Below are 70,440 nucleotides of genomic sequence, written 5' to 3' on the forward strand. Positions count from 1 at the left end.
TTTTATGACGCGCTGATAAAATTTCACTAGCTCTTGTCTCATTGGATAACTTCAGGAAAGATTGAAGCATGTTATTGCTTTATTTTCATTCATTTCACTTTGAGACATCCATCCCCCTTTTTTGTTGTTTTTAAATCGATCCTGCATTAATAGGTTGAGTATTCCAGCTGTGCATTAATTCAGTATTACTCCAACTATACTACTTTTCTCTTTGTGTGGCACTTCAGACCGATGTGTGGTCATTTTGTCTGTGAAGGAAAATAGTAGTTGTAACATTTCCATTTTGAGCAAAATGACATTATTTTAAATTGTCTGTGATAAAAAGCTGTAATTGCTTGCTGTTGCAGTACCTTAGTAGGAATTCAATAGTGTCAATAAAGTGCCATTCTGTCATTTACTGCTAGTCCGCTGAACATGTTCCTTTTGATTGTCGTCCACAGTGAAACACTAACTGGGCTGCAGGGTATTCGTCTGCGTTGTGTTTTCAGATGCTGCTGTCCCTTCAATATAATGAATTTCTGTGTTGCCCCATCTTTGTGTGCAAGAACAAGAAAACAGGGACAGTAACACATTGATCCTAAGGTTAGAGGGACATGGGCTATAACACACAATGAATGGTATAACTACACTTTTTTGTGAATGCATGGACATAGTTAGGATCATGTGTTTTCATATATGGGAGCATATTGTCACAAACACTTCTTGGCCCTAATCATAGGACATCTAGTGTAGATCGAGGCCTGGCACACCCAAGACACACACAGGACATAGTGCTGTCTCTGCAGGCCGCTCCATAAGTCCAGCTCAGCACCTTTGGACCTTGGTAAAACGACCATTGATTTGATCTCCTCACTTATTCCTCCATTGACATAGATACACTGTGTCAGAGCTCCTTGACAGAATAAATCTTAGTCAGTCTAAACAGGCTTATTGTCAGCAGACGGTCTGCTGGAAAGGTTTTTCCTTTGGTGTTTATGGAGATTTTCAGCTCCTAATTCAATAGCAGCACTGCTAAGCTTTAGAAGGCGATTGCATTTCTCTCCTATGATTTGCATACCAAGAGTGGGTTCCCACTGGAAAGATCAAGGCAATCTATGTGTGGCCAATGCTGGGCCGCTGCCAGAGAGACTCTGTCGATTCCATTAAAGGTGGGGCCAGATGTTTGTCATTACCTTTATTGATAACCACAGGGTCAATACTGCGATTTATTCTGCTGGGATAGGACTAAGCTTTAGTCACAAGTTTCACCAGGGCCTAATCAATAGTACACAATGGACAAATACAACATGACTGGATATGAACTGAGAGCATCAGCAAAGCTGTAAATCTATCACAAAGTTGTGTGGTCAGGTGTTCATACTCACTGCAGAGGAACTATAGAAAGCTGTTGGGTGTGTTTCATTTCTACTTCAAAGTCCACAGTCCTTGACTTGTAGCACAGTTTCATTTCATTGTGTAATATCTATGCACAGTTTGCTGGGAGGACCCTTTACATGTGTTCTCATTTGTTTTGACACATTTTACATCATTCCTGGATTCCTGGATTCAGTCTGCAGCTCTTTTAAAAAAAACAACAACAACCCTTTTAATTTAATTACATTCAGCATGCTCACTATGATGTCACTCTGTGTCACAAGACTGAACTGTTGCACAACATGTTACTGTCGATTGCAGAGAAGCTGCCTTTTTGAGGCTCATATGTCTGCTTCATTGAGATTTTACATATCAGAAATGTTGAATTTAAGTCTGGATGACAGATACCTCTTACAGCTTTTTAAATTTGTTTGTCCACAGCAGTCTGTCCAGAGCTGGACATTCCTCCGGTGGCTGTGGTCTATAAGAGGAGGGCACTGACAGCACCTCTGAATAGACGCTGAGTCGCCGGACTGGACCAAAATGTAATTACCTCTCCCTCACAATGTCACACTGCAGACCTGAGCCTGACAGCAGCTTCAAAATGGAACGTGCTGGGATTGAATTAACCTCCAGCTGGGACCGGTGTTGTTGTGTGTGTTGGTGTGCGAACCACACCCACGCCTTTTTCCGAGCCAGCAATTCACAGAATTTTCGTGAACCCAGACTGTCACATTATTATTCAGCACACAATCGGTTTCTGAAATTGCTTGGGCAAGCAACGTTGTTTTGTGGCATTTTGTGACTTTTGGCCCAACCAGCCAACCAAAGGAATGGGCTCAGACCACTGTGTAATACACTCTCACACTGACTTTCTTGGCTTTCTGGTTTTGCAATCTGGTAGCAGTGACGCACAAACATTCTCCCTCTCGGATCTTCATAGGCTCATTGCTATGATAAGTCAATAGCTTCAATAGCTCCACAGCTACTGGAGTCAGTCCATCCCTGTGAGTGGCAGTAATTTGCTGCTCAGAGTATAAACCTTTGTCATAGTCTTAAACATTCAACAGATTATGTGCAGTCACTTATTAAGATTGATTCATATTTTCATGATGTGATTTATTTGCTGAGGAGTGTACAGTGTGCGCTGGCTGAAAGGGCTAATGTAATGTAATGGGGACTTAAATGAACCATTAATCTGGCAGACCCAAGGGTAAAGGGACAGCACAACAGTGATCCTGCGAGCATGATGTAACCAAGATGTGGGGCGTTGCCAATGATCACTAATTATTTGTGATTTCATATTTAATAAAAAAAACAAAACTGGAATTGAACATATATTGAGAGTACTAAACTAAATATCTCCTGAATTACAGATATCAGGTTTATATCACTTACTAGACAGAGATTTGTTTCTCAAAATCTTCAATCAAAAGCAGTTTGTTCGTAACGCAAACGGGGGCTTTCAAAGGGGAAACCAGGTGCTCCAAGATCGGAAATTGAAAATAAAGATAACACTGTAGAGGTGGTGATACACAATTGTCTATGGTAGGCGTTAGGTATTATAAATGACCCTGTGAGACCAGAGAGGGAGGTGGGAGCCAGCGATCTGTCGGGGGCTTCCTGGCTGTGTAATTGAAAATCATTCAGACAGCTGTACAGTTTAACCTTGGAGGACTATGGTCTTAGTCACTAATTGATGGCTTGCCGTGCAAAGGAAAAGCAGGAAGTATGTTGCTGTATTCCAAGAAAGCTTTACAAAACAACAAAAGAGGCGCTTCATAAAAGTGCTTCTATATCTCTCTGATGTCCCTCAACATTGTCCTTGAATATTTTTTATAATCTAACAACACAACAACATTTTGCCTTTGGCACTGACTCATTGTATCGGGATGTTTGCAACATCGGTGCGTGGGCTGATTTCTGAGCATCTCTATGTTTTTCTGGAACAACAATTTTTTCAGCTGCGCAAACCCTCCACCAACACAAGTCTGTTGTAAACATTTAAATCAGTAGAGACTTACTTGAAAGAGATAATTAAAGAGTAATGACATTCATTTATTTACATGCACACTAAAAAAAGAAGAAAAATGTGTAGTCTTTGTCTATTAGATATTTTAAGGGGGAAGTGATGCCACGAGCTGTACAGGAATATCCCCCTACAGACTCTAGACACTGATGGTGATGAAGGGGTAAAGAGCAATTCCTGAAGATCTGGATTCATGTGATCTGGAGCAGGACTTTTATTAAGCTTGGAAGACTGGTTGTGATGAAGATGGTAGGTGAATTGGGTTGAAAAGGGTTTTATGAATATGACAATGAAATGATGGCTGACAGCATCGGCAGGCGAAAGAGTAAATAATAGAGTGAGCATAAAGAAGGTCAGTCTTCCTGATTGATCTTGTGCTAAATTTAATAATAATGCCATTTCTGAAGAAGCTTGTGTTAGTGACTGAAACACGCCTGCGAGTCAAGTGAGTGATCTCCAGCAAGTAATAGATCTCTCCGGTCGGTCAGAGCAGAATTCTGTCTCCTTCCTCCTTGCAGAGAGCCGAAGTAGTGTGGTTGTCTCTTCCCTCATGGATCCAGATGCATTATTAATGGATACCTGATTGGGAACTCAATTACACAGAGATTACTGGTCTGGCAGACACTGGGACACTGCTACACTGTCGGAACGATTGAATTAGAGCACAGGAGAGGAGGGAAAGTGTCCTTCAGAGACGTCCCTTCTCCCTCTGCCGACCTCCTGGGGATGCCAAATGGCCACAGCCTAGTTCATTCTGTGACAGATGACTTTCCCAACAACTGTATGTGTAGCCTGGCAGCCAGCTAGCTGGATGGGGCTGCACAGAGCAGCGGGGAGAAGCATATTACAGGCTAGCAACAGGAATTGTCTGGATGGTGTGGTAAAAATTGTACATTTCTCTGGTTTGTGGTGGATTTAGCGATTGTGCTTGTGCGTGCACATGTGCTTATTTGCGTATTCCTCAGTATAATTTGATGCATGAAATGACAGCTGCTCGTCTTTTTAATAAGGAAGAAGATGCAATGATGAGAAAGGCTGGCAATGCGAATGTATGTGCATAAATATTGGCATTTCACCAAATCTCATTCATATAACATGGCCCAGCTGAATGAGAATCGTGCCTTGCAGGGTCGTATGCTATTACAAGTTTAATGTGAAATCTGGATTGAAGAAGATGAGAGAAGGGGGCCTCGGCATCTGAAATGGAAGCATTCATCTTCTTTTTCTGTTGGTCAGCAAATGTGCTGAAAGTAAAAAGCAAGGCAAGAAAAGCTGATCTCAAAGAAGAGAAATAATTTCATACCAGACCATACAGTGAAGCCTCTTTCACTCTTTAGTCTGGTGCAACTGGCTATCATAGGCTTCTGTTTATTGCATTCATCAGTGAAGACACGGAAGACCAATCTGTGCCTATGGCTTCACATTTCCGCCTCACGGAGCTTTTTTTCTGAGAGGAAAACTATATTTTTTACAGTCATTTACAGATGCACCTTTCTTCCTCTTGCATTCGTATAAGAAGTCACATGTATGATCATGGACAAGGTTTTCCATTCCTTAAGTGTCTTTTTGTATTGTTGCTGTGTCAGTGTGTCAGTGAAGAGAACAAATCTTGAAAGAGACCATTGTTCTGGGTCGCGTTGTCAAGGGAGACAGGGCCATAGCTGGGATTAGGTGGACAACAGGCAGCTTTCACCAGGCTCCTGCTTTGTCCAGGTCTTCTCCAACAGACTGGACACTTTAGAAAAGACACCCTGGTGTGCTTTGCCCCGCTCTGTTGCACCCTTTCCCCTAAACACTGGGCACGAGTTAGACCTCGGAGAAAAGGTTTAGTAAGGACTGGAGAATAGCCATTAGCTCCCTACTAACCGCTGTGGATGGAGGAGAAAATAAAGGGACCAAAGGACCAACTGGAATCTGTGACAATCTCGTAAGGGGATGTTGAGCCTCACTGGTCCACAAATTATACTAAATTTAACCACTTGGACCTCTTTTATTACATGTGAGAAGCCAGAGTTTAAAGAAAATTGGAGTGGTTAAGCATTACCTGGTTTCTCCCATTGGATTCAGCAGGCAGTTCCTCGCCTATAGAGCTGCGAATATGTGTGTGTGAGCTTCTTGATATTGTGCATTTGTTCTTGTCTCTGCCAGGCTCTGTGTGGTCTGTTGGGTCCCTCTCTTTTGTACTGCTCTTTATTACACTCAAACATGCATGCATAAGCAGTACGTACATGTCCACACACTCTTATTTTGCATTCAGGAGGCAAACATTTATTTCCCTCATTGTTGCTCTGCATGAATTGTCTTTTCAAAATCAAATCAATTTGCAATACATTTTCTGGAAGTCTTTTCTGCCACAAACACATCTATCAATCGCAATTAAGCCATAGTGAGTGAGATACTATTCACACATACCTGTAGCGTTAACTGTGAGATGTTCATAATTATGAGAACTGACGTATTTGAATTTATCCATTTTGTTGCTCGGTGCTTGTCATTAAACACAGTCCATTCTGATTGTCAGTTGTCAGAACCAGTTTGCGTTTGTACTACTTGCTTCTGTGAATAAACTTGATAAAGTTTCTTTTCAACCAGCTGAGTAGGCTGAAAGTGTACAGTGTGAGAGTCATTGTCCAGTCTCTTGCCAGAAGAGGGAATCTGTTCGAAGATATTTGAAATAATGAATACATTCATGCAATTTGCAGCTGACCTATTCACAGTGAATAAATGCATGCCATTATTTAAAGAGATCATCTTCATTAAGTAAGCATTTTTGCAAATTAATGTCCGTGACTTGTAGCATCAAGCTACAACTTGCCTCAGTAAGCAAGGTTTTGTTTTGCATCAGTTATCATTTTTGATCAACCTGCCCTCGTTCGTAGGACATGAAGTAGAGTGTGCCTCGGGTATATCTCAGTCAATTTATCAATGTTTTTTTTATTTGATTAAAAGCATGCCTCTGTAGTCATCCATGGCAGTTATGCATGACACACGTGTATGCTCACACACGGTTCTGTAGCCGGAGCTGGATGGAGGGAAACACTGAGATTAAACCACGTGTGGTGTCTTATTGATAGTAACTAGTGTTAGGTCCAGCAACTTGTGCATTAGCTGACTGTATTTAAATACTTACATCTTACAATTGTCAGGCTGAAACGGTGGACACACTAATCACAGTCTAATAGATTGTTGAATCTACTGTTAACATTAAGGAATAATCTCATGAGCAGCAGTCACATCTAATTGCTTTTCTTTGCTCGTGATTTTAGCTGTTTTCATTGTAAGTCAACATGAGAGGCATTAAGAGCTGTAGTTCAAATGCCAGCAAACACTAGGAATGATCCGCAGAGCAGATGTGAAGATCTCCACATCTGGAGTTAATGTTTGACTGCATAAGGATTGAGTCTTGTCAGCACCTTCTCCCCTTTATCTCCCCTAGTTTGTCTGCCTTTTAGCCTACCTACTTCCTCGGCACAGAAAACAAACCTTTAACACTGAAACAACACAAAACACTGACACAAATAGTAATTTCAAACTGCTCGAAGCCTATTTATAATCTAAATTCAACTCCCAGACCTCCATATGTCCAAAGACCTGTTTCCATCCCCTTAGACTGCATACCTACATCACGCAGAAAGTTCAGGTTTCACAGCTCCTAGTGTCACATGTCCCTCTCCAGATTAGCAACATGCATGGACGTGACCAGGGTGCCTGTGTCACGACAGGCTCATGCCAACAGTGTATGTAACAGAGAGAGAGTCCATGTGTGCTGAGAGGTAGTGAGAGTTGGATTGATGTTTCTCAGCGTCTTTTAAAGAGTGTATTCGGCTGGCTTTCCTCTCTGGTCAGAGGTCATGATCAGCAGCATAAAGGCAAAGTGAAAAGAGTTTGTAAATGCTTCAATAGCATTTCAACACAAACCTCAAGCTCTTATCAGCCAACTAACAGACGTTTTTTTCACTCACCCACCTCTTACGTGTGAAGCTATCCATCGACATGTGAAGTCTGTGAGTGTCTTATCACTTCAGAGCGGTAAATCTGATGTGTCTGTTAAGTTTTGTGAATGACCTCTGTGGTGCGTGTATGTGCTGCGTCAGTATCTGTGAGTGCTGTCAGTGTGTGGAGCCATGCCACAGGGTTTAACCCCTCTGCATTGATCCCTAGGTTGCTCAGGGCCAAAGCCTAATTCCCCAATTTTCAGCTGTTAGAGATAGAATTGGAATAATAAACAGCTGAACCTCCCACTAATAATCCTGCTGACCCCCCCGTCCATCTCTTTCTTCCTTCTTAAACATACACACACACACACACACACACACACACACACACACACACACACACACACACACACACACACACACACACACACACACACACACACACTCATGCACACAGACGCACACACACTTTTTCCCTTCCTCCACTGCTTGGCCAACCCTCTTCAGGGCGACGAGGGCTGGAGTAGAGTTTCTCACTTCTTGCCCTAATCTCGGCCAAAGTCCCGGCTCTCACTCCTCTGCTCTAATGAAATGATATCAGCCAACCTTGGGAGCCTGGAAATGATTATCACAACCAACACACACACACGCTTGTGGATCGTTTATGGATACGTAAATGCTTGAGCTATCCTTACACACACTCCTCAGCATAGGTAGTGTGCACACCCAACGTAATATCCGTAGATTGCATTTTTTTTAAACATCGTATGGTTTCTCAAGCTTCATTGAGCTTTTACAAGCTGTCACAGGAGGCGGAATGCCGGAAATGACATGTAATGTGTGTTTTAAAAAACAAAAAGTACATTTGTTGTGTTTTTCTGCTCACAGGCCTACTTGTTGACAGTAGATGTTTCGTTTCCCTGAAGTAGATCTTTGGACTGGCCAGTCTACACAGTCCTGGGAACAATTATCTCCCGAGGTCAGACCTTAAGTCTCATACCTTAGACCTGGTCCACTCAGTTCATATAGCAGCTCACAGTCTCCAGATCCCCCGAGACTCCAACCTCAAAGGTTATCTACAATGTCAATTACGGTGTTTGTTGACTTTTAAATAACATAAGTGCATTGGTGTAAGTGCAAGTGTATGTTCACTTTTATTTTATATACATATATGTTTTTGTAAATATAGCCCCTTTCCCACTGAAGACTGGCTTTTATCTTCAGTGGGAAAGGCAACAATCAACATTAAATTCAGGAACAAATTACTCTTCAGTCATATTTCACAAGTATTTATTGGCTCCATCTCCGATCAGCAGTAATGGACACACGTCACGTCCCTTTTCCGGTACGATGCTATGTGACACGTGTTGAAGGGAGTATCTAACAAATAAAATTAAAAGGAATTTGGACAATTATTATACTTTACTAATTTACAAAACATACCATGAATATGCTCTTCTCAAAGCCACATGAGGAGAGCAGTCATTGTACCCCTCTGATTGTCATAAAATACACTTTACTCAAACTCAAAATACCAAAATACCTTTCTGAAAAAGAAGTAACCTTCATAATATTTTCAAAAAAACAGAAAGGCTACCCGCCTACTGCAGGTCTACTGGCAATAGGAAGGGAATCAAATGCCTATTTTTTGTGAGTTTTCCCAGATGTCAAAGCCTGCTTATTCACTTATTTTGGTATATATACTTATTTTGGTGGAAAAAAACGCATAAGTCACACTGCGTGCATATAACAGCTTAATAAATCATCCCTGTCGTTATACACAGCATATTTTGCTGTGTATAACGACATTGCCGTTCCAGTTTTCAGATGGTAGGTGTGAAGAAGTGCAGGAGGTTGATTCTACTATATTTTCAGAAGGAACTTCAACTCTCTCCCTCTCAGATGAAGAACTATGTCTACACAGCCGTTAGGCATAATATTTTGCTTAGCTAATCACCCAGTGGGCTGTGCTGCATACCGATTTTCATTTAACCTAATTAAGTATAAGCCTGATTCATCATTTTGCCTCGATTAAACCAGCTGACCTGCTAACATAGTTCATCGTTGGGCGAACAACCTGCTGAATGGAGGTGTTGAATTGACATGCCCCGGAGTATGAGGTCAAACACTAGCATGTTGACCTGTACCCTCTGTCGATTCAGGAGTCATTTTCAGCCTGCCATGGCTCTTTTGTCTCCCTTTCATATCTCTCCATTAACCTCTAACCAACAGGTACCTAAGCACCCTCTAAGCTCTGACATTAACACATGTCCACATTGTCTACTGGACTGAATGCCATCTAAACATTTGGGGAGCCCAAGCTGTTCCAAGCATGCAGAAATATCTCAATGCATGTCAGAGGAGGGGATGGACTCCTCGAGACTGACGCCTGCCAACAGAGTCCAAAATTAACACCTGCCAAGCAGGTGGGTTTCGGTTTGGCGATTAAATCTCGGCCGGCTATTCACGACACTGGCTGGTAAATCATTGTACGGAAATAGTTATGGAATAAAAACTATGCTGCAAGTCTCTACTGCTTTTGGTGTAATTTACGAGCGTGGTGCTTCTGTCCTCTGCTGTCTGTGTTGGACGCTACCAGATGAGTTTGTACACGCTGTGCCACAAAAGTGACCGACTTAGTTTCACTACACTCTCAACCGTACAATTAGCTACTCCACTAAACACATCACTATCCCATGCTGTCAGTCTACTGCTAGCTATTAGGCTAATTACCTATCATGTGGAGATATTTTCAAGGACCTACTGACTAAAACGAATCAGCAACTAGTCTGTGCAGTCGTACCTGCTCTGTGTCATTCAAACTTTCTTTCTGACTTATTTTTTCTCAGTTTTTGACTTGTTTCGTGTCCTGGGGCCCTGAAGTCTTTGTGCTTCAGTAGTGCTGGGCTCAGCAGGCTGCCTGTGTCCACACTCTGCTGCCTCAGCACTAATAAGGTAATAGAGCGATAGTGAGCGCACCAGAGTTGTCTGCTTTCAACATCCCGACTCAATCGTACCCTCAGCTAACCTCCCGCAGAGACACCATTAGCAAATCTGTTGAGGATCCCATATTAGGGAAACATTAAGGAGTCTAATTGTGGTTCTGAACTGTGGCTCACTGGGTGTGTTAAGTTGTGTAACCACTCTAATGAGTTGCAGTTTCCTCCAATGGGTTTATTGACCTACATTCCAGTTTGAGCCATGTCACTGACCACTGGGGTATCTACTGAAATAGATCAACCCACATGTCTTCGCATTTTCAGAGGCCATGTGTTTAAAAGATATGTATGGTTTATTCCAACTTCACTTTAATTTTTGTAGTTCAGGCAATCAAATGTATTAGTTATAAAACTGTACTCATTAAAGTACCCGAGAATACATTGATACAAGAGTCTGACAATGAAGAAAAACAAGTCATACGATCACATAGGTTGGAGACAGGCCAGCATTGCACAGGAAACTGAGCAGTACAATTGAGTGTTTGTGTACGTCAAGGTTGGCCAAAGTAGAACCAGAATGTCAGCGGGCCTTCAGGCTGCTCTACGAGCAGCACTTTTATAACACTGTCACATGATGAGGTACATGTGATGCTCTGGACAACCAACAGATGATCAAAATGTCCCTTGCTATTCTCAGCCGCGCTCTCACTTGTATAGGATTATTTGTGGTGGACTGTGTGTGTAAGTGTGGTGTCCTGTAGCTTTTGTGGCAGCACAACATGGAAGCTTGACTGACGTACCGGCTTCGTGTAACCGGAGGAGATAACTTGGCCATGTGGCCCTCAGTGTGGCGCTAAAAACAGCCTGACAGCTGTGCAAGAAGAGCGAGTAAATTAAACTGGGACAGCACCTGACCATGAGATAAATGGAGCTCGGAAACATTTCTGAGAGACATGGGTATTGGATCATAAATACATCAAATATATTTACCACTACATATTGTAGTTTATACTGGAGCTATTGCATTATAAAGTCAAACTACAAAGTGCTATCAGTAAGAGACATTGAAGTGCTACTAAAGTGCTATTACTGCGATACCTTCTTTATTCAAGGTGTAGTTGAAAAAGATGTGTTTATAATTTGCGACGGAAGAAGTAGACACTTTCTGCTGTCCTGATGTCAATGTGGAGCTTGTTCTACCATTGAGGAGCCAGGACAGCAAACAATCGTGACTTTGTTGAGTGTTTAGCTCGCAGTGACAAAGCTACAAGCCAATTGGCAGAAGCTGAGCGGAGTGAACAAGCTGGGGTGTACGGTGTTACCATGTCCGGGAGGTAGGACCCAATCTGTTCATAGCACGGTACGCCAGAAGGCGTATTCTCCTGAGGTTGTGCAGCATGTACCTACAGGAACGTGTTGTTGCGGTAATGTTGGCAGTCAGATAGAGTTGACTGTCACAATAATAATATTGCATTTTAGATTAAGGAATTTGTTTTCTTTGAAAGGTTTTACCGTGATATTTGTCATCGGCATCATCAGTTTGAGAGCAGGTAGTTATGAGCAAGTATAGTTATAACTTGAAATTAATTTAATAACGCCAAATAATCCCAGTTGTGTCCCATTACTGTCACTTTCTCTGGAGGTCGGTTGTTTGCTATCATGTCAGGTGAATGGACTTGGCTACCTTCCACCCAAAATGAAGAAGTCCAAAGTCATCCTATTTGCATGTTTTGTATTCTTAGTGATTTGCAAACCTCGGGTTTCAGCTTTCATTCAGGAATCACCAGGTTTTGTTCAGGATTGGGGATCTGTAAAGCCAGTAGCTTTACTGTGAGGACTAGCCTTGATGGATATGTTTTTTGGGAAACAGGTTTTTTTTTTTTTTTTTAATTCTTCTCATGGCAGGCAACCTTTTGGGGACTTTTAAGTAAGCAAAAACATTATCTCAACCAAGATACCTCTCTTCTATTTAAGCCAATGCTAACATTTAAACTGTTGAAAGAAAAAAAAGTTGAATTATGACCTTGCTAGCAGACCCGGGTGCTGCTCAGCAGCAGTGCTGCCTCAAGTGGCCGGACTCTATATTACAGTACTACTGAATAAAAGCTGTGTCATTCGACATAGATTTGCATGACACAATGTGAGTCCCTTTAAAATACATTAGAAAACACCCCAAAACAAAACAAAAAACCTTTTTTTTTCTTAAGTACATAGTATGAGTCTAGGAGTCTCACAGGATGAACTTAAATACCTTTACACATAAACATAGAAATGAAAGTTATAAACAAATTTAAATTTATCTAGTTTTATTTTTTTATTAATGATTATGTTAACAATAAAAAATTCCCTCTTTGACTGCCAAGACAGTTGCTCTTGACTAGTAAATAGCATATATTTACATCACAGACTACTGTTATATTGCTTATATTTGGCTCTTTGTTTTAATTTCTTTGTATATTACTATTTTCTTTGCAGTCACTGACAAAGAGTCAGTAGGATGACTTTGATAACTGCTCATAGTAGGCTTCAGTGGCGGGCCGTGGATTTTCTACCTGGTGAGTCTATCATGGTGTTGCGGAGCAATGGTTGGTGTTTTTCTAATACCTGCTTGCATATTCTGGGTAACATTGCCAAACCTTTTCACAGTGGAAGAGGCTTAGAAGGCTCTGACGGCCCGCAACTGGTATTCGCCCATGCCTACGGTTTTAGGATTAATTCATTTCTTCTTATTTTTGGGCCCAAACTATTTCAAACGTGAATAACACATAAGGTTTCTGAATAATACACTTTTGACTGGTTGAAGGGATGAAGGTAGAGGGATGAAGGGGTGTAGAGTAAGGGATGAAGGAAGGGATGTAGGGTTTAGGATAAAGGTATTTAGAGTAAGAAATAAAGGGATGTAGAGAAAGGAATGAAGGGATGTAGTGTATAGGGACGAAGAAGGTAAAGGGGTCGTAGAATGATGAGACACATTCATATGCAGAGCTGCATGCAAGGTACTATCGTAACATTCTCACACCGATGACACAGCCTTCGGGAGCAATTTAGGGGTTAAGTGTCTTGCCCAAGGACACACCGACATGGACTCGAGGAGCTGGGGATTGAACCGCCGATGCTCTGATTGAGGCCACAGTCGCCCCAGTAGAGAGTGGAGACTCTCGAGCGGGGGCTGTCTCTTCGGAAGATTTGATTATGCAGTGTCCCCTGTGGTTACTGTAATCAAGTGGAAGAGCGGGAGAAAGAAAATGTGGAGGAAACAAGATTAGGACGTCGTTCAAGTTTTGAAAGTAAATGTTTTGAAGAAAAGACGTAACCATGTAGCTTGAGTGAAGTAAATTATGTTGTTTTTTGTTACTATGCTCTCGTCTGAAAAATATTTTGTTCCCCAATTCAAAAGTTTGTATTTCAACATCCTTGTTTTGGATTTTATGAGTCGCTGATTGCGTTAAATGACTGGGTTCTGAGAGAATACCACCCTGGATCATGATACGTAGCACAATCGGTCCTGTATCAATGCTTTGTGAGGGCAGAACTTCTGGAGTGCTCGTCACTGAAGAGCTTTCACCATGGTCTCAGCGAGCTTTTAGTCACTAAATACCTCCAAACAATTCAATTCAGTTTATTTTGTATAGCCCAAAATCACAAATACAAGATTTGCCTCGGAGGGCATTACAATCTGTACACATGACATCCGTGTCCCAGGACCTCACATCGGATCAGGAAAAACTCCCCCAATAGTAGATGATAGTAAAAACCCTTTCACAGGGAAAAAGGGAAGAAACCTGGGGGAGAGCAACAGAGGAGGATCCCACTCCCCGGACGGACAGATGCAATAGATGTCATGTGACCAGAATAAGCAACGTAACAGAGTTACAGACAGCCACGGTCCATGGAAACCTGAGGCGAGGAAGCACAGAGGCTCCCGGAAAAGAGTAGAGTTAGTGATGTGCATTGAAAGACAACAATTTATCCAGACGGAGAGAAAAAAGAGGGGAAAGGAAAAGAGAGAAAGAAGAAGAGGAGAAGAGGCGCTCAGTGTATCCTAAGATGCCCCAATGATCCAACAATAGGGTAACTCCTTTCCAAACCACATTGTCTTGTTTTCTATTTCTAACCGTGTTACAGACATGGACATAGAAAGAGAACTAGATATATGGTCTGGGGCTTGGTTTCAGACAGAAGATGTGACGTGTGGGTGTGGCAGCTGTGGAATTGTTGAAAGGCATCTTTAAAAGAGCTGAAAAAAGTTATGTCACAATTTTTCAGCTGTGGAGTCATTAAATAAGATACTACAAGGAACTTGAATTTGTGACTTAACCATCTGTTTAGTCGGAGAAGAAATAAGCGATTGTTCCTTGTTATGTTTTCACCACAATCTGTTCCCTGTTCCCTCCACTCTTTCTTAATCCTCTTGGGGCTAACTAAACTTGCCCTGTTCATTTCCCTCCAACCAAAAACACTCTCGTTCCCCTCTCCTCTGTGTTCAGGCTTCAGCATGATCGCCCTCTCTCTCCTCCAGAGCAGGATTGGTCAGTCCCCCTCCCTCTCTGCTGCCTTCCCCTCATTCTCGCTCTCTTCCTACTTAAATGCTTTTAGCATAAAGAGAGGGAGGGATAGGGGGATGGGAGATCCATGGGGGAGGGGAGTACTCACTGTTGTCACTGGCTAGAGAGAGAGAGAGAGAGAGAGAGAGAGAGAGAGAGAGAGAGAGAGAGAGAGAGAGAGAGAGAGGGAGAGGGAGGGAGGAAGATAGAGTGGAGTTGTGTCCCATATGTGGAAAAAAAAGCATAGCAGTGTACACACGAGTCTGGTGTGCTCCAGGGATTATCGTAGCGCTTTCAGATCTGATAGAGGACATGCAGGCATGAATAGGTAAGGCTGCATGTCTTCTCTGCATCTCTGTGTTGATCTGCTGTCATAGCCTGCTGCTCTCCCTGCTGTTTGACTTGGCTCCGCTGGCTGACTGAAGTTGGAGGAGGACCGGTGCTGAGCGTCTTATCCTCTTTGGCCACTGATCATGAGACCTTTCTCTGAGCAAACCTCTGAAATCTACCTCTCTCTGAACTGTGCAAGGAAAGAGCTGTGTTTATTTGAAGTGGAAGTTGTGGTTTGCTGCAGTTAGTTATTCTGGGCTGAGTGTTAAAAGTTAACTGTTCAACAGAAGGGTTCGTGGTCGGAGGCAGTGTTGTACGTAAAGCCTGTTGGTGTCCAGGGACAGCCGTGTGGTCATTGCGTAATTTTTTCCTCCATGTGAAATGGTAGATGATTGAATATGAAGTGGTTACCAACTTTTTTAAAATTTTTTATGTATACTGAGAAATATATTATCTGTGACAATGTAATAATGTAAATATGAAAATGTGACAATACTTCTGTTAGATACTGTTAATATATTTCTGTTTGTATTATGCTTTGCTGCCAATTTTATTTTTTCAAGCTTCATGTTTCATTAAAGATGGACTATATTTCCAGAAACATGTACATTTGTATTTGTTGTTGAAAAAAATCAGAGATTTAAAAAACTGGAAGACTATTTCAGACATCTCTTTATTGATTTAAAATACACATTGGTTTTCCGAGAATTGAGGAAGAACTGAAATGGCTGTTGTGAAAAAAATACTTTTCCAGATTTGTTTTAATTTCCTGGGTTTGCTCAGGGAGGTGCCTCATATCAGAATAAAACGCAGGATTAAACTGTCTTTAATCGGTGCATAGTTCAAATATGACATTTACGACACAAACCAGAGTAGATCGACTCTATTTAATTTAAAAAATAGACAAACCTAGTTTTTAAACCGCTTTTTAAAACTTTGTTTGAAAACATTTTTTTCTTTGCATTTTGCTTATGCAGCTCCAAAAGTGTCTGGTCTCCTAAGAATGCAGTCTTTATTGCCCCAGTGCACAGAGCAATGGTATGCATGACTCTTTTTGTGAGGCAGATTTAGAAAGCCCTCTTTAGAGGCTGAACACAGCTTCACAATCAGCTTAATGCCTGCCTATAATGAATACCCTTCTGTGTGTCAATTTTGCAGACTGTGTGTGTGTGTGTCTGTGTGTGTGTGTGTGTGTAGGTGTGTGTGTGGATTCTGTTTGTGTTACACTGATAAGGTTCTAAGGTTGGTCAGTAATGCTATCATTCTCTGAGTGAATTCTGGACTGTGTGTTTGTGTGTGTTTAGGTTTGTGTTGCCGTGTGAGCTTGTGCGAAAGGGTTGGTTGACATGTGAGTGTTTGTCCAGACATTGTGCAGCAGCCTGTAACTGCCTCACCTCTCTCTCTCTCTTTCTCTCTCTTTTACTCTCCCTCTCTCTTAGGGCTGTTCTGTTGTCAGTGCAAGCTCATGCTAGTGATGGACTACAGCCGGACGGACGCTAACCTGAGCTGGCTTTCACAAAACTGCATTCCTCCTTACTGAGACCAGCTCCACAGAATGCTGAGTCCTATTGTCCCCTATAGTGAGTACACTACAACCTTCTTTTTCTCGACCGCACAGCATGTCATCGAAAAGCTTCACTTCCCTTAGTTGGTCTTTGCCTGAATCAATTAATCCCTACTACTAAAAATAAGTGTTCAGTATTTTGCAAACATAAGGAAAAAATGCACAAGTAACTGTGAAAATGTGCACGCCTCATTGCAGAAACCTGACTTTTTCTTTGACGTGCGCTGTGGAAATACTAAACCCTGGGCACCAACTCTCTTTGAATGTTTCATCACCAGGCGAAAGACACCAGTGGGGAAGGAAGAGGGACAGAGGGAGGTTTGAGGGCTGGCGGTTTAAGCAATAGAAACCCCTCGGTTCTGCTAGTGTCAGTTTACCAATACAGCTCAGGACTTAACACCACACATGCTGCCCAATGCTCTCCCCCCTTTTCCCCATTCTCTCTTTCCTCCCTTTAATGCTGACCTAATAACCGACGTGTCCAGTTTTGGCCTCCCCCTTTGCACTCGAGTCCAGGGCTCTCGCTCTCCAAAACAGCATTGTTTGCCGGTCAGCATGGGGCTGCCTCCATGGCCTCGGCCTCAAGAGCCCCTTTTTCCAGCTCTTTAACTTGCCTCAAAGGAGCATTATTGACATGACAGTTCAAAAACAATAAGAAAAAATCTAACAGATTGGTTAAATTATAAAAAATATTACTTTATGATTGAGGGTAAAAACTTTTGAGAATTTTTTTTTTTATCATCCCAAAAATGGATTGCAGTCTGTGTAAGGCAAGTGTGGGTTTGAGACAAAACAGCCTGATTAAAGCATCATGAGCGGATGTTTGACAGTAGCCATGACACTTTGTTTGCTTTTTCACCCTTGAAATAGCAAATGTTATTATTCGCCCACTCATTCACAGATGAATGAAATTTAGAATTATTGCCAGCCGAATAAGTAGTTGACTTTATGTGTTGTTATGAAACATGTCCTTTCACAAGTGACTCTTGATGAACATCAACAGGTTTAATGCATGTTCTCCCAGAACATGTCATGTGTTTGTTTCCCTGTTAAAGATGTGTATAGCTTTAAATCCAGCAAATTTGCTCAAATATAACTGATAAAACAATCATTTGCAAGAACACGCATACCTATTTATCTTCCCATCAAAGCCTGTTTAGGTGGTTGTCCCATGAGCTCCCTGCACCCTGCTAGTCCACACTGACTGAACACACTCTCCCTGCTGCTGAAGAAGACCAAGAATGTCACAAATTGCTGGTAGAATAGTTAGCATGCTTTCAGCGCCTGCACAGGGCTTGTCCTTCATGGGAATCTTCTAGTACTCTACGTTCTTGCCTTTGTGTGTGAATTGCTTTTACGTTCAGGATGCACAATGGTGGTTTTCTCTGGCTCTGTCCAGAAGTTTCACAGTTCTTCAAGCACAGAGTATCTCTGTTCTGCAGAGCTTATGCAGCGGTGAGATTGTTTCAGAACAGCCCGCGAGTGTGCGTGTATGTAGACAGAGGGGACGTTCCATATGAGCGCTAACAGCAGTGTTATGTCGTCTCGCTGTTTACTCTCAGACCAGTGACACACAAACACACCTCTGTGCTCGCTGGTGACACTGCAGCTCACTGTCTTCTCCTTAAAGACTGTAGTCGTGAGTCTGCTGAGTACAAAATACAACTGTGAGCGACTTTTCGTATGTGCCGGACATGCGAAGACTCTCACCTCCGTGTTAGAATCCCCTTTGTGGGATTGTTGAGCATTTCCACTTTCCAATGCTATTTCTGACTCCTGCTGGAAGCATTTCTGCCCTTGCACATAGATGGGTCTCAGTGTGTAAATGCACACATGGTTCGGACAGGTACACCCACAAACATGCTTCACTCAGCACTGCCCAACACATTTAGTTTCAATGATTTGGATCCAACTTTAAGCCAGTGTGTGTGTCCCGTTGTTCCCCGGTGTGTCCGGTCCTCGGCTCTTGGCTCCGGCCAGTCCGGAGGACTTCAAGCTGGGGCAAGCAGCCATGGCCGGACCTGAGAAGAAACCTGAGAGAGATTCCAGGGGCCATGGATACTCCTGGTGGGATTTGGTGCAAAGAATCTGTAATCTGCACTTCAAACACACTCTTAAATCAGTCCCAGGCCGCCAACCCAAGAGTGCCCTAACTCTTGTTGCTGGGGCCCCCGCTGGTGTAGCGATACCTTTTCTTTTAAAACAACACACACACACACACTCTCACACACACACACACACACACACACACACACACACACACACACACACACACACACACACACTCTCTCTCTCTCTCTCTCTCTCTCTCTCTCTCTCTCTCTCTCTCTCTCACACACACACACACACACACACACAAAGCAACTACACACCAAAGTCCAAATCTGGCAGTTTTTATAGCTCTCCTCTGACTGACCCCTCTCCCTCTCCTTTCTCTCGCTGGCTCTGTTTTTATGTTTTGTGCAAGTGTCTTTGTGAATGACTCAGCTAAGTCATGGAGTAGTTTGTATAGAAAAAAAGAAGTAGATCTCATCCTGGCTCATCCTGAAGGAGCAGGTTGGAGGGCTGTGCCAGCATCTATTCCTTTTGTAGGCAGAGTGGTGTGAGTGCTGCAGTGGAGGGGCCTGTGAGGCTCTTCAGTAAACACACAGCCTGCCAAAGTGTGTGTGTGTGTGTGTGTGTGTGTGTGTGTGTGTGAATAAGCAACAGGATCATTAGTGTAGGGTGTGAATGGGCTCTAATTAGCCCCCAGTGTGTGTGGTTGTGTGTGTATATGTCTGTGTGTATGTTGTGCATGCGTTTGTGTCCACAAGAAAAGAAGGTTAGGGACCCAGGGCCCTGTGAGTCCACTGGCCCAGGGCTCTGTCTCTCTGAGGGTTCATCAGCTCATTAAGAAGACCTCCACTCCCGTTAAGGGCCCAATTAAGAAGCAAGGCGGTGAGGCTCATTTGGATGGCAACACTTCACTGGATTCCTGAGGCAGCAGAATTCAGAGCTCGACAATGAGACACAACTTCTTTCACACCAGCAGAGCTAATTAGTAAATGACCATGCTTGAGAAATAACATACTTTAATCGTTATGCCATGAGGTGTTTCTAGTGCATGGTTCATAAAATGCACTGCCACAGAGGGAAGTGTGGCTGTTCATATATTGAGCTTCCTTTTAATTTGGGTTTGTATGAACAGAAAACAACAAATCCCAGCGCTGTGCATGCGCTGAGAGCGTAAGATGGGAACACAGAGGGGCCAGGGGATTTGGATTTGAGGGGAGGGAATGCAACATGCTCACTGGGAATGGGGGGAGAATAAGGGAAGTGGAAATGCAGAGAATCGGGGCAAGAAGGAGATTGCAAGGAAAAGAACTAAGGAGGGGGAGATAGAACAGAGATTGGGCGAGTGAGACAGATGGAAGGGGTGATTGGTCATCACAGATCCTTTGGACAGCTGTTCTCTGATATATTAGTGGACACAATGACCTAAAGCCAGCCTGCAGTCACAGAAAATAGGCCCCCTGTTTTTCATGAAGGCGGAGGAGGGGGGCGGGGGGTGTACGGGGTGGTGGTGGTGGTGAACAGGGTTCTGCCATTTGTGGATGTGCGTTAGCAGGCGCGGGGGATGGGGAAGTTGTTTCTAAAATTACGAGCGAGCATGAAGTGACGTATGCAGCAATTAATCTGGAGGCTTTCTAGTTTTGGAGAGTGCTGAGAAAAGGGCTGTAAAATGAGCACGTTCTAAGATTGGAGTTCGCTTTTTGCTGCACTATCATTAGCAATTCTAAACACGTTTGTCAATTAATCAATGTTTAACAAATCCCATCAAGTAGTTTGGCTACTGCTCCCCTCCATCTCCTCTGCAAAACAACAACTTTTAATGACTCTGAATATCCATTCACCGCTAATGCATTCACCACATGGAAGCTTGTTTTATTCAGTTTATTGGCTGGTTCTGAGCAATAATTGTCTTTTATCCGATCTATTTTTTTTATAACAGACAAGGGCGTTATGACTTTCCATTATCTTAAAAATACTCAGTACACTGTTGTCAGACTGTTGTATTCTAATCAAACCCCATTAAGAGCAACTATTCTGACTTCACAATATTCCCAAAGGGGATGGAACAAAAACTAGAGTAAGTCAAAGTGTTATTCTGATACATGGAGCACCGATAGCTTCATCCACAGAGAGAAGACGCTACAGAGGGGGAAAGAGACACGCACAGAGGACATCCCTCAATGCCACTGCAGGAGATGGGCTCCTTCCTCCTGGGATTCGGCTGGTGAGGCGTGTTTGAAAAGAGCTGCATCTGCTTGTGCACTGGGCAGCAGGTGTGAAAACTCCCCACCAGAGCTCCCGCACTCTTCTGTTATTACATCTTTTTAGGGCCATGAAAGAGAGAGCAGATGAGCCAGAGGGAGCGAGAGGCAGAGAGGGACTGAGGGGTTGTGTCTCTTTTGATTGATAGCCTTGTGACTAACACATAGATTTATAATAATTTTCTCTAGCAATTCTCAATTATGCATGTCTGATGAATTATGATCCTTGTTGTCCGGTGTGCGCATTGTCCCTGTCTTAAGGCGCTTTGGGAGGGACCTCTAGGACCTCAAACTTCCTTTCAGAGTTTTTTGACCAAACCTCACACAACAAGGTTTTTCAGCATCTGAGGGGAGAATATTGTTGGAGGTAACTTGATACTTTCTAGTTTCAGTATTGTTCAATATACATATTTCCACAATATATGTAAGGAATTCATCCTTTTTTTTGTATTTTGACAAAAACAGCAAGAGCTGTAAAATGTGTATTTCATACCAAAGTGAGAGAACAGCCACAGACAATTTTCCACTGTCTCAACCTGCCACACCGTGAATTGTGGCCGACCTCTCAGATTGGTGTTTTTATGACAGACCAGGTATGCAGTATGCAGCGGCGGGACGGCAGCAGACTAGTGAGAATGTCCTGCCTGATATTAGTGTCATAAATCAAAGTGAACTTGAGAACAGACAACTTAAGGGGCTTCAAGAGTGAACAACAAATCAAGATAACAAACACTAATAAATAACAGAGTCTAAGTGCTTCTCCCTTTGCACACCAAACTCAGTTCATGGTTGTACAAAGCAGTTCATGCACAGAAAGGTTAAAAAAATTCTCAAGAAAGACATAATTTCTTCAACAAATTTCTGTCCAGCAAGCAGGAGTTGCAGCCTTTAACTCATTGATCAGCTTGCGCTTGCTGAATATAAAACAACTGATGCAGTGATCACAGCATCAAGTTTGTGATTCATCAGCACAAATATAGTGTCTTCACACGCCGCCCTCTTCTCTACTTTCTGCCTGTCATTCTCATTTGGTACGTCTCTCTTCTTTGTATTGTAACTGCATTCATTTTAAGCCTTTCTTTTTAAATTGCCTGTTTCTGAGATGTTACTAAATTGAATCTCTTAACATACAGCCACAACAGCCGGAGCAGCACTCACAAAAACAATTTGACACTGCCCTCTCTGCAGCTTTCTGTTTGGAAATATTGAAAGAATTTACGTTTTGGCAAAGAGAATTCACTCGCTATACAGAATTAAACTTTCATCGTGGAGATCTCTGAGGTCGGCAGATTCAGAAAGTGTTAGGTGCGGCCGCACGGTTTCTCCTACAAGGACGTTTTGATTATTTTTTTAAATGTATAATTTTGTAAAGAACTAAAACAAGTACATGGACACATAAACATCCAATATAGATTATGTAAAGCAAGCCAGCAGTAAATTCTTACCTTTTTCTTAGTGCAATATATTTTGTAATTATGAAGTTGACTAGCAAAGCCGGTCTGCATCATGATAGCTCTTGTTATTAATGTTTTATAAGAGATTAGGAACAGAGGATGACAGGATTTATAGATCTATGTACTACCTCATTGCTCTCCCTAATTCGTGCCTGTGTGCAGAGGTTGTACGATGTTGGTAGTTTTCTCTCGGTGGGTGGGGGTAGAGCTCAGCCATGAATAGAGCCCTGATTTGATTGATCCACGGCGCTCTTGTTTACAAGCGGCCTCTTCACAATCGACACAGTTTAATAGCACACTGTCCCAGAAGGGTTGTTGCATCCATGTCCGTTTTGTTCCTCGGGGCAGGGAAAACAAAAGTGCCGGGAAAGGAGAAGGATGAAAGCAACCTCAGGGGAGCAGTGAAACGGCACTGGAGCCCTCCGTCTCCAGGCTTCCTGCCAAGATAACGTTTCAACTCACCCACTAATACTTATTTTATAGGAAACCACAACACAGTCTAGAGTTCTACCAGCCTATATAGGCCAAAAACTACTCCGGTTTCACCGTGTCAACATGAGCCTCAGAGGCTTTGTAGATAGCAGATTGACGCATTTGAGGGCAGAAATCACAAATGAACCTAACACGCTCCCACTGAGCCATAAGTAGTCTAATTTTGATTTTAGGGCCTCCTCAAAGTAAAGCTGGTTTCTGCTAAGGGACCCATGCCACTGTCTTCATCACGCACTCCTACAATAGGATGCAGCTCACACAGGTCCCTCAATAAATCCCAGGCTGACACAAAAGCTGTCAGTGGACCACTGCTGAATAGATTAATAAGATTTCCATAATTAGATAGGCCCCCTGACAATAGGATCCTTTAGGCTTTGTCTCAGGGCCAACTGGATTGCAGAGCCGCGCACGTCTGCTGGACGGACTTCCACCACAATGCCCGCGAAGACAGTAAGGCAGTCAGCAGAAGAACATCTGTCTCTCCTGGGGCCGAGAACACACACCCACTCATGGTGGGACGTATGTGCATACACAGAAGGTTCTTATCCAGCTCCATCAATAGAAAATTAGTCTCTTCACTATTTCATGAATACTTTAACCAATTTCTATTCACCATAAGTTTAACAGCACAACTGATGATACAATATATGAAATATTCTAACAAACTCCTTACTGACTCGATTACAGACCAGGTTTACTTATATTGATAGCAACAATGGCCTACAACATTATTGAATGTAGGCAAATGGCAGTACCATGGTAGTGAACTATATATTTAAATTAATCTGATATTGCACTGCTACCCACATTATGTCCACACTGTCCTGATTTCCTGCTTCTAATCTTAGCTTTCTTCCGGCCCCTCCAGTGAATTAATTTACACGATTGCTCTGATTTAAGCAGAAGTGTAGATTAGAGCTAGCTCAGTTTATTGTGGAGCACCACTGCTCGAAAATCCACAATCCAGCCAAGGCCAAGATCTAATTACATGGAGAGGGCTAAACTGCTCTGCAACCCTGCTGTGTTCATCAGGGAAGTGAACAGCGGCCTATCACTCACCGAACTCACTGTGTACATGCAGAAACAATTATTGAGTATAATGCACTTTTGTTTAGAAAGTAATTACTCTCAGATTTAACAGTGATATGATTCTTCAGTTGTGCGCAGCTGGTCATTACATTGGTCAAGGGGGTAGTGTGAGAGAAGTCCATTCTGTATTGGTGCTACCGTGATGATGGAGTGGACAGCAGTTAGCCTGCCTCACTGAGTCCTCTAATGTCCGCTCCAGTCTGCTTAGAGAGGACGAAGCGCCTGCTGTCCACTCCTTCCCCTCCCTCTTCCATCCCTACCTCCCCGCTGCAGGTTTTATGAGCTCCCCTGGGCTCCCATCCATCTCTGTCACACACAGGCCCCATTATTGAGGCTGCTCACTGGTTGGGCTGCAGATGGGAAGGGCCTGCAGGATATATATGGTTTCTGCAGCCCGGACAAAGGCCTGCAAGTCAAACCACAGAAATATGTGGTCATCTGGGTGTGGACAAGACAATGTCTTCAGCATGTTTGTAAAAAAGTGGACGGAGTGTGAGAATGTTCCTTTACATCTTACTGTGAAGGGGTGTGTGGGTTGACTGAAGCTTAGGGAAGTACTTGAACTGGTTTGGCCATTGGGAATTTAAGGCAGTGGATTTGAATATGAAGGACGTGATAATCCAATGGCCATCTGGTCTGCTGGTCTCATCTGACTGAATAAATAACGGGTGTAATCTGAAAACACACATGGGGAGGTTTGGAAAGCGGGTAAAGAAAGAGGGCAAAGTTAAGAAGTGAGCTAGAGAGGGCAGCAGCAGAACTGCAGGCTGTGGATATTGAGATTTGATTTAAATGGCAATAAGAAGTCTGGCTCCACACACGCAGACACCCATGAATAATGAATTATCAGCCGTCCACTGAAGGAAAGGCTGAGAAGCCAGTAATGACAGCTTTTTGCTCTACTCCTTTTTACCTCCCAGTCTATGGCTGGAGTAGTCCTTACCTCAGGGTAAATCATGACACTTCAATAATGCCAAGCTATGTATGGAATGTCAAGCTGATGCCTCAGCAAGAGGTAGCGCCCGTCCTCATGAAATACACACATAAACAAATGTGAAAAACACAGACAAAATGGGCTTGAGAAGATAAACAGAATAGTATGCAAACAGAAATTTCGAGTTGTTCGACCGGAAACATCCATGTTTTACTAATTTCAGATGCAATGTCAGTTAAATGTTTGACTGAAAAAAAGACCTTTGCATGAGGGGACATGAAGGGAAAACAACTCGTGGAACAAAATCTCTTTTTCGACTGCGCTCTCTGTTGTTAGCTCAGCGATGTGCTCGGTGCGTAGCAGCCATGATCAATCAGAGCTCAGCCAGTGCTGAAGTCAGCCAGAGGAACAGACATTCCACTTTCCCAATGTTCCATGGGAGACTGTGCTGATGAATAGCACACTATGCTGCAATTCCCAACCCAACCCCCCTCTTGCTTTCTCTCTTTTTCTTTCTTTCTATCTTTCTCACTCTTTCCACACTACTGTGCGTGGTGTCCGCGCACACACACACACACACACACACACACACACACACACACACACACACACACACACACACACACACACACACACACTCTGTCTCTCTCTCTCTTTTTCCCTTCTCCCTCTCTCCCTCCCCCTCCCTCCTTATGTCCAGCCGGCCACTGGGCCTTTGGAGCTCTGGTGTACGGTGGTTGGGTGGATTGGTGGGTGGTAGGTGGGGGTGCGGGCTGAAGAGAGCAGGCATTCAGAGCAACATGCACGGGGAGATAACAATAGGTCCTCTGGGGGACCTGCAGATGTTAATAATACAGAGAAGAGTAGTGGGATCTTATTGCTACTCCAACATGGTAAACTGCAAAACAACACATCAAACCTACTGTCTCTCTCTCTTCTTTCACTTTATTCCTTACTTACTTTTTTATTTCGTACTTACTTTACCTCCCCTTAATCTTCCTATCCTCTTGCTAGCATACATGATGGTAACACTGAAAAAGATTCATTTTCTAACAGAAGAAAGGTAATTTCTTTTTACTGGCTGCATGAAGATGAAGGGCTCACACCACGTGCCATGTGTCAATTCATTTCAAACCAAATGTAGACTGTTATTTTAACTATCATTTCTGGGTGAGGACTAAACAGAGGGTACAGGTGCCGCAGCATTTTGAACAGAATTATAACAAAGAACTGTAAACTATATTTTTAAAAATAAAAAAAGGTTTCTGCTGTATCTCAGGTATTCCAGTGTGTGTCAGTGAGTATTGTAAGATTGAAAAAGCCCTTTTACTTTAAAAACACACAAGTAATGTGACATTTTATAAATTGGCAATCCTGAAACTATTTTCTTTACTTTGAGAATTATTTTCACTTGTCAATTGAAGCAAACACAGCAACAAACTTCTCACATGAAATGAATCAATTGATAAAGATGCTATATTGACCTAGATGTATTCATATCTATGATCACAAAGCTGCACAACATACTATTTTCTGACATAATTGTAATCATAGGAAAGTCATGACCTGATTCCCCTGTGTGTTTCTTTTGACAGGCCTGTTAAAGATGCACTGGAACCCAGAGCATGCCCAGCCTCTCAGCCAGTGGCCTGAGCAGCACCTGGACGTCTCCTCCACCACCTCCTCTCCAGCCCACAAGTCGGAATTATACGCTGCTCGCGGTCGCAGCGGTTACAACCACGCCTGGGCAAATGACGACATCTCTGCTCTCACAGCCTCCAACCTGTTGAAACGCTATGCTGATAAATATTCTGGCGTGCTGGACTCACCATATGACCGGCCACCCACTGTGGGCACTTACCCAGAGCCAGGGGCCTTTGGGGGCCTCAACCCCCCAAAGACTGAGCTAGAGCCCTGGCCACTGACACATGGTACTGATGGCTCCTATTCCCTGGTGCCCCCTGGAGGCCACGACAGCCTCTCCGGTTCAAAGGCCCTAGCCACATCTGCAGGCCCTCCAGGGGTTGGTAGTGTTTCGGTGGTGAATAGTAACCTCTCAGACTCGGGCTACAGTGGCAGCAGCTCCTGCAGTGGCTCCAGTGAGTACCCATCTAGCTACAATGGCACCTATCTTTCCTCAGGGTACTGTCCCCAACCCAGTGCACCACTTCCCCCTGCTTCCCTCCACACACTTCAATCCACCCCCACCCTAGTGCCCAGTTATAGCCCTACCACACCTGTCTATAACTATCCCCCTAGCGCATACCCTCCCCAGACCAGCTACAGCCACCCCTCTGCAACTTACCTTCCCTCCGGCCTACCCGCCCCTACTCCAGTTCCCTCAAGGCCCACAGTGGTAGGAGGCAGCTATAGTTACCAGATCACCAACCTTGGGACATCTGAGTCGGAAGGGACATTAAAAAGGAAAGCATTTGAGATGAGTATAGAAGAGGATGAGAGCGCAGATGGGTCTCGTTACAGGAAATACAGCTATGACCCCTTGAAGGCTGAAGGGCACTCACCCTACAGTGTGAATGACAAAACAGAGTGCCGGGGAAACAGCTTCAGCAATTCAGGCACCACAGACCCTCATACCTTCAAGGCCAGTAAGCCCTCATCCCAGCCCCTAGTGTCTCCTCAATATGGGGCAGCTGGGGAGTACAGCCCTCCCGCAGGCATGACGGGGGAAAATGGCGTGGCAGAGCAAAGCTTCATCCAACAACAGCAGCAGCACCGCTCCCAGGCCCACAAACGCTCCCCATTGTGTGCTCCAACTGTTGAGACTATGAAGAGCCCAGACCCCAGAGTGTTGGACCTTGTAAATGGGGAGTTACTGGACTGCAGCCCAGCACTGGGCTGGGGCGAGCTGGCTGGGCTCACCCATGTCAAGGCTGCACTGGAGGAGGACCTGCTGTGGCCTGTGTTGAGGCCCAGTTCAGTGATGCGGGCACCAAGAACCGTCCTTCTCTTTGGCCCCCGAGGAGGAGGTAAGACGACACTGACTCGTTCTTTGGCCTCACAGTTGGGGGCTTCCTTCTACCGATTAAGTGGAGCCATGCTTGCCTCTAAAGGGAAGGCTGAGGCAGAGCACATTCTGGGGTCTCTTTTGCAGGTGGCAGGGGCACGGCAGCCTTCAGTAGTGCTGCTTAGCCAGGTGGAGGCCATGGAAGAGGAGGGGCTGAGGCAGACACTGCTGACCACCCTGGAGAAGGCCCAGGTGGGGAGCACAGGTCTGGTGATTCTTGTATGTGCCACCGGAAGGCCAGATCTGCTGCAAGATGCAGTTCATCGGAGCTTTGCCAAACGCTATCATGTCGGGCTGCCAGATGTGGGTATGCGCAGGCAGGTGCTGCTCCAGGCGCTGTCGCCCCAGGGCTGCAGCTTAAGCGATAGAGAGCTGAGTGCTGTGCTGCAGCGCACAGAGGGCTTCTCAGTGTGGGAGCTGCTGCAGCTCTGCCAGCAGGCCCTCTCCTCAGCATCCTCCCCCTCTGGGGCCATGCATGGCCACCCCTCAGCATCCAAACCCCCAGCCTTCACAGACTTTGAGAATGCCTTCTGCAAGGTGCGCCCACACACCACCACAAAAGAACTGGACACTTGTATAGAGTGGAGCAAGATGTATAACCACTGAGAAAGAAGCCAGTCAATGTACTTGGACTCTTCCTCTTTGCTTTGACATGGAAAGCCATGGGAATGTTTTCTTGTTGTTCTGTAATTACAGATTATGCAGCCAAAAGAGCCAGAGAAGTTCAACGATGCGGGAGAGCTGACAAAGTTGTCTTACTGGCAGAAGCATGCCAGGGTGTGCTGTTTTTGTTTTTGTATGAATATCCACAATGTTTTGTTTTTCCCAAAGAAAAGAGAGATGAATAGGCCTTGTTGACTGGGGTAGTGTATTAGTCTTTGGCTAATGGGAAAATCAGATTATATACTATTTGGATACTCTCAGAGATCCTGATTAGCCTTGGTCCGGGACAAAATCAATTGTTTGTTGCTAGGTGACGTGGTCCAAGATTATGGATAATCAGGGTTTGGAAAATCCCCCCTTTGACTGCTACTCTCAGGATCCTATTTATTGCCTGTCCACCTCCATGTTATCTTAATGTTGATTTAGTCATTGGATTGTCACTAATTCAGTAAGAAGGGCTTGGGATCAGACAGAAAGATTTCAGTAAACCACAGTTTTTGACCAAAAATATGTCAATCCAAATGCTTCATCAGTGTTGCTATATTTCTCAAAATGCACTGGTCCCCAAAATCCCAATAAATATATTAATCTTTCTTCAATCCGAACATGCTGCTATCCATCCCAGGAGTTGAGTTGTGCAAGAAAAACATTGCAGTCGCTCAACATTTTTGGTCGTAGAAATAATTCATACATATCTTTATTCAAGTCGCCAATAGCACTACATTTCACTGACATCATAACTTTCATATACATATATATGTTCTTGATCTCACATTCCTCATAATCTGCAGTTTGCCTGAGAATCTCACTTAACAACAAATTGTGTACCTCCAGCGTGTCTGTTTTTCTCTTTTCACTTACTCCTTTGGTTTTTTTAGTATGTAGTCTTGTTTGAAATGCTCAGGAAGAATTTCTTTACCTCAGAAATATGAAATAAAGAATGTATGTAATCTTAGGGTCTTAGTAGAGAGTGGCGTGGAGCGAGAGAAAGGAGCGAGGAGAAACACGACAGTCTTGTAATACCCACTACTGCTGGGCTTTTACCTCGAGAGAGAAACTTGAATATGCTACAAAGAGTAACATTGAATGTAATTCAGGTATTTCAAAGGATATTTGATGCCATAAATCCATGTATTATTATATATGAATATATAAACATGTTTTCTTTTCTGTTCTTTAACCCTTTATTTTTATTGTAGTTTATGGTGGAGTGATGATTGTCTTCAAGAAATGCTATGTAGAATACAGAAAATATTCCTTTTTTTGTTGGGCAAACTGTTCACTGCTAATCCCTGTATTGTTTAGTGTTTACATATCCTGTATATGCATGTCTGCTGTTAATAGTTTTACGGCTGCAAAATACCATTCATGAATGTAAATACAATGCACACAATCATACATGTGCACACACTGTGAACATCTGAGCACAATAAGAAAACAAAGAAAACACAGATGCAGAATCAGTTCAAAGATTAGGTCTATATGTACCTTTGAGCAAATTCCAAAGTCTACGAATGCACACTTTTTGTGTACACAACATGTAGACAATCGAGACAAATCTCTCCTTTTCCACCAGTTCTGTTTTAACAAGCTGGAAAACGCTGGTCACTGGAATGCTGGTACAGAGGTCGTTCATGTTAGACTGTTGCTATGGTCCTGAGGAGGTATACACAAAGTGATGTAATATTTCCCACTGCCATTTCCTCCCTCTGTCTCTCCCTCCCTACCTCCCTCATCATTATTTTTCTCTTTTTCTCTCTCCCCAGTGCAATCTCATTAGATTGGATTGCCCCCTGGCCACGAGCCCCAGTGGCCATGTGGCGTTGCATCCTCCCCCCCCCCCTTTCTCTCCTCTCCTTCCCCTTCCCTTATACCGATTCCTCTGGAGTGGAAGTGGTCTGATTGATGTCCAGCAACCCTATATCACAGCACAGCCGTCCCTCTCCAGCTGGTGGCTTCAGTCATGCCATACAGCCAGATCAATTAAAGTGACCCTGCTGTGCATACTGATCACAGTTTTAGAAACTGAAAACACATTTACAACTTACAGAACAACCCCTGCCTGAAGCGGCATGGTCTCGATAATGTTTGCTATTATTTACATGTAATTAAATATTAATGATGACTTAAAGGTACAAGTATAGCGCACATGTTGATGGTTGTTATGCCCACCACTCCAGACAGTTTGTCCAATAAATCAAGCTTTTATTTTTTACATGTCTTGATCCGTTCTGGCGGTAACTTTGTTCTTGGTTATTGTACATTTTCTGTAACCATTTCTACCTCATTTTTGCGGCATATTGTACATGAAAGTATTTATTTCATGTCTTTTTTTGATGTCTGTTTTAAACATGATAATGTTCTTTAACTGTAATGGTCTACCTCAGAAAAGACTGTATTTTAAGAGAAGAGTATTACACAATATTAAACAGAATTTGTCCATATTGCACTGCGGTTATTTCTTTTTTCCCCCCTCATTTCAGGACTGCAATTGACCAGAGTGCAGACATTACATGATGGTGGTGCTTTCCATATAAATGTATCTGTAGCCTGGCTTGACCCCAATGTTAAGGTCAACACAGTTACTTAAACTGATTGCTAAATTCACATAGAAACACAAAGGACTACTCAAAAGGTTTTGAATTTGACTTCACATACTCACAGGTTAAAGTCAATGGACGAAAGAAATAGTGGGTTCATGCAAAGATGTGCTGCTGTTCGATTTGAAACAAGCGTTATTGTAGTTGAGGCCATGTGTTGTGATCGTTTTTATGAGTAGGGGGAACGATCAGAATGAATGCTGTACATGTGTGTTTTGTGTCTACATACACATAAGTTTGCCAGCCTGCGCGTGTGTGTTTTTATGTGTTGCGGCGTCCAGAACAACAGAAGCAGTGCTAGCACACCCCTGAGGCTTCAGGCCCAGCGCCAGAGCACAGAGGTCCTTCATCCCTGTCACTGTCTGTAAACAACTGCTCGTCCCAGCGGCCCGCCCTGTGCTATTTCTGGTCTTGCCTGACATATTTCAAAGACTCAAAACTAACTAAGAGAAGAAGTAAATCTGAGAAACTCTGTGCCAAGAATTTAAAGTTCAGTCGAGGCATGACTCAGGATTCCTAGTTATGGAGAGTGGCGTCAAAGCTGAGTTTGAAACATCTCCGACTGACTCCCAGTAGAACAGTAATGCTCGTGGTGTTGATGCCAGAGCAATTAACAGTCTAATAATGATGCATAGCTCTGTTATAAGCAGAACCTTGTGTTGACGCCCTTCATCCTCTGATGAAGGATAATCGTTTCTGCAGCAGTTTAAAAATGATTTCCTACTTTTCCTGTCACAAACTCAATAACACAATCCACGGAACAAAATAACCTTGCAAAGGGAGACTATACCATGTTGATTTGTGACATTGGTACACAAGATGAGACATATTTACATCTTTAATACTAAATTTACATAGCATGTGTGACACATTATCAAGCTTTGAATGTACTGGCAAGAGATTTTCTAGATGTTTTTGTACTGGCAGCAGTCACACAGTTGTACATGTGTGATAGTTGGACAAAGACACTGCTCACACAAACTTCTCCCTTATGTATACTTTCACAGTCACTATGAGTCACTTTCCATCCAGTAAGCAACTGATCACCAGTTTGTCCTTTTTGTCCTGAGTGATTCCTGTCCTGCAGGAAGTCAATCATTTTCTTCTCTGCTGATTAGAGGTAATTAGGCGAGCAGAGTTTGTAATTGGATAATAAAAGATGCTAATGAGCTGCTGTCCTATTTACTTATACTGTGGTTGTGAATAGCAGGACAACGCTCCGCCACACATTCCTCACTGCAATACAGCTGGAATAAAAACTAATAGTGTAAGAACATTACACAATAATCAAAAGAAATGATATTGATCAAGATACTTAGCTGTTTATAGTTGGGTTTATTGGATAGGTGCATTATAGCACATCTTAAATAATTTGACAACGTCAAAGGTGTAATTGTAATAGAAACCAAAGCTTTTGTACTCATGGATGCATTTATGACTATTTTGTTTGTTTAGTGTTTATTTATTTGTTCTCTGCTGAGCGTAAAAAACAATATTTCCCCCCATGCACTCAAATTAAATTTCTATTTTTTTTTTCGTACAGAGTTCATGGTATACAGTTATTTATGGAAACAACCTTCATAAAAAAAAGGTCATTCTCTGAATCTCATTTCAGAAAGACCCGCTCTCTACCTGTGCCGTGCTGCTGGTCTTCCATTGTCCGGGCCTTGATACTGACAAGGTTGACATCAGAGGAGAGCTCTGACACTGGGTGAGTTAGGACTGCCAGCTGTTAGCAATCAAGTCTATTTTGAAGTCAGGGACACATGGACCCCCAGGGCCAAAGCAGCAACTAGCCCAACCCCTCACACCCCCCAACCCAGCCTACAACCTCCGAGCCCCCTGGTCCCAAAGATAGCCAGCCCAGTCGTATTGGTTCCAGATGTTTAAAAGCTGCAGTAAGGGCCCTTTACCTAAAAGGACCCCAAGAAATGATGGCCAACCTGCACAGAGTGATAATGCAGCAACCAACAGTAATACACACAATGATCTGAAGAATATGCTTTAACGCCTAACTTGCAACCAGCAAACAGCAAAAAAGCTTTACAAATTTGAAGTGTAAGGTTTTTAATGATATAATATTTTTAAACTCTCGCCTTGACAGAAGTGATGCTGCATAATGTTTTGGAGAAAACACTAACTTTGCAGACTGCATTTAGTGTTTGGGATCAATGGCATTTAACATGAGAAATTGTCTGTTTTCTCATCACAAAGATTGGCCTGAATACTGAAGAGTCTGATCTTAATGATAACTGGAGTCTATCAGCTCTGCAACATTTGGCAGTTTTCTACAGAGGAGCACGACCTGAGAAAATGTATCACAACTATCAGATGAAGTTTGGAGCTCCAAGACAGACGAATAAACTAGTGAAACCTGATAAAGTGAGGAACGAATGGCACAATGGAAACTGCTCAAGTTGTTTGAAAGGAAGCAATCAAACCTTTGCAGCTGCATTGTTTCTGTGTTGGACAGGTCAATCAAAACTCCGAGGAAATTAGGTTTGACAGATGGAATGTCCTGGTAAAACATCTTGGCCTGCCCCCTCTCACATGACTAAAATGTGATCACTGAATAAATAAATAGCAAATAGGTATAAAGGACAACACACGAAACAGAAGGGTCACTGTGAGAACAGCAGCAGAATCAGATAGGTATTAAATCAGATGGAGTTAACATGAAACTCCATCTCCATACCATGTTTGGGTAGTTTTCTTCATGTTGGGTAGTCTGCAGAAGATCATGTGTGATCTTGCCATGATGCTTTAATGCAGCTCTATATCGCCACCATGTGGTCAGTCCAAGACAATATTAAACCTTAGGTTTTACTTGATTGTGCCATGAAGCCATTTAGGCTAGGCCCCAACTGATAAAGCTTAAATTAGATGACTTTATGTGGCCTTATTATTTATTTTTCTATTTTTTATTTTGCATTTGAATCAACATAATACAATAGAAATACATAGTAAATGATTAAAACAGTAATATTAGCATCAATAGTTTAGCTTATAGTGAGTATAAATGTTAACCTTTATATTCATGCACATCCACACCAACAAATGCTTACATATGCATCTACATGTACACCTCAATCTACATCCACATACACACCCACACAGCATATCCAGATACACCATCCCACATGTATATTGTTTTACACATGCACTATTAAAGGGCATATCGTAATCAACCCAGCTAATGGGATTTAGAAATGACCAAGTGCAATACCAAAATGAAAAAGAGTTTGACATCTTATGTACAATGTTATAAAACTCAACATACATTCTCACAGCCATAGATTATCTACACATATACAATATTACAACTTCAGAACCTCACACAGCCAAGTAGCTACACTGAAACACATTAGACGCATTAGTGCCCCGCAGTGGATCCACATGGAAACACAGAAACGTTAATGTCTGTTGCATGTGACGTTCCAATGTTCCGTTGATGAAAGTTAATTGTAACCGATTTGATCTCCTAAAAATGCCTTAGTTGCTGCTGAACTTAATAATGAGTTTGTTAATTTCATACATGGATAAAAATATGTACTTTCTATGGCACAAATCTGTTCACGTCATCCATGTTTCATCAAGATTAAAATCGATCTTTGGACAGGTGGCAAAATCCTAATTAGTCTGAGGAAACCTGTCTTCAAGTATCCATTAGAATAGTTGCCGAAAAGAATTCCACTTTGATTCTGCCTCATTAATAACAAGTTTAAAGTGTGAATTGATGAATCTATACTTCTGATATTATTTCAGTAGAGTATTCAGGAAACACTGCAAGTAAATTTACAGATGAAAGAATCTCAATTTATTTTACTGAAAGTACAAATTTCAAAACTAATGTTTAACTGTTGGTTGCCAACATTAACCTAAATGGTGTATAACAAACTATGATGTGATCTCTGCAGCACCTGTAAGATAGTACATATGTAAGGAATTAAAAGAGTAGCACAGAACATTAAAAGCAAAAATAATTTACATCAGGAAACAACCCAACTTCAGGAAGTGTGTCACAGAAAGCGTTGTTCTTCTTCTTTGGATTGGGCCAACTAGACGCTTTTATGGTGCATAGCTGGCCTCTAGTGTTTGATACACCGCCTCTGAACTGTTATTTATATATATATATACAGCATAGTAGTCTAGTATCCAATTCTGTGCAGATATTCCATCCGTTTTTCCATTTCAGTACCGGTTTACAGATTGAGTAAAGTGTTCCTCCAACTGCTCGCATATTTCTAAACAGCTTCTTTGAAATGGAATAGTGTTGTTTGAGGATGTGTCTCAATACTGTCTCTGAATCTCAACACTCACATTACTCTTCCATGTACTCCTTGGTGTTTGCCCACAAGGCCCAAGCCTCAGCCTCTAATGACTGTGCTACTGGACCTTTTTCTTTTGTTTTCTTGTAGCGTGTTGTAAGTGAAAGTAAAACATCATCTTTTTTACTTTGTGTTCTGACACATTTCTTTTACTGACTTGTTTATGGTTAAATGCATTATAATGGTCCCTAGTGGAGGGTATTTGTATTGTCTTCTCAAATTCAGTATTCTTTGCCAAGTAATCTGCTTCCTGTTTCTTTCTGCACGTATGTGTGTTGCTGTGCTGCTATATCAAATCCATGTCACATCCTATTTTGTGAATTCTGTGTATTAATAAATCTTGATCCATGATCTTATTATTGAAGGGAAATGTCAATGTCTCCATACATGTTTAACATATATGCAAAATAGTTTGACTTATTCCTGCATATGCAGACGTATGGTCACATGGGCAGACTATACTCCAAAATTAAAATATACAGTAGTTCCATTCAAGCAATGGGATACACTTGATCATGAATGTTTCTAATGTCCATATATTTCCGTATAGACCCATTTCATCCTAAATGTCAACTCACTGTAACATAATACGTGTATGAGTTCACAGAACAGTGGACGCCTGAGTGCCATTAATTAGTACAAGCCTGATGATTTTCCGACAATGGGTGCATTTGGGAAGACGTCCGACTTTAAGCCACTGCCATTAGCAGATATGGCATTATGTGTCTTCCGCAATCTTACTGGAAGTTACAGGATATGGTAAAATGACTCAACATTACTCCGCCTACGTCTCGTTCTGTGGAGGTCTTCCAAGCACACACTCATCGGTGGTAGTTTCTGTGGTAAAAGTGGCACTATATAGCCTGGGTTGGGATTATTGTGTATTATTATTAGCATTACAGTCCTAAGGCGGTAAAAGCCTGAAACAAAATCGAAAGTAAGCTTGACCAGACAAGGGGCACATTTGGACCAATGCTGTTGCGCTCGAGCCCCCAAAACATGCGCAGTCTTTGTTATCACATCAATCCTACTAACTAAACGGCAGCCCGGACGGTCGTCTGGACGTCATATCTGGAGCCAGTGTGAACTTGAAGGCAGGAAATAACGCGCGCTCCTCCGCTGCTGGCATATCGTGTGTAACAGGGAAGTAAACTTGACCTGTTTTCTCCGTTGCTTAAACGTTGCTTCAACTTGAACCGCTCGGTCCTCTCCGTGGATTTCTTCTCGGTAAAGACATTAAAACGGCGGTAACGACCCAGCCTTTCAGGGACAAACGTCATCTTCAAAGTGAGTGATGGAGGCAGGAAATGTTAAGTAGCTTATTCGGACTGGCGGAGTACTTGTGAGACAGAGGACACCGCAGCATTTGCCAATGTTTTAAATCTACGTTCAATCTGAAGGTAAGTTGTTTGTTTTATATTCTTCAGTTAGGCAAAGCCCACATATATGATAATGTACTTTTTAAAAATAAAAACTTTAACTGTAAAAGGAGGCGTAAGTTGTGCTCTTTACTTATTTGTGTTTTTATCTACTAGGGGTAGTAGTGCACACGATTCAACATGTCAGAGTTAGCTCGGGAACTACTTTACTGTCTGTGGTCCTTGGCAGGGTTATTATACATGTGTTGCCTGATATCAATACAATGCAGCAGGCACTGTACAGCAAAATAAAACACAATAATGATATAATATAACAAAATACAGATAATTTAGAGAGTGCCAGTGATGAGATATGATTACCCATGATTGCAGGTTTGCTTGCCTTAAGCAAACTCTTAGCCTATGCTTAAAGGAAAGTTCTTAGTGACCTCTCTTAATTCTGTTACTGTTCTAGTTGTGGGTGGTTTTGACTGAGAAGTCTATATTGTACAACACAGTCCCCTAATCATTGTCTCATATTTCGCAAAATGTAATATTTTGTGGCAACAACAATATTTACCAATTTAGTATTACGTCTGCCTTCATTATAAATGCCAGGGTGGTGTTTGCTTAAAAAGAGTGGATTTGTTTCCATTGTAGATTAATAATTAACTTACATTGAATAATCATACATTGTGTTATTTTACTCCTTTAACATGTTCAGCCCTCTCCGATCATGGCCCAGTGGAAACACATGTCTCAGATGATACAGTGCCTTCCTCATGACACTATCAACGACCTCTATCCCCCAAACGGCTTCCCCATCGAAGTCAGACATTTTTTAGCTGATTGGATCGAGATACAAAGATGGTATGACACAAACACATCTGCACACATATATTTTACATAGACATATGTAGCAGTTGTGAACTCTCTTCCTTGCATTGCGTAATTTGTGTAATTCAAGCACACTTGGAGTGGTGTTGGCATCAACAAGCTGTTTATTCAGTAGTCAGTTCCAGCAGATTCGTGAACATGGAGATGACACGATGACAACGGCCTGGAAAAGTAATAAACACACATCAACTTCCCATAGCCCACCTCATGGCAACAGCTCCGGTACTGACAAAGCAAACAAACAATCACTTTTAAACACAACCTATAATAATAAATGACATGAACAAATATACACTTTTTTAGCTAGCACAATGGAGGTTAATATGGATCCACCTACCACAGAGACAATGAGCTGAAAACTGGGCAGAAAACACGGGGTGCACCGCTCAAGTCCACAGGGGCCCAGTAGGGGCGGGGCTCTAATATCTCACAGCACGCTGGTCTTCGTGGCCAACTGATAACACATTTTACTGAAGGACAGTGATGGCAAGTAGAATCATTAACTCCGTTACACATACACATCATGTGCACACAAAGCATACATGCTGCGTCTGGATTAATGCATGTGTGTATGTTCATATGAACATACTGTAGATCAGGGCTGGGCAAACTACGGTCCACATGGGCGTTTTAATCTGGCCCGCCAAGTATTATAATTATTCTATTAAAAAAAAATGTTTTAATTTTTTTTAAATTATTAATATTATTAGGCCTGGCACTCTGGGCGGGCCTGGTGGACATGCCGTCAAACCGCATGCGGCGCATTGTCACAACTGTCAGCAGGCAGTAACATTTAATTTTCACAGCTACAGCCCAAGATCACCGAGCAGAGCTACTTAGCTGTCATTTATAGGAACGTCATTTAAGGTTTGACATTTATAAATTCATACCACAGAACTGCATGTCCTGACAAAGTCCGTCGCGGAGAGTACATAAATGAGTTCAGGTTATTGGCCCAGCCCTCCACAATATTTTCTGTTCCTCAAGTGGCCCTCTGGGAAAAAAAATTGCCCAACCCTGCTGGACATGCACAGGCAATTATGTATTTGTGTGTGTGTCTGTGTGTGTGCTCACAGGGACGACTTTCTGCTGGAAAAAGTGGAGCAAGAGAGCCAAGCACAGACTCTGTTGGACCAGACCATCAGCATGCTGCAGTCGATCGCTCTGCAGAACGACAACGTGGTGGACAAGATGAAGCTAACGAAGATTAGCGGGAACATGGTAAGGCCACTGTGTCCCAGAGTAGGCGTTAACTTCCACCTTGGATCACTGACAGGTTTCCATAACCCATTATAATAAATATTATAATGCTAAGCAGTTGTCGGTGATCGCAGCAGATTTAAGTGACTGCAACCGCTCAAACCAAAGAGAGGAAAATGGTGTTTTCATGTGAAGGAAAACATTGTGCTTCTCATGAGGAAGAAATTCAAAGTGTCTGTGGAGCTGTAGAGAGGATGAGAGGTGCCCACAACTTGCCCACAAGCGCTTTCAAATACAAAATTAAAGCCTACATATGTTCCACTAAACACAACATACCAAAGAATAAAGTCACAAATTTGGGTTGCCAGTCAAATTGTATTGTCATGAACTGAATAAACCACTGCATAGTAGTTGCTCCACAGTGACATTATGGACTGTTTTAAAAATGTGATACGTTCTTGATTCACAGACCAAGTTTCAGCAGCAGCCTCTACACTTTGCAGTGATGGTCAGGGACATCCTCGCAAAGGAGAGGGTTCTGCTGAGCATGGTAAGATCTTTTAATAAATATAGTCTTCCCTTAACCGAATGAAATGATCTTTTTGTACAACCTAGTGAAGCATGATGTCAGAGTATATATTTTATATAAAGTTGATATCATTACAAATGCATAGACACACAGGGAAAAAGCATGCATACTACTTAGCAGGCAGTAGTCTTAAAATAGTATACTTCCAGATTTGGAGACAATGAAACTGAGGAAGTTATGACTATTTAATTCAAAGTATGCTGTGTTAACAGACAGCAGTTTTAAATATCTCCTTTGTGGTGTGCGTGTTCAAGGATCTGAGATCCGTAAAGATCAGAAGAAGAAGCACAGATACTGTGTATTAAGAACTGTTCAATGTTTTTAGTCCACTCAGATGCAAAGCCCTCCACAGTTCCAACAGCCCCAAAATAGAGAGTCCTCGTTCAACAACATGCAGGATGTAGACTACCTGGTTCTGAAAGTGCTAGAGGTCCAAGAGATCCGAAAAAGCATGCACCAGCTGCAAGAAGAGCTCAACTGGGAAAGGCAGAACTATGAGGGTTTGCAAGGTATGATTCACACACAAACACAAACACAAGGTAGCCTGACCACAGACATTCTCTTCAGTAACACCCTGCTGGACATTCACATATCTAAAATGCTTTACTTAATTCTGCTCAGTTGGTAATTCCTTCTAAATTCCTCCTAAATGCTATTTATAAACAACAGTGACATCCTGTTTTGTCAGATTTCTTACAAGGTTTTAATGTTCTTTTCCCCTTTTTCTTGAAACTGGCATTGTTCCTGAATGCAAAATAACACCCATCCTGTCAAATGGATGCCTTACCTTTAGTTTTTCTTTCTTGTCAGAACAATGGTAATTATTCTTTCCTTGTTAAGCTTTAAAAAAAATTGTCACTCACAATGTGTTTGTCTGCTTGGACTCAACCATAAGATGTTGTGTATTGTTTGAACAGGGCCAATTCAACAGAACGGAATGGATCCAACACAGTCAGAAGTTTTGAAACTCCAGACTCACATCCAGCAGCTTGAGTACAACGTGAAAGCAATGGCCACGGTGAGCTTGGTAGAGGTTTCAGCTGTGTGTACCAACATTACTGGGACCATAGGGGATATTAGTTATTTATTTTCATAGATTCCTGAAGAAATTAAAGCTCCACATTATCAAAACACTGTAGATAAACAACAGCTGAAACTAGTGTTGAAACACTTGATAAGTTAATGAGTCAATACACAGAAAACAATTTAAAATGTTGATTAATTATTTTGAGTGAATAATCAAATGGAAAGGTAAATATGTGTAGATTCCAACCACTCTAGTACAAGAATGTGCAGCTTTTCCTTATCTAGTATCATTGATATCTATCTCTTCTAGATTTTCAAATGGTGTCCAGTCAAAATGAACAATTGGACAACAACCTTAAGCTTTGGGAATTTCAGAAGGTTCAATTGTACAAATTTCATATCAATGATTGATGGATAAATCATGGGGTCTTTCGTATGGTTGAAGGTATTTCATATTTCTGTTTGTGTGCATGATTGATATGCACATGCATTTGTGTGCGTCTGTGTAACATGTTTGGCTGTTGGTTGTTGTAGAAGCGTTTCCAGCTGCTGAACGAGTGTGTGGACTGTCTGGACCAGTGTCAGACCCGACTGATCAGCAGGCTGAAGGCGTGGAGGTGGGATCAGCACAAAGCCACCATCGGACAACCATTTGATGACAACCTCGACCTCCTGCAGACCTGGTGAGGTGCACCCCGCTCCACTTATTACCTTTTGTATTGACGGCGTCTGTTTCTTTCTTGGTCCCTCACTTCTTTACATATCTTCTCTGTTAGGTGTGAGCAGTTGCTTGGCGTAAATGGAAAGCTGAGACAGGAGTTGATGCTGATAGGGGAACCGATCCCAGAGCTAAAGGAAAGGCTGGGGACACTTCTGCAGGTTCTGATTCAAAGGTAGCACAGCACAATGTTTTCTTGTGTGTGTGTGTGTGTGTGTGTGTGTATATATATATATATATATATATATATATATATATATATATATATATATATATATATATATATATATATATATATATATATTGCAGTTTTTAAATAGAGGACTGTGAAAGAAAACAAATTTCAAACTCAAACTTTTCACTCCCAAATAGCATTATAAATGACTTAATTTCATACATCTTTTAAAACTGGGAGATTTTTTCCCTCACTCATGTAACTGATGTCTCCTTCAGCTCTCTCGTCGTGGACAAGCAGCCCCCTCAAGTCATTAAGACGCAGTCAAAATTCTCCACAACAGTGCGATATCTGTTGGGGGAAAAAGTCGCTCCCGGGAAGCCTGTGGTGCTGAAGGCACAAATCATTAATGAACTGCAAGCCAGGAACCAGAGCAATGTACCAGGGTGAGTCTCATACACTACACAACAGTGTCGGGCAAGAGGAGAGCAATTAGTGCACACAGCTTACGGTTTTTTATGAAAGTTGTAGTCAATATTGAAACTGTTTTCTAACCTGCAGTGATAATGTTGGGGAACTGATCAACAATACAGCCGTCCTAGAACACAACACATCCAGCAAAAGCACATGTGCCACCTTCAGGAATATGGTATTTACTGCTCTCGATTTCTCAGCCTTGATCACTGTTAAGTCTTCACTCATTTAAACTTATTTTGGTGTCACAGTCTATCAAGAAGATCAAGAGAGCAGACAGAAAGGGATCAGAGTCTGTGACAGAAGAGAAATTCGCTCTACTTTTCTCGACGGAAATCACCATCACAGGCTGTGACACTCCCTACAGGATACAGGTCTGCCCTGGTCAATTGCTTTGGTTGTTCTTAAACTGATTGTTGTATCCTGCTGGTTGATGAAAAGGTCTTTAGTTTGTCTTGATCATAGTGTTTTCCCTCCCTTTATCACATTGAACACAATTTAATGCATTCAATGTTCTTGCATACCATTCTTCAGCACATGAGCTTTGTGAACAGCAGTGATACACTGGAGCTGACAATTTATGTCATTATAGATGATCTCACTGCCGGTGGTCGTCATTGTTCATGGAAGTCAGGACAACAACGCTCTGGCCACCATCATATGGGACTGTGCTTTTTCCGAACCAGTAAGTGTCCAGTAAAATGTACATCAGGAAAACATTGTTCATCAACTTTGACTATGTTTATGCATCAAACACAATGATGTAAACACAGAGTCCACATCCTCTCGGCCAAACAAAGTTCTTTGGCTCCTATCCCTGTCCGAGTGGAAAGCAACAGACTCAGAAAGCAGCACGTCGCCTCTCAACTCAAACTTCATACTCACATCTTAAGCTGCAAATTGTATGCAGTGGCTTTTAATCAGTTGCTACTGTAGTTTTCCTGCTGTGAAACCTTTTAATCAATTGAGTTTCCATGAAGGTAATATTACAGGAAAAGTATCACTGAGCAAGGTGACAGTCATGTTTACGTCTGTCACAAGTGTGAGTGGAACCAAAATTCAAAGAAGATCAGATGACCGGACACTGACACAAGTAAACACTATTTTTTACAAAGACAAGAAGTAAAACCAAACACAAGACACAAGAAGCAAATAAACAAAACAAAATCCAAGACCATGTCAACGTGCCTAACGACAAATACAGCGTATCGTCCTCTTCTGGAGCCCGGAGTTTTCACAAAACCTATTCCACACTAACATAACATAACATTATGTTATGTATGTAACATAACACTTCATCAGCACCAACACATGCCTTCTGGTTTCTTTATCAGACATTATATTGCATGCAGCTGTATCCGTTCAATATGCACTCAAGCTCTTTGGGCCTTGACAGGCTCTCTTTGCTCTTTTTTTTTTTTTTTTTCAATCTCAGTGTTGACTGCAAATAGTCTGATGTGGTCTGTAAGAAATACATTGATTGTTGTATTTCCACTCTGGTGAAAATGCACATCAGCGTCTTTGTTGTTGTCATCAGGACAGAGTGCCATTCGTGGTGCCGGAGCGCGTGCCTTGGAAGATGATGTACACAACTCTCAACAGTAAATTCACAGATGAGGTCAGGACAAAGCACAACCTGGACCAGTACAACCAGCACTTCTTGGCCCAGAAGATATTCGATAAGCCTGACTTTGCCGACGACTTCAGCAACATTTTGGTTTCCTGGGCCCAGTTTAATAAGGTACACACAGGTGCATGTCCTCTCGCAGACTTACACAGGCTATCATTCACTCCAGTCTCACAGCGCAGTTTCAATCTTAAAGGAGGTTCTCCCGGGCCGACCCTTCACTTTCTGGCAGTGGTTTGAAGGAGTTATGGAGCTGACCAAGAAGTACCTGAGCACCTACTGGAGCGAAGGGTGAGGGGACTCCCCTGCTATATTACATCCTCAATGTTAGCAACCTGCTACCATCTGCTAATAATGGCACGTTTTGTTCCACTAGGCTGATATTTGGTTTCATTGGGAAGCAGCATCTACACCTGATTCTTAAAGACAGACCCAACGGGACATTCTTGCTTCGCTTCAGTGACTCTGAGATCGGAGGCATCACGATTGCATATGTGTCCGCTACTGAGAGTAAGTAGTATGAAGCATGGTGAATAGGGCAATCCTACATCTATCTGTTACATTTGTTATTTTTATGTGAAGGAATTTCAGGACTTCATTTAATAATGTAATAATTGATAATTGATTGTACCCCATTTTGTGAGGTAAGGTATATTAAAACCCTAAAATAAATATGGACATGAAATAATTTATTACATTGTTGGATGTTTACTTGGCCTCTAAAAGTTGGTAGTTTGTTTCTGAAGTATTTCTGCACTCTTTTGCAATACATTTTGCATTCCCCCTGATCCACAGAGAAAGGATGAGCTGTAATAAGATATAGTTTTATGAGGTTGATTGCCGCTGGTTGTGACCACAGTGCAAATGGCAAATGACTTACAAAACAAATTAAACAAGCTCACTCGCTCAAGCTCACTCACCTGCCAAGGCAGATTAAGACAAACTGTAGCTGTAATTATGACTAACGCCATGGCGGTATGTTGTTTTTTATGATTATTGCTGTGATATTATAATCGGTGTAACCTACATCCAGGTTTATGTAAATGCAGTGTACTGACATGGTTGTGAATATCAGTTCACTGCACACACACACACACACACACACAAACACACACACACACACGCTAACACATCCAACATGTGTTTACTCCTAGATGGAGGACAGAAAATCCAGAACATCCAGCCCTTCACCAAGAGAGATCTTGAGATCCGTTGTCTTGGAGACCGCATCCGGGACATAAACCACATAACATATCTGTATCCTGAATTTCCTAAAAATGACGTTTTCAAAAGATTCTACACAGGTAATTGTGTTCATGTCAGATTTATGTCCTGAAGCTCAAGTGAAAACTGACAACTAACAGATGGAGTTCTTTCTCTTCTTGCTGTTGTTTGGTACAGAGCCTCAAGCATCATCCAGTCGGGGCTATATCCCTGTGTCTCTCCTTACCAAAGTCGGCACGTAAGGGACTGTTTTACAAATAAACAATGTATTTTGTTGCACTTAAAGTACAATCATTTTAAAGGAACAAGTCATGTTTGTGTGTGTGTGTGTGTGTGTGTGTGTGTGCAGGGACACTAACTCAGACACCAGCCCAGCTCCAACACCCCTCGCTGAAAGCCCTCACAGTGCCATTGACTTCTCTGTGTAAGTGTCACGTCGACATAATTCTTTCTTTCACTTTATCTTCTAACACAAACTCACTGTCATTCATATTCCCAGGTGTGTACTGAAGGAAGCGTATTAGTTATAGTTGATACGCAGCTGTTACTGCTGTTTCTTTAAGCCATCAGTTTCTGCAGCCTTTCTGCCCGCATGATGTTTTCACACTGAGGTGATTATGTGTATGTCTCTTTCTTTTAGTTGTCCAGATGATATGGATTTAGATATTGACACAATCCTCGAGACTCTGCATCAATAAGAGGCTGGAGACCGGAGCCAAAATCGTCCGTCTTACTTTCATATGAAAGGAGGGCCATTTCTTGCACAGACTTTCTTACTTCACATTCATCATCTATCTACGGATTCACAAATGTGATTTCTCTCGTCGAGCTGGTACTGTTACATAGGCCATTATTTTAAGGACAAAGTCTAACTGAGAACAAACAAAAAGTGCTTCAAGTGTTTTAAAGCACCTTGTTGTGCACCTCCTTCAAAAGAAACTGTCTCGCCTGGTGGTAGGTATGTTGATGTTGTTCTCCATTTTGTATATAACCCTTCCTTATAATGGCTAAACCTCAGCTATAAATGATACAATCAATCTAACATTAACACACAGTATGCATCGGAAAGACTTCATAACTCAGCCAGTGTTTTGTATATTGTGATGGTGGTGGGGAATGCATCTCTGACTACTTATGTGGCCATCTTTAAAATATCCAACTGGTGGTAATAGCAAATGCAGTTTGATAGTACATTGTCAGAATGCTCAGGGTTTCAGGTTTCTTCTTCGAGAAGCTCATTGTGGCTGCTCCTTCTTCTTCTATTACTATTACTATCCATTACTTCCATTATCCAAATGAATCTTTCTTATTCACCCACTTTTGGTTTCATGAGATGCTTTGCACTACCCACCATCCCCGTCAGGGTTGTGCATGAATAAATATATTAGTGGATTAGACGTAGCATGTTGCATGTATGTTGATAATCTTTTATATCTTGTAGAATCTCTTTTGAATACATCACCGTGACAATCATATATCTTTAAACTGTGATGACAAATAAAATCTTTTTTTTTTCAAAATATCAAAAATATTTTTTGTGAATTTATTTACAAGAAGTGAGTTTTTTTCCTTCAGCCAATGAATAATATCAATATATATATATATATATATATACATATATATATAATAATATATAATAAAGGAAAATGTCTTGCAAGCAGACTGGATTGCATCTTTCACTGCCCTTGTGCTATCACAGAAATAACCTCATCTAATTTGCAAATGGTTATGTAAATTGGTACAGGGTTTAATTCTCAGAGGTATCGTATCATTTTTGATAGATGCAAATGTAGAATGTAGTGTTTTGAACCATCTATTTAAATTACATGTTTTTCTACAATCAATCTTAAAGAAAAGAGACAAAGAAATGATTGGAAACATAAGAAGTTTCTGATTTTTTTGACATATAAAAATAATAAATCAATGGCATTGTGATTGGGAAGGTATGTCTTGTACCATAAAGGCTGTCCATTAAAAGAAAGCATATTGGTGTAAAGCATAATTGGCATCACTTCCATAATCCATCAGCCAAAGAGGAGACATTGCATAACTAGCATATTATATTTCCTATCCATTCAGTTTCAACAATCATAAAATGATTTTTAAAAAAAAGAAAACTTTACACTGTACATCACAAAGCTTTTCCATTAGAACACAACTTCTAATTTCAACATGCCACTAAAATATAAATTCTACTCAACCACTGCCAGGGAAATCACACTGAAAAAAGGTTATGTAGAGGAAGCAGAAAGAGAATCAGCTTACATGTCTGGTTCAAAAACTGCTCGAGTCAAATGTTTTGAAACTAACTTATCTCAGGGCCCCGTCCCCTTCCTTCCATCCCAGCAGCTTTAGATGTCCCCTCATTAGAGCAGAACAAAACGGCTGCCTCGTAAACAAAGGGAGGAGGTAGGGTGAATGAAGGAGGGATGGAAGAGAGAGGGGACGCAGGCTAATGTAGAACTTCAAAGTTTATTCTCTCTTGTGTAGATTGTATGAAAATAAAGGTGTACATTTATCACCCTGTACAAACACACTAAACCTCACGGTGACCTTCTCTCTTCCCCCAAATATCAGAGAGGGGCTTGTTCAATAAAACTATCTCACTCCCAAAGAGCCACCCAGCTCAGCGCAGAAAAGAGAAGGCCCCCGGTGTTTGCCTCACCTCATGCACTTTCATTTCTAACTTCGAGTTGATGTTACAAAGACCCTTCAGTCGTGTCAAACAACACAATTCAACTAGAAAACGCTTGTTCCTCATGACAGCTTGTCAGGTTTGCTTAATTTGTTTTTCCATGGCAGACACACAAAACTAAAAGCAAACCAACTATCACACACCTGTACATGAATCTGTGATAAGCGCTGCTCTAAAAGCAAAGCTCATGTCAGAAAAGTCATTTAAAATGTAACCCAACACAAATACTGTATAAGTTGTCGAAACTGCAGAAAAACAGTTTTGGTGGCAAATATACCATTTCAAGTGTTTTCAATTGTAACTTCAATGAAGACTGAGCTCAGAAAGACCAGATAGTTGTGTGTTTATTTTAATATGAATATAAATGTGTGTATGCTTCACTATATGAGACACAATCTCTGAACTGAATGAATTTGGCTTTAAAATTTGACTTGAAGGCAGACATTATTTTCATCTGATATTTAAAGGAGGGATCACTCTAAACATAGAGTCCGTTGAACTTTTGCAGTACCAGTTAGGGTGTGGAAAAGGCCACATCGTTTCCTAAAATATATGTTTGTATGATTAATAAAAAGTAATGATACAGACAGGATTGTGGCAATAAAAAGAGAAAAAGAAAAAAAAGAATTAAAACAAGCACACACGCATACACATGCACAGAGAAATGCATGCATACCCACTCGCTGTCTCACACAAACACACACTCACAATGTGAGCCAAATAAACACTGGTAAAATACAATACGGACATGTACTTTACCCAAGTTCATTAAACAAAACTAAACAAAGGGCGAGATCACACCGGATCAAAATGGAAAAGCATGCAGAAGTCCACTGCTCTACTGTAGTTTCACTCCTAGCGGACTACAAATTAGGGAGAAAAACGGAAAAAGAGAGAAAGTGAAAGAAAGATAGCGAAAGAGGCCCCTGTCCTGAGCAGTTATAGCCACCTGGTCAGCCAGGAGGGACTGACTCTCCACACCGCAGGGCACAGGGTGCTTCCTTCAGTGGCAAGTCTTCTTCTAACCCTCCATCTTTATCCTGCAGTCCAAGGGGAAGGAAGAGGTGGAGGAGGGGGAGGAAGAGGAAGAAGGTTGGGTCGAAGGGAAATCAGGCGAGGTGGTCGGGGCTCTGGGTTCCCCTTCCCTGTCATACGGTTAGTCCAGTTCTGGATGCAGATCAAAGATAGCAAAGGTGTTTGGAATCAGTTAGCATGTGTGGGTGCGGGGAGGAGGTATGAGCACAGAAAAGCTGGGTTGGTTGAGGATGGACCGGGAACTGAGGGTGCAGATTGAGGGGTGGGGGATGGGGATGGGGGCGTCAGAAAGCCACTCTTCTTCTCCAGGCTTATAGGGCCTGTGTCTTGAGCTCGATCGGCTCTCCCCTGGTCTCCTGCTGACCCTCAGCCTCTGGGGTCCGGATGCCCTTCAGTGTGGCGAGCCTCTCTGACAGGCCGCGCGCACGGGGGAACAGCATGAAGTCATACAGCAGAGCACCCATGGCACCGCCAATCATCGGTCCCACCCAGTACACCTGTCGGAAACAGAAAAGCAGAATGCGTTAAAGTTTGAAGATCTCACATGACTTTAGTTTGCCAGACTTTGAAGGGTCACAAGATTCACAGATCTGATCATCTTACCCAGTGGTTGACGAAATTCCTGACCAGGACAGCGGGGGCGAAGGACCTTGCTGGGTTCATTCCTGCTCCAGTATAGTACATCTATGTGAAAGACAGAAGGTAGATCAGGGATAAGACTGTACATGTATAAATGGGACGTGATACTATGGTGATAGTTTTTAAATGGACCCAGTGAGCTGTTTCAGATTTCTCCCAGTTGTTTTTTACCCCGAGAAGATGCCCCATGAGCACAGAGAAACCAATGGCGAGGGCAGCAGAGCCCAGGCGTCCATTGCGCCTCTCATCAGTCACAGCAAAGATGCAGACGACAAGCTGCAGGGTGAGGAAGACCTCCATGGTGGTGGCCATGCCCAGGCTGATGCCTGGCTGCAGCTGAAAGATGAAATTTATGATGTAATTAATGATGGTAAATATTGTGATTTTTACAACCTTTCTGAATGTAAAACTTGTCAATTTTAATATTGACATTATTTCTCAAACCAGAATTGGCAACTTAATTTTGTTGAATATTCAACAGTCAGTGTATATAGAATACAGGAGTCAGAGCACAGTCAGCTTACTTCTCGTAATGTACATATTTCAGTCTCTGGCAGGTAATCTTACCGTGTTGAGGGCTAGGTTTCCTCTCATGTTGGTGGGCGTGACGCCATACAGAACGGCAGCACCAGCCAGTGCTCCAAGACACTGAGCCACGATGTAGAAGAAAGCACGGAACAGAGACATCTGGGAGCCAATCAGGTAGGCAAAGGTCACAGCTGGGTTGATGTGTCCTCCACTGATGTGGCCAATAGACTGGATGAGGGTGGCAGCCGCCAGCCCAAAGCAAAAGGCAACATGGAGAACATTGTGGGGCCCAGTGGTCCAGCGGAGGGCTGCCCCAAGCCCAAAGAATACAAAGAACATGGTACCATAGAACTCGGCAAACACAGCCCGCCAGAAGGACATGGACCTGAACTCCCACATGATGGCAAAAGGTCAAAAAGCAACTTCTAAAGAATGGAGGGATAAAAAGTCAACAAAAATACTAACTAAGCAACTAAAATGAGATTCTGTTTCTCCGCAATAAAAGACTGTGTGGATGATGATAAAAAGACAGAAAATACCTCTCTATAGCTACACCTAAACTGCTCAACATGTAACTCTCGTGCAACTGTGAACAATCTGCTGCTCTGAATTCTGATGTCTGTCATAGAAAGCTCCTGAGTGGAGCAATAGGCCAGTCTCTCTGCATCTATGTGCCAACCCTGTTGGTTGTTAGTCGAAGAACATGGATAGACAGACGTTAAGCATGTCCTGCAGACATTCAGCCTCTTTACCAGAGCAGGGGGAGCTCGGAGGCCTTTTTATAACACCCCAGGGGCCACAGCAGCCTCGCCGGGCCCAGGGGAGGGGCCAGAAAACAATACTACAAATCAAAACAAAATAATTTAACCGTTCTCCTGCCTGGACCTGCCTCTGTCTGCTCATTTTAAAAATTACTCTGAATATGGACTAATGGAAGTTTAAAAGGCCGGGAAATAATCAAACTGGTCATTGATAATAACTTTAACTTGTTCATGTAGAAAAGCTATCCATGTACTGCAGTCACACTGCAGGGTACTTTTGAAATCAGGACGAGGTTGAACGTACATGGAGTGAAGTAAACTAAATATATAATACTTTGGAGCATCTTTTATTTCCGCTTAGGGCTTTCAAGCCTAGTTTTACTGGACGAGGTGGATATCTTGTACCACCAACAGTTTGATTGAACCATTCATACAAACAAATTCATCATTCATAACACCACTGGTCAATGAGCTACCTTGAGAAAAGTGGACGGTGGGCTTGTGGCAGGAAGAGCTGGTAGAGATGGAGTGCAGTGGGAGTATTGCTTGAATTTGACTGTATTCTACATCTTCCAAGCACAGAATAATGTCACTATATTGTCCAATTGTCACAATATTTCTATGATTTTATTTCCGTTCTCTCTACGTAGTACCAATAATATTCACTCTAATCAAAGCTGTGATCACCAAAGCATGAGCAATGTCTCCACTTGTGCTCTGAATTGATGCAAATTAGTTTTTTTGGCAGCAGAACTGATTAGGCACAGTTTTACTTTGTGTGTGTGTGTGTTTGTGTGTGTGATGGGCGGGTTTGGAGGCTCAGGTCGGATAAAGCGGTGGAAAATCCACGGTCGGAGGGGAAGAGGGGCGAGCAGGCCGAGCATTGAGCTTCTGCACTGGAGCATCATGCTGACCAGGGCAGCCAGAGGGACGGCCGCATCCCTCTGAAAGGATTATGCTGAGCTCACTGCTTTTCTCCTTTCATGCATAGAGACAAATCGCTGGCAGTAACAGTTTCTGCTGGTTTCTATGATCTGTTTGTCTTGCCATCACTGTTGAATCTGTGAGCTCCCTTGTCCATGGGCCAGAGTGGCTATATATATGTATTTGCCTCTGCATTCACTCTCCAGAGAGTTGTGTTGGATGAAGAATGTACAAATATAGCCAGCAGACACTTTTATCACTCCACTTTGGAAGTTATGATTTCCTGTTTCCCAGCTTGACGTTTGAATGTTTTTTAACCACCTCAAAATGTGAAAATTATGAGCAAAATGTACCATTATATGATGAACAATAAGGGTTGTTGCTGGAGAATAAAACACTTTTTGGATATCAGTGTTTATCCTGTGTTCCTGCTTCTGACAGTGTAATAGTTTGCCAGTTGCTGCACCTCTATTGTGAGGAGTATTATGTCCCTCTCATGACTCCCTCTGTCAGTGGTAAGCCACCTTTTGTTAAATTAAACCCACAGTTTAGTTTTAGGGGAGGATGTTAAAAAGGTGCTTGCATTGTATTTTCCTGTTCCCTGGGTCCAGACTGCTGACACATGCATAATAACATGCAGCTCTAAACATCTCACATCAGAGGATGTGGACTGCACTCGCCACATAGTGGTGAGACCGTGTATTGCAGGGTACAAGACGAAGGACTCAAACATTATTAAATATGCTAGACTTAAAAGGTGCGGATTAAAAATCACCAGTAGGGATTAATTATGTTATTCTTCCTTGAAATGATCCATTTGTATGACGACTTTATAAAATTCCTATTGCCATGAATAATCTATGGCATTTACAGACTGAGAATTTCTCTTAATACTAGATCCAATGAGCATCATCAAAGAATTAGGAAGTGGCATCTTTACTAATTATTTGCAAGGGGATCTGTGTACTGCAGTTGTCATGTTATGAAAAATCCCATACAACAGGGACACAAAAAAAAGCAAATCTATAGCTTTTCAGGAAGGAATTCCATGCTTCTATTTTCTTTCTCTATAAAAGTACAGAGATGGTAATCCCCTGAAAACCCTAGTGACGTTAGAAAGAAGTGAGAGCAGTGCTGTGAAACATTAGCACAACAGTGGTAACAGAGAAAGACTTCACATTTTACAGGTCTAAGGATGAAGAGTTTTTAAAGTCTGGTATATTTCCTAGGCACATATGTAAATTTAAGAGCATATATAATTATATTAATGTGTAATTGTCCCCCTTTTCTATACTGGTGTTCAAGAGATTCCTTCCTGGACAAGTTTTAATGGAGGAGATAAGACCAAAATTATTATGAGGATTTAGCAGACTAAGCTAGACAAATCAGGGTATTTGGCAAAGTTGAGTCTTTTTGGAGAAAAATTCCCTTTGAGTTATTGTTGCAGTTCAGCAAAGAAGCACTTTAAATGGAAACACAGATTATTTTCTAAAAAGATGGATGCTTTTATCAGACCACATTCCAACAACAATAGCAAATAATAAATCCTTCCTTAGTGATTATTTAACTTAATTGAGTTGAAGTGATGCTTCAATACTTAGGCTTTATACACTGGCATACAGAAACTAACTCACCTTTGCAAAGGTATAACCACTCCACCATAATGTCAATATAACATGTAAATTATAAGCACAAGCATATCTGTTTATTTTAAATGTTCAAGTATGTTAACAAAATTAAATCATTGTTAAATATGTGCAGATGTTGGCATACTTTAGAAAACCCATTTCAAGCAGAGCTCCTGCTTTTTAAATTAACAAACATAAGTGCATTTTACAATACAAACATTAAAAAGGGAAAATATTCATTAAAAAATTCTACTTTTTTGGAAAATAGGCATTTGGAGTTGTTTTTTTTCATTAGAAATCACAATGGTAAATACATAACCTGACATTGCAACAACAAACAGAGAAAAGGTGTAAGACATCAGCACATCCCATTACAGTCATTTAAGTCAATGAACAAGAACATTTTCATTTGAACAGAATTGTCCATGCAGAACAGAACAGCCAAGCACAGCATTATATGTCGCTATGGATCTTTGTGCATCTCTGATTTCAACAGTCACTCCCTTGACGGGTTTTGCTTTGGAAACTGTGGAGATGAAGTCTCTTCACCAACATGGCTGCACAACGCATGTCTCGTCTCTCTCCAATTGATTTTAACACGCTATATTTACTACTGAGGTGACATCCACAATCATTTACTCAAGGTCGGGCATATCTGGAAAAAAGACAAAATAAAAAATGTGACTTTTGAGAATGTGATTAGTTCTTAACCTAATTGTTAACTTTTTAATAATAAAAACATAAAAATGAACGCACCAAAAAAAAAATTAAAAAAAAATGATTTAATGGCATACATATCCAAACCTACCCCTTTGTGATTTTAAAAGTTAACCACTGATTAAATGAATTCTCCTTCAATACCAGACCTTTACAATCAAGCCTTTCCTAACATATCACCACCACGACATGGCACGATCATCTTCTCCCTAAACATTGTATAGGTTTCTTCACAGATCCTAAACAGTCATAATTGTATGAATTTAGCATTTATTGCCTAGTATCATGTCTTCACCAATGGGATCTAGTGACACTCTGATTATGAATGATCCGACAGCTCTTTTAGAATAATACTTACGTTCATTGTCACTGTCTCCAAATTCATGCTGCAAGAGAAAGCAGAAACTAGAGTTACCACCTCACCGTTGTATTCCTCCACAAACTACTCATGTTGCAGTTCACATCCATATCTGTCCGAAATGTCATCACTTCATAATTTGATGGCCCAAAACATGTTTGTGAGGTCACAAAGACCTTGACCTTTGACCACCAAAATTGAATCAGATTAACCTAGCACGCAGTGGACTTTTGTGCCAAATTTGAAATACAAAATTCCTTTCAGGAGTTGCTGAGATATCGCAAAAACCTAAAAACATAAAGCCCCCTGTAACGGCAGTTGCCAGTGAAGGAATACGATTATACCTCTTCTCCTGCATCATCTAAACCAGGCACTTCCTCCCTTCCAATTGTGTTCATCATCTGGGGAAATGCACAGGTGACAAAGGTTAATCTTATTCTGATACTGTGTCAGCACTTCAATATGTGGACATACTCACGCCTTAGCATTGTGCAATATGTTTACCTCTGAGAATTTGTCAAAACTTGACAAGTCCTCATCTGAGTCATCCTCCCAGTCCTTCCAATTATTGAAGTCCACACTAAGCCAGTTGCACTAAGAGAAGGTAGATTAATGTTAAAGAAAGGCAATATTTAACAATAATTAACAATTTAGCTGTTTTCTAGTGTTAATATTAACATAGGTGTTCAGTATGTCATCATCATTCTTGGAACTAAGAATTGTCATGCTTTTAATCCTGTGTCCTTAATAAAGCATCTTAAATTGGCAGTATCTGGAGTGCACAAGGTTTTCTTTTTTAAACAAAGAATGAAAATTACCTTTGTTTTGTCTTTAGTAAGTCGCGGCCATGATTTCCCAGCCTCTGCTTTTCGTAAACATAACAATACAGACCTATCAGTGCGTCTGTGTTTTGAGTCCTAAGTGGAACAAAGAGTTTGATGAAAGCTTTAGAGGAATAAATCATAATAGTGGTACAATTGCAATTATGTCTACAGATGACAAACATACTTTGGGGTTAATCTCCCCGAAAAGGTCCACTGTGTTGTGTTGTTTGACATTATCTGTTCCAGTGACACAGCTGTAAGGTAAAAAGAAAAGAGGCTTTGATATGTCCTTCACAACTGCCAACATCTTGTGTTGTCATCATTCTGTTAACACACTAAACCACAGAGAGGACCTTGAATGCAACGTGTATTTTCTTTGAGATGATTCTGTGAACGATAATAAATAATCAGGAACATTACTATTTTATGTCATATGCAACTTACCCAAAATCAAATTTAGACTTGTCGAAATGAACTTTCACATGTTTACTGTCCTCCACGCAGAACTCTACAAAAACAGAGTCTCGTCTGTCATACCACTTGGCTGTTGCAGACTGCCTAATGACAAAGAGTAGAAAGAGGTAATAAAGACATTAATACAATCTCCAATGTTCATTCTAAAGTGACTAAATAACCAAGAGCCAAATGTGTCACGTTTATAAATATCAGTTGGGCATGCATTTTTTACAGCCAAAGGGGTGGGGTGCTTATCTGGTGGCCCACGTGTATAGGGTGCAGTATATTTATGGTCACGTTGAAAGATGTTGCGAAAGTGTCACTCATGCATTCCAGATTAGCACGAGAACCTCCCCTGGTATTTTCCACGTTTCACCTCAAAGCAAAGGCCCTGACGCTTCCTGTTTGCTCCAAGAAAAACTTTTAAATACGCCCTTTAATCAAACAGGTGAACCTGCTCATATTACAAGACAGATAGTAATATTGTCTGTGTATCAGAGAAAGTATTAGACGAGCATGCTGAGAGGAAAAGTAACGATATGCATGACAACATGTATTATGTGTCTCGCTGACAAGCATGTGTGAATTGGCGTCAGCTTTTATAAGCGAAAGGGAAATCTTCCGAGCTGATCGTGACTCCACACTTTCTCAGTGCTGACATTAACGGTACCCTTGTGTCGCTTGTCATTAGCCAATTAGCCGACGATAAAGGAGCTGAGGCGCGTAACGTCTATGCAAATAGGGTAAACTAGAGCGTCATCTTGTGGGACGTCGTGGTGCACCTGTACACTAGACTGAGGGGAAGCAGTCGACAATGTGCTGCGTCCTTCACTCTTGACAGCCGTGTAAGTATGAACCTCTGCGGCTAACTCGCGCGCTGAGCTAAGTTAGCCTGTGCTGCCGGTTAACACACTACGAAGACGTGTAGCTCGGCAGCTCTGACCGGACACGACCACATAGTAAACCCAAGACTTACATCTCTACTGTTTCAGCAATTCCCTCGTTGTTCCACGATATCTAAACGTGTTATAAAGCTGTGGTGACTGGCAACAAAATTAGAAGTAAAACCTAAATAGTTAACTCTCGTTCAACGTAGACGCGTTTGGTGTCAGACCAAACATCGCGTGATTTTGATTCTCGTGACGTGGTTTTGCCCGCCTGGTACGGAGCGTGCACGTGTGCCACAGGCCGAAGACGTCACAGACAATTCTAGAAAGGAGTCACATGGCTTCTAGAGACACGCTGGAAAGCATTGAAATGATGCAAAATGCACTAATCAAGTTAAAGCATGTTAATGCAGATACATGGTATTTGTGTGTGTGTGTGTGTGTGTGTGTGTGTGTGTGTGTGTGTGTGTGTGTGTGTGTGTGTGTGTGTGTGTGTGTGTGTTATACTTGACTAATATACATTATTGGATCATAAAATAAGATACAATAAAATAATCCTTTATTAGTCCCTCTGTGGGGAAATTACAGGATTACAGTAGCACTGCTCACAAGTAAAAAGTAATAAATTAAAAATAAACAAGTAATATAAATAAACAATTAAATGGTAATAACAGAAAAAATAGCAGTAACAAAGAAGAATATTAAGATTGAATAAAAATATACAGATGAATCAGATATATAAAAATATACTACAAGTTATAATGATATACAGATGAATCAGATATATAAAAATATACTACAAGTTGAGGGCACAAAAAGCATGTTGCAGGAGTTTAAATCATACCATGCACTGATAGGCAAATTAATTTAGATATCATGTTCCTTTTGTTAGTAAGGCATTACAAGGGACATCATTCAATAAACGTTTCTCATACAAGAGTGTTTGCTAATTAGTGGCTGTGTTTTGTTTCACCCTGTTCCGTTCCAGCTAAAAAAAAAATCTATTAAGCAGTTCTCAGTGCTGTTGGTCAACATAATTATGTCAACAAGCGCTTTCGCAAATATTACTCTTTGGAGACTTGTAGCTGCCCACGATTGGCCGTTTTGACGCTTTTAGTGTGAACATAGCACAAAGAGAAAATAAATGAGTGAACCAGTTCAGAGTTGCTGCAGGTCACCAATCCCACTCAAAAAGATTCTACTGATTTCGAAAACATTGCCTACATTGACAGTATCATGGGCAAGGCAGAGGACTTTGGGCAATTCAGCCTTTAGAGATGACGAGAAACACTAGATTGTGGCTTGTAGCTAATCTCTTGCACATGCAGTGGTGGAAACCAAAGCATCTCCTTTCACAGCTCGCTTCTCATCCGGCTTATCAACAGATGCCATTTTCTCGCTCTTTGCCATTATAGAGTGAAGCTCAAACTTAGCGACATCAGTTTCGGTCCCTAATAAGAGGGGTAGTTGTCAGATGTACCTGCTGTCATGGTGTTTTACTTCAAGTGATTTTCTTAGTGGCACTCAGGATCACTTTGAGAGCTTCTTGAAACAGTTGGACTTGGACAAGAGAGAAGATAGGCTCAGAGGCAGTGTCACCAATATGAGGCTTGGCAGCTGTCGATAGAGCGCTGCACAATAGCGAGAAGGCAGGAGAAGAGAGAGCAGCAAGAATACAAATGTTGGGGAGTTTCTGAATGTGTGCAACACAACCAACAATGTAAGCAGAGGGAATGAAAATATCGGAAATAATAGACGTTTGGCACATTATATACAGAGAATGGTTTAGTGGATGTGTATTGGTGACTGGTGACAAAGAGGTTTTCTTTCTTTCCACCTCTGATGACCTTGTACCGTTCAAGGACTAGGGGTGGAGCCAAAACAATGGCAGGCCTTATGTCGGAGGAAAGACATTTAGATGAGAGGCTGGAGGTAGTTGGCAGACAGGAGTTTTTGTTGGCAAGAAATGCTGTACTTGGAGCGCACAGTATAACTGCTCGGTCCCAGTTTTAGCCCATATAGAGGAGGGGACATGGAGCCCAGACAAGAGCTGAATGCACGTTTTCAAGCTCATAAGCCATGTAAACTATGAATATGTAATCCTCATAAAACTAGGTATATAACCTTTGTGAAGCAAACCATGGCAGTAGAAATCTCAACTGTATTTCTGTCAGTAATCTCAAAGTGTAAGTTGTGTATTAACATTACCTTATAATATTATTCCCCCCTGTAGGTGTACCGTAGTTGTTTTATTTCCATCAAAAGATTCAACCTGTACCATAAAGCCACTGAAGACTGTAACTTAACAATTAACTCTCATTAATTAGTCATCATGAAAGAAAATAGACATCAGTAAAACTTTAATTACCTCCTTCTGTGGCTACAAAGTGATTTTGATGGGGAATAGCCATCTTTTCTATCAGTCATGAGCCATAGTTTGGATGCAATATTGTGATATTAAAACCTATTTTTCTTCTGAATGTGGTCTCCCCACTGGCGTGATAGTAATGACAGCATTTATAAAGTGTGTCACTGTTGAAACTCTGGCTGTTGGAAATAAAATGCTTTATAGCTTCAGACAGCATAACTGCAAACAAAAGACATGTTTTTATTATAATTAATTTTACTTTGTGTTGTTCAGTGATAATGTCATATCTCACATTTCACATGTCAGATTGTCTTAGAGAGTTTCATTCACATGCTCGTATTTATGCTTGTAAATTCTATAAAATGTAATATAAACTGAAACTAAAAACAAAATAAATACAAATTTACTGATTACCAACAAATTACAAGAACAACATTTGATGATTTAAAATGTTTGCATATTAGAAAAATGGAAGGAAACCCCTCAATTTCCCAGCATTTCAAGAAAATAACAATACATCCACCTAATACATTATTACAATAGGGCTTTTCAACTCTGTACTTTACAAGGTTGCATTTGGGACACCTTTCCTTCAGCAAACAGACAAGTTGACGTCAGTAAACAGCCCACACAAATCCAAGAGCTGCGCCATATACAATGAATAATTGAACAACCCCTGCAGGCATTATGACCGTAGCAATGGGGTCTGATTCACAGCTGGATGTCCTACATTCATGTAACACTCATCTGAAGTTATATCTAAAAAAAAAAAAGGCCTACATACTCGGCCACTAATTCAGTTTTAATGGACTGACTCCAAATAGTGTCACGTTATGACGCATGCTTTGCTTTGATCTCCAGCTCCGGGACAAAGTTGTCTGTGTACGAAGATTTTGACTTTATCCACCGACATTAATAGAATACCACATGAAGAATGTGTTTTAATGCGTATATGGCTGCAATAAAAGAAGTTAGTAATTTGAAGTGCTGTCAGAAAAATTTAGTGAAAAGTATGATAACCTCAAATGAACTGAGTTGATCCAACTACAGCAAGTAAATCAAGTGTTCAACAGGGAAATTAGTCAAATGCCTCAGCAGTGTTAATCTAATTATTATATGATGAGTGAAACCCCAGATATTAGTGGATCTGAATGCCAAGTTTTATTAAAATGAAATTAAGAAACAATAAAATTAAAGTATTAAATGTGTTTTGGGAAATTGTGTAAAATGTACTGCGCGCATGATGTTGCTGGCCTAAAGCTGTATAGCAGGGGGATCCAACGTCTATGGACCTTGACAGCAGTGCCAACTGTCACCTCCTAAATCTAACCGAAAAATCCACCTTGAAGGGGAATCAGATCTTAGCAGGGTTTCAGTGAAAGCCTTGGAGCTACATTTTCCTCCAGCTGCAGACTGTTGGGGATTTGTAACATAGTTGTATGCCGCTGTGTCAGCAATGTTTTTAATTAGATGAGGAAAAACTAATCAACACTTAAGACACCTACAACAAGAATAACAAGAAATCACTGATTTTTACAGGATGAATGAAGGCTTAGTCATTACAGATGTGTATATGAATGAGGCTGAAGACATTATTGCAATCACTGGGTGTGAAATTTTGTTATGAAGTCAGTTGTTTTGGAAATATATTGCATTAGCAGGGCTGTGAATCAGTTTTAGGCAAATAACACGTCTCTTGTTGTATGAGCTCTCTTTGATACAACCACTGTCTCATGTTGGAGGGAAACTTACGTGTGTGAAAAGCATCGCAACGAGGACGAGGCTGATTTAGGGACAATCTCCATATTTCCCATATTAAATTTGGACAGCACAGCACACCCAATTGAATTTGCTCCCTCCCTGAATTATTATTATTATTATTATTATTATTATTATTATTATTATTATTATTATTATATGTATCCCTTTTCAAAAGTATGTTTACAGAAATTGAGTTGACAATATCACTAATTGATTGAAAGATCTCCTCGATAGACTTTCCCAACCTGAAGTAAACATGTTCTTTCTCTCAATCGTGATATTTCATAGCTAAGAGCACTAAAACAACAACCTGGATTGTGTATATATATATGTATATATATATATATATATATATATATATATATATATATATATATATATATATATATATATATATATATATATATATATATATATATATATATATATATATATATATTTGAATTACGTGTGCTTGAATAATAAAAGCTTAAATCCAAACGACATATCCTGTCAAAAGTACAAAAGTATCAACAATTACATAATTGCTGTCAATAAGTCGGTGTACCCTGAGAGACAGCCTCATTTGCATTAGAACTGAACGAGTGGGTATCCCCTCGATGGCGCGTGGGCTGTTGTACTGTATGCAGCGCTGCGTTGTCAATAACGCTGTTAATCACGACAGAAGTATGATTCACTCAGCACGGAGAGAAGAGAAAAACACAAACCACCATTTGTCAGCCAATCATGGCAGCTTAGTGACGAACTTCCTGGTTACACTTTCTCGCAGGTCCCAGTCCCCTTGTGGGCAGGCTGTGCTCGTGCTCGCTCCTCACAGTCAACAGGGAGGACGCGGGCTGCTGGCGGAGACACACACACACACACTCAAAATGAGAAGAAGGAGCAAATTATCGGCCCGGGGAAAGCTGTCACACAGCTAGCGTGGTCGGATAAGATAAGAAGAGTAACTCCAAATGCTATTTACTCTGTGTTCCGCCTAGCCCAAGGACGTGCGAGGCAGGCAAGCGCAGGCGAGACTGGGGACGGGGTGCAGGATTTGGATGCTATTCGGCTGAGCCAGGGAAGGGCTGTTGAAAATCTAAAGAGACATGAGCTGGGAATACGTTTGGATAGCATGTCTTGACTACAGAAGACTAATTATCCGCGGATAAACTGCAGCGGCACGTCAGAAATAAAGGCCTCCTCTGATGGAGCACTGTGCTCTTTAATCCAGCCGGAAACCTCCCCGACGAGCTACGGCAAAGGGTGAGGTACCGAAGTAATCAGCGGGGAAACCACTTTAGCTCAATGTTGACGCGAAATGTATCAAAGTCTGAGCTAATGTTGCGAGATCGCTAAATTTCCCTTCGCTCCTTGCGGGAGACTGCCTCAGTCGAAATATCGCCGAGCAGCTGTGATAACGTTTGTTCCAGTCCTTCAGTTTCTCTTCCTCTCCTTTCTCTGTTCAACAGGACGCTTTATTCACAATTGAAGGGATTTATGGGATCACAAGGTAATATTCCATCCCACAGAAGTGTCACCGTTGTGTTTGCATGTGGCTGTCGGTGGGCTTTCATGTGTTCCGCGGATGACGGGGTTTAGTTTCCTTTGTTTACAGTCTGAATCTCTGAACAGCTGATACGTCCTCAGCAATGCTGCCTGTTGTGAATATCTGACGTGCTGCAGCCACCGCGAAGAGCTGCTCATATTGAGATGATAGATTTACTTTGTCATGCACAGATACACTTCACACCAAACTACTGACATATATATATATATATATATATATATATATATATATATATATATATATATATATATATATATATATAATTGCATTGCTTGAGCTATGCCCATGTAGGAAAAAGTAAAGCAAAAACACTCTTGTAGCAGAGTCTGAGCAAACGATGGTTATTCCTCATAATGCATTTGAATATAGCAATTGGGACTAGTGCAAAGCAACTTATCTAACTGTATATCCATACACACAAGTGCAAATGATGTTTGTTTGAATATGGTTGTTAATACAATAATGTGCTGATGACTCTTGTTTGCCCCTCCATGCAGTTTCCTCTGATGAGATGAGTGTGCGTGCTGGCCAGGGCAGTGATGAGGTGCTGGTTTCACAGGCGGTGTGGGATTACCTGGCTGCAGCTGGGCGGCCTTGGCTCATTGACTTCCAGCACAAGCAGGGGATGAGTGCTGGTATCATTAGGCGAGGGGAGAGGGGGGGCTGCTGCGCCGTGAGGCTGCAGTCGGTGGAGGGCTCCAGGAACGGTGGAGCTGGGGTGATGGATGGACCCATCTCTAGCGAGACACGGAAGGCTTTCATTGACTTATGCCGCTGTGCCCGCAAAGAAATGATCAAACAGGACGGGGGACCCAAGAGGAAGAGGGCGCTGCTCCCCTGTGTGGGAGTCCTGGAGCCAAACGGAGAGGGGAGTCTGCTTCAGCCTCCACCTACCCAGCCTCGGCGCTCCCAGAGACAGCAGCAGAGGTTCAGGAAGCCTGCTGATGAGGAGGCCTGCGCCATGCTCCACGAGGCCGCCCAGAGGAAGGACATGGACTCCAGCTTGGCTTCCCACAATGAGGCAGAGGACAACAGTACTTGTTCAATCTGCATGGGGGACATAGTGGAGAAGACTACCTTGGAGAGGTGTGGCCATTCGTTCTGTCGCTCTTGTCTGGATCAAGCCTTTAAGGTGAAGAAAGCGTGTCCTGTGTGTCGGCTAGTGTACGGCCAGCTGATTGGGAACCAACCTGCTAATGGTACAATGATCGTAGAGCGAGATTCTGATCTGGAGCTTCCTGGCCATGAAGGCAACGGGTGCATCTGCATCATCTACAGCTTCCCTCCTGGCCTACAGGCGGTGAGTAGCCCAAGAACATATACAGATGCAGACTGTAAGTGACACACATTGCTACTGTAATAACTGTTCATTTTGATAACCATCCAATCAAACCTAACTCACAGTTGTTTTAGACATATAATACAAATCAGAAAACATTTTAATTCATAGTTTATATTTATATTAGAAATTCATAGAATATATTAAAACAAACTAAAACCATTCAGGCATAAGTCTTACATTGGAATACGATCAAATTAAATGTACTTCTTTAGTCCAAAGTGTTACTACATTAAGCCACAATATATTTTTAAACGCTCTGGGCTTTTGACTGCACAAATATTCCTTTTTACGTCCAACAACTAAATACATCAATTTAATGGTACAATTTCTGATCCAATTATAAACAAAATAGGCAACTCAAAACACATAACCTGAACTAGTTGTCTCTCTCAAATTCATTGACAGGTCTTTTAATGCAGGAAGGACACTAGACGATGACACAATATTGTTTTCTAATGCTTTTGTGTTTAAATCCAAGCTCATATTAACTGGAAACACCTGTGAGGGTGTTCAGAGATTCAATGTCCTCTAATCGCTTCATAGAGATATTTACCTAGTGATTTGGTCCTGTTATGTTTTCTTGTAAACAACTAAAAGCTACATTTACTTTCAGTGTTACTCATCAACATACACTGTGTGTATCCCTGAATTCAGGAGTTAATTTCCTTCCTCATGAAAAGCTGATTTTTTTTCTCTGAGTATTTTAGCTGGCCATTGCAGCATATCTTGGCACATTACTGCCATTTGTTGATCAGCGGGATAAGCGTGGACTATTTATCTACCCGTGTTCTTTATTATTGTATCGTCCATTACTTTTTGTCCATGTGATTGATCCTACATGTCCATAATGGAACTAATGGTATCTTTTCTTTAGTCCCTGCCTGGTAAATGCCATTTTTCAAACTCCATGACTCCAGGTAATAATGCAGGCTTCCTGTTATAAAATTTGTCATCTCGACCGAGATAACCCCCGATGACATTAGCTTTTTATTTTTACATTTCAACGGTCCTCCCTAAGAAGACTTCTTTTTTACTGGCTTTCCCCAGAGACCTAGTGTAAATTTACCCGAAACTTCTGCATTAATCGAGACCTGTCACAAGACATTCAACAAAAAATATGTAAAACACAGTTTCGATCATACTCTCAAAAACAATAAATAAAAAATACAAGACATGACCGTGTCAACATGATCAGGGTATTAGCAAAGAGTCCCAGGCCCCCGTCGACCGAAACAATGACCCTAACCCCGGTAATGCCTCTTTTAACCAGATCCTGTTGTACCTCCTCAACAGCCAGAACATCCCAACCCAGGTGTTCGGTACCCAGGAACCGACCGCGTGGCCTACCTCCCTGACAGCCCTGAGGGGAACCGTGTGCTGGGACTGCTGCGCCGGGCCTTTGAACAGCGCCTTATCTTCACCATCGGTACCTCCATGACTACGGGCATGCAAAATGTCATCACCTGGAATGACATTCACCACAAGACCTCAATATGGGGCGGGCCCCGCTGGTATGTATGGCCTTAAAGCTGGAGGCAAATGGCTGGGGAGTCTTGATTTATTAGTCTCAACAACTTCCCTAACAGATGTGTTGGCTTAGAGAGTGGCTCAGTAAAGACTAAGCGTTGTAATTCAAATTCCTGACAAAGGAAGTGCTATCAGTTGAAGTCCTTGACTAGATGGCACTGCCCAGCTCATACAGATGCAGTGATGGCTTTTTTTTTTTTATTTCTCCTGACAGTTTTGGCTACCCAGACCCCACTTACCTGGTGCGAGTGACAGAGGAGCTCAGAGAAAAAGGCATCACGGCGGACTGACAGCATCTCAATGACTCTTTCAAGACATAGTAGGACTTTCCGAGTGTCCTTAGACTGGACATGACTCGGCTCCAGGTTGTGCTCCGAGACTGCCCGTCCCTTGTGGGATGGCTGAAGACGAGGCCCTCGGCAGACAGGCGTCTAATGCTGCAGCAGAGCCCACTTCACTCCACTAATTGTTCCTCTGTTTCGGTTTTCCTGCATAGTTCAGCTTATTCCTGTGCTACATGTGGAAGGAAATACTTGAGTGCAGTGCATTCTTGTATCACACAGTCCTCTACCGGTCACTGTTAGCAACAGGGCCTATATCTGATGCACTTGTTTAAGAGCATCGTGTTGCAATTCATGTTACTTAAATATTATTTAGAAATTCTAAGTTGTATCTTATAAAGACAGTTGTATTAATACTTATTTCTCTTTTGGGGATTACTTTAGTTCTTACAAGCACACATTCTTGGTTTTATCTCCCCAGTAATGTTTAAGTAAGTCTCTAATTTGATTTCTAATTACCTGTTTAAATAGCACTGCTTTAGTAGAAAGTGTTCATTTTCGAAGATATTGCAATCTAAAGCACTCGCAGGCACTTTTGTAAGGGAGTTTTTTTTTTTTTTTCCTCAGTGAAGTCAGTCACGGTTTTCGGTTCCTCTGTGTGGAAGAGTGCTCGAAGCAAACAGGTTTGTGCAGCTATCGGCTATTAGCTTGGTGGCTACAAGTTGATGTCAATTGCTTGGAACTCTTCTTTTGCGTGCAATCTTTTTTTTGTTCCTCCGTGTTACCTAAATAGGAAGAATGTTAAACTATGGCTCACTGCAGCACTTTTTTCAGTTGTTTTTTTTTTACATGCATTAGGATGTTCCCCTGGGTTTTATTTGTTTCATTCATTGGTCAGTTCTGTTATTTCAAGGTGTCTCCCAGGTGTTGAGGCCATTACCTCAGTTCTTGGTAATGAGCTCATCTAATTACCAGATTTATAACGATGTCAAATATAAAAGGGCATATAGACAGACCACTTAAACCAAATCAAAGGCACAAAAGCTCTTTAAATATCTATGCCTCTGTCCCTGTCAAACTGGGAGATTTGCCTACTAATGTTCTCATTTAAAATGAGGTAACTGTTGTGAATTTGTTTATCGAAATAGATGATCTACGATACACATTGAAAAAAATAACTAAAGAAAATGTTGTACGAACAATTGATCCGATTTAGGTTGGGGTGTCGATCTCATTTTGTTGTGCCTTTCTTATATTCACTTTTGATAAAATCAAGCATGATGTTATTAATGAACAGTAAGCAGTTTGGACATATTTCGGTGTTATTTCAAAGCTAAACAACATGTTTATGTAGCTGTACTATCTGACTTTAAGTGCAAACACTACACAGTCATGCACATGTGTGTTAAATTAACTTCTCCTTCATGAATATTCTCTAGTCCAAATACCCCTCAGACTGATACAACTGTATGTGTGACAGTGCTTTGCTGAGTGCAGTAACCTGCTTGGCAAGTGGGACATTTGTCCTTAATTTAAGTGGTCAGATCAAACATCAATTACCCTTTTATTATGTTTTCATCCCCTTTGTATTTTAGTTAGGGACCAACTGAAATATTTTTGGGACACAGGATTGTAGTTCACTAAAGCTACTGTGCAAACATTTCTATGCATTACATGTCTGAGGAGGAGCCAGGAGGACGAATAGTTGGAGAGATTTCACATATTACAAATTGATTGTCAAAGAAAAGTTGGGGTTTTGCTTTTTCTAATTGTGTTGATTCGTACTTTGTTGATATTCCGAATAATGTGCTTTACATTTTAATACTTGAATAAAAAGTTATGTTTTGGTTTGTATTTGATATTCAATGTAGGTCCTGAGTAAACCAGGCGCTCCATGAGCAACTGTCCATTTGGAGTGAGTTGGGGTTTTGGCCCTTAATCAAGATTTGATCTGAGCTGTTTTCCTCTGGTATTAAAGATTCTTCATTTAAGATACTTAACTCTGCAAATGCACTTTGTGCCATCTAGTTGATCATGACTGCAAAGTGAACAGAAATACCTTGTAATGTATCCTAAATTTGTACCTTATTTTGTACGATACCTTAACAAATGAGTAATGTAGGCTATGCATGAATTATAATAGATACACTTTCAAGTGAAGAGGTGTATCACTTGAAATCATTAAGAATAATTCAAATTAGTCTTTAAATAAGATTAATTTCATGTTTAATGGCCTCAAACAGTTTGTTACAGCTTTGTTGGTATCCAACAACACACTAAAGCATTAAAGCATTTTCTTGGTTGTGTATCCCAGTAATGGGTTGAAATGAATAAGGAGTAGTTAACCTAGTTCAGGGAGAGCGCACAAACTATGCCAGGGCGCTTACTTTCACAGACGAACGGGTAACAGTGTCCCCCTGACGTCAAATCCAGATCCTACATTGACCTTTCCCGATCCTTCAGCTAAACCTCATTTAATACTAAAACACAAGTGTGTTGCAACTGCCAGAGCTCCTCCTGTGGTGGCAAAGGTAAAGGTGATGCTTGTGGATGAGGTCACCTCTCACCTGCACCTTTACTCTCCCGCTGCTGCCTGGCCAGAATAACAACTAGTAGCCCATTGCACGTTCAGTTTCTTAGGAAACATTCAGTATTTTGGGGCCCAATAAATCCAGGTATTGTTACTTATAATGAAAAAGAGTTTGATTTACAGAGTAGGCTACGACAATTTTGCATTATGTGTATCTCTCATGTGATTGAAAACATTACAGATGTAGCATCATTTTCACATTTTAGGTTGACTTGTCGACTGTTAAGTAGCAAAAACACACTGTAACATGACAAAGTCGGAACACGTGCGTATACTTTTGTTATGTTGACGTCACACATCGCTCAGGGATAAACCAACCCATTTGCACACATGCGGAAAAGAAAACACTCGTCACACATACCCGGAAATAATGGAAAACACCAGAGTCTGTAAAAGTACGAGCGACTGCGCCATTTGCTTGGACACAATTCAGGATGAGAAAACATTGACGTGCTCTCACTCTTTCTGCTCTGCCTGTATCGACTCGGTTTTCAAGTTTAAGCCCGCTTGTCCGATATGCAACAGCTACCACGGAGAGTACACGGGGACGCAGCCCGAGGGCACCATGACGGCGATGCGCAGCTGGCAGCGCCTGCCGGGCTTCGAGCACTGCGGATCTATTGTCATACAGTACAGTTTTCCAGCAGGGACACAAGGGGTGAGGCTCTAACGGAAGCTAGAAGCCACTCGAGGAGGCAACATGTCAACAGAGCGTCTCTCATCTCTTTTTGTGATACTGTGTCTGTCCACCAGAGGGCGCTCGTTGCCGTTCATTAAGTCGACAGATATGCATGTGCGCGTTAAAGCATGGGTTATTGATTGATGAAATGGCGGCCAATTCAGTTTGGGGTATTCAATAAATTGAAGAGCACTTCCTTCCATATACTGACACATGTAACAATGAGCAGACACTTTTCTGTTACATGATATTTAAGATAAAGCCATAAGAAGTTTGGCTGCAACTCATTCATTTTCAATGAATCAGTATTCAAAATGTTCTAAGGGTTACAGGCATATGAAAGGAAGTGTGTGTGTGTGTGTGTGTGTGTGTGTGTGTGTGTGTATGTGTGTGTGTGTGTGTGTGTGTGTGTGTGTGTGTGTTGAAACACTCCCAACATGTGTCCTTGTTTAGTTCCTTATCAGGAGACATAAGGATGAGCTCCAACTCATAAACTATAATCCAGATATCATATGACAAAATGCATCAATATATATTGGTCGTGTAAACCTATATTGCCACAATTCCTAAGCACAATATTTAAGTGTTATCACAACTGTTCAGTATATGTTGCATTAATTCTGCTGTTTTCCATATTTCAGCCTGAACACCCAAACCCTGGGGTGGGGTACAGCAGCACCTCTCGTACTGCCTTTCTGCCAGCCAGCGAGGAGGGTGAAAAAGTCCTGAAGCTGCTGAGGAAAGCCTTCGACAGGAGAGTCACCTTCACTATTGGACGATCTGTCACCACTGGCCTCAATAACGTCATCACCTGGAACGACATTCACCACAAGACCAGCATGACTGGTGGTCCACAATGGTATGTTCATCATTGCTGCCTTACAAATTTCCAAATGTAATGCCATTGAATAAATACAAAATATTCAGTTTCAGTAAACTGAAAGGATTTGTGTTGTCTTACTCTATTCCAGTTTTGGATATCCAGATCCAGAATATTTGTTCAGGGTTCAAGAGGAGCTTCGACTTAAAGGAATAACACAAGATGACTGATAGGTGAAGACAATCAGAAGACAATCTTCAAATGGATCTGACTCTTTGTATTGTTACAAAGACTCTGATTTCAAGTCTATATGTTTTGCAGTCCTTAAGCGGGATCATCATCACTGAGATGTTTTTATTCGTTGAAGGTTAATGGCTTTTCCAAAAACATTTTAACTGTCAACCGACCATGAAAAAAAAAAATTGAGTCTGAACAGTGTGTGATCCAGCAAAATAAAGATCATAATAAAGTGGATTATACTAATAATCATCAGATTTTAATCATGTAAATATATTTTGTAGTCAGAAAGTATTGACAGATTAACAATAACCAACATATATAATATCTGTCTTATCATACAGCACCTTTAACACTTATCTTAATTAATTATATACCTTTTGATGACATCATCCAACGTAAAAGTCTAGTCATGTATCCATCAAAGTGTTTTAGTCTAAAAATATCTTGGATATTTTTCAGTCCTGTCTTTTGCCCGTCTAGTCCACTAGAGGGCGATGCTCCCCTACAGGAAGACCATGTGACGGCTGCTTGGTATGCAGCTGTATCATCATCACCAACACAAAGTCCTGCAGCACCTCCCAAACCTCATCGCCTAAAGCCAGTGAGAGGAGCACAGCATCTGCTACAAGATGATGAGTCATGTGTTTCTTTGGTGCTCGGGGAGATTTAGCAGCAGCGAGCTCACACTGTGTGACACTCATCGCCTTGTGTTTGACCATCGTCTCAGGCTGATTGCAGCGCAAACACGGTTAAAGATGACTCGCGGTAGTGACATGCACCTTGGCATCGCTAACACAAATAAAACTGAAAAAAACAAACATGTGTATTCGTCCATCTTTTCTTGCAGTACACACTGTGTGTATGCTTTTCAACAGGCTCTCTGGCCAGTTACAACTGAAAAGAAGCATATCCAGATGATCTTCTTCTTAGTGGCAACAGTACAGAGTTATG

The 70,440-nt window shown here is 41.6% G+C and overlaps 6 protein-coding genes across 9 annotated transcripts; 4 read left to right on the forward strand and 2 right to left on the reverse strand.

Annotated features, from left to right (window-relative positions):
* Window positions 1-15,055: 15,055 nt before the first annotated feature.
* Window positions 15,056-31,052, forward strand: fignl2 (fidgetin like 2). Its single transcript, XM_068598596.1, has 3 exons — window positions 15,056-15,128; window positions 16,570-16,710; window positions 26,572-31,052. The coding sequence occupies exons 2-3, from the start codon at window positions 16,686-16,688 to the stop codon at window positions 28,605-28,607; spliced, it is 2,061 nt and encodes a 686-aa protein (XP_068454697.1). The 5' UTR covers window positions 15,056-15,128; window positions 16,570-16,685; the 3' UTR covers window positions 28,608-31,052.
* A 5,368-nt stretch (window positions 31,053-36,420) lies between these two features.
* Window positions 36,421-46,394, forward strand: stat6 (signal transducer and activator of transcription 6, interleukin-4 induced). Of its 2 annotated transcripts, XM_068597340.1 has the most exons (20): window positions 36,421-36,992; window positions 37,675-37,820; window positions 38,924-39,068; window positions 39,517-39,597; window positions 39,962-40,145; window positions 40,430-40,453; window positions 40,554-40,654; window positions 41,197-41,345; window positions 41,439-41,555; window positions 41,834-42,001; window positions 42,117-42,204; window positions 42,281-42,403; window positions 42,622-42,714; window positions 43,567-43,770; window positions 43,853-43,947; window positions 44,033-44,166; window positions 44,811-44,960; window positions 45,058-45,118; window positions 45,230-45,304; window positions 45,521-46,394. In XM_068597340.1, exons 2-20 carry the CDS (start codon window positions 37,687-37,689, stop codon window positions 45,576-45,578), a joined length of 2,184 nt encoding a protein of 727 aa, XP_068453441.1. In that variant the 5' UTR covers window positions 36,421-36,992; window positions 37,675-37,686; the 3' UTR covers window positions 45,579-46,394. The 2 variants fall into 2 exon arrangements, with proteins under 2 accessions (XP_068453441.1, XP_068453442.1); XM_068597341.1 differs by lacking the exon at window positions 40,430-40,453.
* Window positions 46,395-48,921: 2,527 nt separating this feature from the next.
* On the reverse strand, window positions 48,922-50,176 carry mipa (major intrinsic protein of lens fiber a). Its single transcript, XM_068597257.1, has 4 exons — window positions 49,817-50,176; window positions 49,421-49,585; window positions 49,214-49,294; window positions 48,922-49,107 (listed from the first exon to the last, which is right to left on the reverse strand). The coding sequence occupies exons 1-4, from the start codon at window positions 50,174-50,176 to the stop codon at window positions 48,922-48,924; spliced, it is 792 nt and encodes a 263-aa protein (XP_068453358.1).
* A 2,965-nt stretch (window positions 50,177-53,141) lies between these two features.
* On the reverse strand, window positions 53,142-56,563 carry ptges3a (prostaglandin E synthase 3a (cytosolic)). Its single transcript, XM_068597596.1, has 8 exons — window positions 56,422-56,563; window positions 55,434-55,547; window positions 55,174-55,243; window positions 54,984-55,082; window positions 54,670-54,759; window positions 54,510-54,566; window positions 54,166-54,193; window positions 53,142-53,745 (listed from the first exon to the last, which is right to left on the reverse strand). Coding segments are annotated over exons 1-8 (480 nt in total). The 5' UTR covers window positions 56,424-56,563; the 3' UTR covers window positions 53,142-53,725.
* Window positions 55,930-66,965, forward strand: dtx3 (deltex E3 ubiquitin ligase 3). Of its 3 annotated transcripts, XM_068597593.1 has the most exons (5): window positions 61,223-61,706; window positions 61,913-61,953; window positions 62,508-63,310; window positions 64,646-64,863; window positions 65,094-66,965. In XM_068597593.1, exons 2-5 carry the CDS (start codon window positions 61,941-61,943, stop codon window positions 65,167-65,169), a joined length of 1,110 nt encoding a protein of 369 aa, XP_068453694.1. In that variant the 5' UTR covers window positions 61,223-61,706; window positions 61,913-61,940; the 3' UTR covers window positions 65,170-66,965. The 3 variants fall into 3 exon arrangements, with proteins under 3 accessions (XP_068453696.1, XP_068453694.1, XP_068453695.1); XM_068597595.1 differs by lacking the exons at window positions 61,223-61,706; window positions 61,913-61,953 and adding an exon at window positions 55,930-56,290; XM_068597594.1 differs by lacking the exon at window positions 61,913-61,953.
* Window positions 66,966-68,120: 1,155 nt separating this feature from the next.
* On the forward strand, window positions 68,121-70,307 carry LOC137800892 (probable E3 ubiquitin-protein ligase DTX3). Its single transcript, XM_068598259.1, has 3 exons — window positions 68,121-68,408; window positions 69,071-69,288; window positions 69,401-70,307. The coding sequence occupies exons 1-3, from the start codon at window positions 68,121-68,123 to the stop codon at window positions 69,477-69,479; spliced, it is 585 nt and encodes a 194-aa protein (XP_068454360.1). The 3' UTR covers window positions 69,480-70,307.
* Window positions 70,308-70,440: the final 133 nt, after the last annotated feature.

This window comes from Clinocottus analis, unplaced genomic scaffold (assembly GCF_023055335.1).
Source record: "Clinocottus analis isolate CAN_PGR_092001 unplaced genomic scaffold, fCliAna1.0.p SCAF_4, whole genome shotgun sequence".
NCBI lineage: Eukaryota > Metazoa > Chordata > Actinopteri > Perciformes > Cottidae > Clinocottus > Clinocottus analis.

What these genes read in the sequence shown, in the direction of transcription:
- fignl2 (XM_068598596.1), top strand. Translation starts at nt 16,686, where the DNA reads ATGCTGAGTCCTATTGTCCCCTATA. An exon ending in GAGTCCTATTGTCCCCTATA is followed by an intron (nt 16,711 to 26,571) that starts GTGAGTACACTA and finishes TTCTTTTGACAG; the next exon opens with GCCTGTTAAAGATGCACTGG.
- stat6 (XM_068597340.1), top strand. Translation starts at nt 37,687, where the DNA reads ATGGCCCAGTGGAAACACATGTCTCAGATGATACAGTGCCTTCCTCAT. An exon ending in CTGCAGGTTCTGATTCAAAG is followed by an intron (nt 41,556 to 41,833) that starts GTAGCACAGCAC and finishes TGTCTCCTTCAG; the next exon opens with CTCTCTCGTCGTGGACAAGC. An exon ending in CTCCTTACCAAAGTCGGCAC is followed by an intron (nt 45,119 to 45,229) that starts GTAAGGGACTGT and finishes GTGTGTGTGCAG; the next exon opens with GGACACTAACTCAGACACCA.
- mipa (XM_068597257.1), bottom strand. Translation starts at nt 50,176, where the DNA reads ATGTGGGAGTTCAGGTCCATGTCCTTCTGGCGGGCTGTGTTTGCCGAG. An exon ending in GAAACCTAGCCCTCAACACG is followed by an intron (nt 49,586 to 49,816) that starts GTAAGATTACCT and finishes TTCATCTTTCAG; the next exon opens with CTGCAGCCAGGCATCAGCCT. An exon ending in GGAATTTCGTCAACCACTGG is followed by an intron (nt 49,108 to 49,213) that starts GTAAGATGATCA and finishes TGTTTCCGACAG; the next exon opens with GTGTACTGGGTGGGACCGAT.
- ptges3a (XM_068597596.1), bottom strand. An exon ending in TTACTAAAGACAAAACAAAG is followed by an intron (nt 54,760 to 54,983) that starts GTAATTTTCATT and finishes ACCTTCTCTTAG; the next exon opens with TGCAACTGGCTTAGTGTGGA. An exon ending in TGGAGACAGTGACAATGAAC is followed by an intron (nt 53,746 to 54,165) that starts GTAAGTATTATT and finishes TCTTTTTTCCAG; the next exon opens with ATATGCCCGACCTTGAGTAA.
- dtx3 (XM_068597593.1), top strand. An exon ending in TCCCTCCTGGCCTACAGGCG is followed by an intron (nt 63,311 to 64,645) that starts GTGAGTAGCCCA and finishes CCTCCTCAACAG; the next exon opens with CCAGAACATCCCAACCCAGG. An exon ending in ATATGGGGCGGGCCCCGCTG is followed by an intron (nt 64,864 to 65,093) that starts GTATGTATGGCC and finishes TTCTCCTGACAG; the next exon opens with TTTTGGCTACCCAGACCCCA.
- LOC137800892 (XM_068598259.1), top strand. Translation starts at nt 68,121, where the DNA reads ATGGAAAACACCAGAGTCTGTAAAAGTACGAGCGACTGCGCCATTTGC. An exon ending in TTCCAGCAGGGACACAAGGG is followed by an intron (nt 68,409 to 69,070) that starts GTGAGGCTCTAA and finishes TCCATATTTCAG; the next exon opens with CCTGAACACCCAAACCCTGG. An exon ending in ATGACTGGTGGTCCACAATG is followed by an intron (nt 69,289 to 69,400) that starts GTATGTTCATCA and finishes ACTCTATTCCAG; the next exon opens with TTTTGGATATCCAGATCCAG.